Source organism: Microtus oregoni, unplaced genomic scaffold, assembly GCF_018167655.1.
Source record: "Microtus oregoni isolate MIOR12 unplaced genomic scaffold, Mior012 000006F_ref0000085, whole genome shotgun sequence".
NCBI lineage: Eukaryota > Metazoa > Chordata > Mammalia > Rodentia > Cricetidae > Microtus > Microtus oregoni.
In genome coordinates, this window is record NW_024543065.1 from 58494452 (window position 1) to 58563319 (window position 68868).

Consider the following 68868-nt stretch of genomic DNA (forward strand, 5'->3'; position numbering starts at 1 on the left):
GCTGCTGCTTGGCCTGCAGCTCCCGAAGCAGAAGTTGCCGGTGCCCAACCGCATTCCCCAGTTCCTGGCTCTGGGCATGATGAGCCTTGAGCTCTGCCCGCAGGCCACTATACCTAAGCCCCAGCAGCAGCACCTTCCTGGGGTGGGGGTGGGGAGACAGTGAAAGAGAGCAAAGAGACTGGCAGTCACGGGGGGAGGGGTGTACGGTGGGGATGGTGGGGATAGGGGGGAGGGGAACATGAAGAACCCCACGGGAAACAAGCACCAGGGAAGGAAGTGAGGGGGCCCCAGGGTAGCTGACATCCAGGATCCCCAGCCTCTTGGGAGAGGGCCTCTGCTGAAGGAGCCTCCTTACCTCTCACTGGGTCCCAGGGCGTGTCTCTCCACCTCCTCCACTAGGCTCTGGAGGCGGCCAGTCAGGTCCTGCCACTCGCTCAGGAGCACATCCCTCTGGGTAAGGAGGGCACCTACAGCCTGCCAGCCCTCCTGGAGGAACAAGGTCTGTGTGGGTTTGGTCCATGGGCAGAATGGTTCAGTGGGACTTAGGAGAGTGCCCCAGGGTTACCTGGATGAGATGAGCAGAGGGTGGCATGGCCTGGCTGGAGTTCGATGGGTACGGTGCCTGGGCTCTGGGATGGGGACAGAACAGCTGAGGGAGCACCCTTTATTTTTGTCGTGATGGGTGTGGGTCATCAATATCAGCCTTTCCCTCCCCTGCTGTTGGCTGGCATTCAGTTTCAGCCCGTTTGCAGGATGCTGCCTGCGCCTGGCTATAGGAGCTCACTGCACACCTGGACAGCTCGTCTTCCTTGAGTCCATCCCTACACAGGGACCGAATCTCCGTCTCCCGCTCTGCAGCCAGGTACTTCAAGGCGGCCAAGATGTGGCCTGCAGGGTGGTTTCTCAGCAGTGTCTGGTAGGGACAAGTGAGAAATCAGGGCAGGATGGTGGTACAGGGATGCGAGCCAGGTCTGTGGGGAAACAACTCATGGCTAGACGTTTAGGGGTTGGAAGTTTCATGGGGGAGCAGGAGGAAGTACCCTTTCCCAAGAGCCCCGCCCTCTCACCTCAACTGAGGTCAGCCACTGTTGATGGGAACTTCCGAAGTGGTCATCACGGGGGCTTCTGTGGATTTGGGTAAGGGAACAAAGGATGTTGTAGGACACATTGGTTACCCTCCAATTATCACCACTACCTGTAAGTAGGAGCTATGGTTGTCCCCATTGTACAGATGAGGAAATCCAGTCCTTACATGCCCATTTCCTCACCAGAGCCCCAGCTACATAAGGGCCTCCTCTGAGTCCTAGAGCCTCAGGCCTCCCTACTCCAAACAGCCCTGATCCAGAGAAAAACATGCCCATAGGGCTAGTCACCCTGAATGTCATTGGTTAAATGGATTGGGATGTCGCTGTCTACGGTGGATCTGCATCTTCTTCATCCCGCCCTCGGGACATACTCCAGAAATCCAGTCTTGAGTAATTTACAAACCAGCAATCTCCTGGCCCTCACGCCCACGGCCTTCCCTGGGTGTGGAGCCTGGCAACACTCACGGGATGCTGCCTCCCCTGGCCTTGGGAATGAGAAGGTTCTGCAGGAACTGAGTCCGGAGTGAGCAGGCCGTCCGGACATCATGCTAGAGGGAAGAGGATGGGGCATGAGTGGGCTCCAGGCCTCGGCTTGATCCCTGATGCCTCATAGCTCCCACCCAGCCCCGGACTCTCACCAACACCTCGGGCTCTAGGGCTGGGGCTGTTGACGCCAGAGGTCCAAAGGTCACGTCCACTTTGGCTTTCCTGGAAGGAAGCGTGTAGTTGGGATGGGGTCCTAGGGACAGCAGGTGTCTGTGCTCCCCCTCCCCCTGCCTGGCTCTCATAGGCTGGCTCTCAGATTAGGGCCACTGTCATCTCCTATACTAGCCTCCTCATTGGTCTACCTATTCCTGTCCCCTCTGGTCTGACCTTAGCGGTCAGCAACCCTGCTAAAATCTGGGGAAAGGGCTGGAGAGATGGCTCAGTGGTTAAGAGCATTGCCTGCTCTTCCAAAGGTCCTGAGTTCAATTCCCGGCAACCACATGGTGGCTCACAACCATCTGTAAAGAGGTCTGGTGCCCTCTTCTGGCCTGCAGACATACACACAGACAGAATATTGTATACTTAATAAATAAATAAATAAATATTTAAAAAAAAAAAATCTGGGGAAAGTCAGGCCAGTGCCTGAGAGTCTAGCCAGTGATTTTCAACCTTCCGAACACTGTGACCCTCTAATACAGCTCCTCATGCTGTGATGACCCCCAACCATAAGGTTATTTTCATTGCTACTTCATAACTGTAATTTTGCTACTGTTATGAATCACTGTAAATATCTTTGCTTTCCAATTTCCTCAGGTGACCACTGTGAAAAGGTCTTCCGACGTACCGGAGTCGCGACCCACAGGTTAAGAACTGGATTCTAGCACTCAGGAGGTTGAGACAAGGAGATCACTGAAAGTCTGAAGTCAACCTGGGCTACACAGTGAGCTGCCAGCAGGTGATGGGGACTGAACCCAGATCCTCTGAAAGAGCAACCAGTGCTCTTAACCCCCGAGTCTTCTCTCCAGCCCCCTGGGCTACATAGGAAGTTCCAGGCCAGCCAGCCTAAACTACTGTCTCAAAACAATAACAAGGAAAACTTGACTTGGCTGGGCCTGGCACAAGCCTATCCTCCCAGTGCCATGGAAAGCTGGCACAGCTGCTATGCTTACAAAGTCAGTTTAGGCCACTCTAGGTAACTTAGTAAGACTTCATCTCAAATTTTATAGAAAGTAAAAAAAGGCAAGTTGGCCCAGCACTCGGGAGGCAGAGGCAGGCGGATCTCTGTGAGTTCGAGGCCAGCCTGGTCTACAAGAGCTAGTTCCAGGACAGGCTCCAAAACCACAGAGAAACCCTGTCTCGAAAAACCAAAAAAAAAAAAAAAAAAAGGCAAGTTGGAGCCGTAAAAATGGCTTCTGGTTAAGACCACGTATTGCTCCTGTACATGACCTGGGTCTGGTTCCCAGCACTCATCTTTAGTGGCTCACAACTGCCTGTAAATCCCGGTCCAGAGGATCCGATGCCTTCCAGCCTCCATGGGCACTAGCATGCGTGTGGTGCACATAAACTCACATACGCACACACGTAAGTAAAAACAATAAATGTACCTTCAAACAAACAAGCAAAAGGGTAAGGGTTGGGCAGGGTGGTGCACATCTTTAATCCCAGCACTGGGAGACAGAGGCGAATGGTTCATTGTCATGTTGGGGCCAGCCTGCTCTACAGAGACCCTGTCTAAAACAAAGTAAACAAACAAACAAAGGGCAAGGGGTATAGCTCAGTAGTAGAGCGCTTGTTTAGTACATGTGAGGTCTGAGGTTTAATGCCAAGCATCACAGCTACACGGGAGGGAGAGATAGGGCAGAGGTTAAGAGCACTGGCTACTCTTCCAGAGGAGTTGGGTTTGATTCCCAGCACCCACATGGTAGCTTTTAGTTTCAGGGGAGCCGAAGCCCTTTTCTGGCTTCTGAGGACACTAGGCATACATATGGTGCACAGATATACATGCTGGCAAAAAACCTACATATGTAAAAGAAATAAAAACAAAAACATTTACTCTTAAACAAAACACCACCCTCATGAGACCTAGGGAGTATCATGGCACTATTCCAAACCCTCCCCAATATGACTCTTCCCTATCACACTCAGAGCAGCTGGCAGACATCTGAGCACTCTCCATGATTCCGACTAATCTTTTTTTTTAAACATTTATTAGTGTATTTTATGTATATGTGTGCTGTATTCATGCACACTAGAAGGAGGAATCTGATCCCATTACTGATGGTTGCTGGGAATTGAACTCAGGACCTCTGGAAGAGCACTCAAGTGCTCTTAACCACTGAGCCATCTCTCCAGCCCCCCTAATTCTTATACTAACTAGAGAGGTTGAAAATTAACGCCATTCCATAGATCTTAGAAACAGAGGCACAGAGAATACTTGGCCCGAGATCATGTGGTTCTAATTAGCCAGGCCAGGACGCCTGCTGTTTCAGAGAGAAACTGCAGAGCCTCCATGGCTTTTCCCCACTCCCACTCCACCTCCTCACACGTCCCTCTGGCCAGCAAGGCTTGGGCTGCACTATCTACTGGATGTCCATTTCCCAAGCTGAGCTCTGGCCTATAAGCTAGCTATGGGGACTCCTTCCCCAACTTAAACGTTACTCCTTCCCCCTTGTCATAGGATCCTTCACAGAATTTATCTCTTCCTGAAACTGTGAGCTATTTCCTAGGTGACCATCTGCCTTCTATGTAGCAGGCCATCCGCTCTGAAGGGTGGGGACCTAGTCTGTGTATTCAGTTGTTTCCTCAAAGCCAGTGTTCTAAATGTCTAATTGGCACCAGATCAGGTACCCAAGGTAGAAGTCCTACCCGGTGACCCTTATGTTACAGTTGCAAGGTCAGAATTCCAGAATCAGGAAGGGAGCAGGCAGAGTGCTGGGGTCTCTAAGGGTAATGTCTAACATCCCTGGGGAGGCTGAGCCCCACCTTTGCATGCCCTGCAGGTGCCTGGTCTGATTCTGCAGCTTCTGCATGGGGTCCTGCAGCCCACGCTGCCGTCTTTGCACAGCTCTGGCTTGGGCCTTGAGGAGAAGAGCTCGATGCTGGGTCTCTTTCATGCTTTGCAGCTCCTGCGCCATGGCCATGTCTGTGGAATGAGCAGAGGCGGCTGTCAGTTCCTCCCTCACCCAGGGTTTATGGCCCACTTGGCTGGCCCCACGAGTCACCCTGAGCCTCAGTCTCTTGATCCATCAGCTCCAGGTTCTGATCTAGTCCTTGGATCTCGGCACGCAGGCGGGCCACAGTGGCTTCCAGCTCCAGCTTCTGACGGACCTGGTGGGGTCAGGTAGAGGGTTAGAAGGTTAGATGCTAGGATTCACGGGGGCGGACCCTGGCTGGACTACCTTCCGGGTAGCACCAGGCTCCTCTCCTGGGAGGTGAATGACACAGAAGCACCAAGAGTCTCTCTGACTCTCCCTCTCCTGGGATGACCTCTCCATCTTTTTGGTTTTCTGTGTGGTGACTTCCACATCTGTCAGAGGCTTTTTCTTATTTTTTATTTTTATTGAGACAGGGTTTTGTTGTATAACTAGCTCAGACTGGTCTTAAACTCACAGTCCTCTTGCTTAAGCTTCTAAATGCTGGAATAAAAGGCAAGTACCACCACGCCCAGTTCCGTCTTAAGTCTTTAATGTGAGCGTGGCACACATCACATGCATACAGGCACCAGTGGAGGCCAGATGTCAGAGCCCCTAGAACTGAAATCATGGTTGTTAGCCATCTGCTCTGGATGCTGGGATCTGAACTGGGGTCCTCTTCAAGAGTCGCAAGTATCCTTAACTGTTGAGCCTCCTCCTAGTCTTGACTGCTTCCCTGTGTCCCTTAGCAGCTTCCAAACCTGTCTTTTCCTCATTGTTGTTTTTCGGTAAATTCAGCATCTGCCCCTTAAGCAACTACCGTCCTAACTAGCAGTTGCAGCTCGCAGCTACCAGTAGTGGTTTGGCCACACTGATCGTAGTTCCCTACACTACCCAGCTGGTGCCTGGCTTCCCCTGGACTACAGCCCCTGGGAGCACAAAGGCCTAGGCTGTTCTGTGACATAGTGTCCCTGACGTATCCAGCACATACAGTGCCTAGAGCGAAATACTTGTAAGCTCTTTTTTGGTTGAAAGAAACTCTTACAGCAGAGGTCTCTCACCTTTGGATTGTCCTGATGGCCATACCTAAAGAAATGAGACTGGAGTTAGAGGAGATGGCTGGGGCTTTCAGAGTAGAAGGCAAGAAGCAGAGGCTGTGGACGCGGGCATGGTTAGACAGGATTGGGGATGATAGTTAGGATGACTTGAAGAAGCAGTTACCAGAGGAGGTTTCCCCGGATCGTCTTGATACTCCTGCATGGGAAAGACGGAGGGAGAGGAGTTGCTGAAGGCCTTGCCCAGGCCTTCCCCCCATTCGCAACCCCCTCTCTTGCAGCAGCTTGGCTTACCTCTGATTACGTACATGCTGCACGACATAGGCCCAGATGTCAGACCCCTGACCCAGACACAGCCTGAGGAGACACAGCAGAAGGTATCTCAGGGCATCACCCAGGAGGAGGACCCTCCGCCATTCCCACAGTTAGGCGGAACGGTCCTGGGAAAAAGAGGCAGGTGTTCCTGGGGGTGAGTGGGTGTCACTGAAAGGGTGGGCGTCTCACTAAGTGTGAGGCTATTCTCATTCCACAATGGGGTTCTCCTCCTTCTCGGAGAGGGTTAGCCATAGTCACTTCCAGAGGTGAATGTGAGAGGAAATGACCTTTCATAACAGGGTCATTCTTCCTACAGATTCGGTCCCCAATAGGACGGCTATTGCTAACCATGTAGTGTCATCTTTGCTTACAGGGAGAGGGGTAAAGGCGAGGTGCTGCAGGGTCCGCCTTACTCTGCAGATCCTATTTCCACACTGGGGGTAGGAGGGGCTCCACTAACGCTTGAACTATGATCACAGGTGTCAGGAATCCTGTTTTGTGCGGCGTGACAGGAATTACTTGGGGTCCTCATTCAACTCTAAGATTATTGTTATTATTATTATTTTTGGAGAGACCACTCTGGGTGGGGAGCCCTCAGTTACGGGTGTATGCGTGTGTGTCTCATCCTCTAGGAGGGTAGGGGATCTCACTTCTGGAGGCTAATTCTAGGATGGGGCGTCCTTACTCCAGGAGCGGCCTCACCTGCGCAGCGTCGACTCCCCAGGGCGGGCTGCCTGGGGCACCTCCATTTCTTCTGCAGCCCAGCAACTAAGTTCCCGCGCTTTCGGCATTTGATCCATGGCTGTCAGAGAGCTCAGCTGCATTCGCAGCTTCCCGCACTCCCTTCAAGTATGGCGCCCACCTATGACGTCACGAGCGCGACGCTTGGACGTCCCGGGTTACCAAGCCGCCTGCAGATCTCTGCTTCCAGGTCTTGGAGCAAGGTGGCTTTCTATAGTGCCTCTTCAAGCTCGCGTGTCGCTTCCACTGAGTGACAATGAAAAGGACGGGTTGGGATACACGCGCCCGCTTGCTCTCCTTTGTTCTTTCACTCACTGTAAGAGGTAAAAGGTCCTGAAGGTTTCACCTTATTTTCTTGCACGCTAAGAGGATGAGTGTCAGGTTCCAAGAAGTTGCTTCTCCTAAAGTCTGTCCGTGTAGACAAAAGCCAGCATTCCCTCGGGGACTTAAAAATGATAGCTCCTGGTCGGACGGTGGTGGCGAACGCCTTTAATCCTAGCACTCGGTGGGCAGAGGCAGGAGGATCTCTGTGAGTTCTACAAAGCGAGTTCCAGGACAGCCAGGACTGTTACACAGAAAAACCCTGTCTCGAAAAACAAAACAGTTCCTACTTGCTAAAAGGAGTCATTCCCCTAATCTTTGGACATATGGTTCTCCCATTAACCTATGCCTGTAGTGTTTATTAGCATGTCAGGGTGTGTGCTAGCCTCTAGCCTCAGAGTCCCGCCTAGCAAGCACCAGTTCCAGAGTCATTCTGGCTGTCATATCCCACCTCCTACCCTTACTCTCTCCAGCCCCCGAGTTTCCCTTCCCTTCCCCCAGCTTCTGATTCCCATAGAACTCGGCATTTGGGCTACTTGTCCTCTTGGTCCCCTCTCTCCTCTCTTCTCTTCCTCTCTCGCTCTCTTCCCCTCTCTCTCCCCTCATGGTCAGATCTATTTTGCTGGCCATGTTCAGTCTGTTTTCCCTATCTTATCTGAAAAGATTCTGCTTTCCATAAGCCTCTCCACTGATGCAGCGATTCAAATCAGACCAAATCAAACCGAATTATAAAAGGCTCAGGTTTAATGGATAAAACGCTCCTGGATGATTTCCAGTCCCCCCATCCCCACCCCAAGAGAGGAAACAGGGAAGAGATACTGAAAAACCACGTGTCTGTTTTCTGAGGGGCAGTTTAAATACCCTGTGGGAGTGGGCTCGAGCATCTGTGGAGGAGCTTTGTTGGGTGGGCTTCTGAGATGAGGCAGGGTTTGGGGAGAGAGAGATGGAGGAGGAGGATCGAGGTGGAGCTTCCTCCAGAACGTCCATTATCTACAATAAAACCCTTCTCAACCATACCCATGAGTGTTCCTGTCTTCATTTTCATTCACTGAGAATCAAATGAGGAGAGACAATGAACTTAATGCGTATTTTATTAATGTTTAATTTAACTTAGCTTTACATATATTTTAAGATATGTTCAATTTTATTTTATGAGTATTGGTGTTTTGCTTGCATGCAGTACGTGCAGGGTCAGAAGAGGGTGTCAGAGTCCCTGAAATTGGAGTTACAGATGGTTGTTAGCTGCCATGTGGTTGAGGGGAATCAAACCACGAGTTTCTGAAAGAGGAGCCAGTGTTCTTAACAACTAACTGAGCCATCTTCCCAGCCTTATCCATTTTCCTGAGGAAGGGTCTATGTAGGCCAGGTTGGGTTAGAACTTGTGATCTTTCTACCTCAGCCTCCCAAATTCTGGGATGAGCTACTGATGTGGGATGCCCCTCTGTACGCTGTGAATATGTTTTTTATTACCATTGGCTAATAAAGAAGCTGATCTGGCCAATAGCTAGGTAGAATAGAGCCAGGCAGGAAATCCAAACAGAGATACAGGGAGAAAAAGGGTAGAGTCAGGGAGACACCAGCAGCTGCCGGAGAAGCAAGATGTGAGATAATAAGCCATAAGCCTCGCGGTAAAATACAGAATAACAGAAATTGGTTAATTTAAGTTGTGAGAGCTAGTTAATAATAAGCCTGAGCTAATAGGTCAAACCATTTGTAATTAATATTAAGCCTCAGAGTGGTTATTCAGGAACTGGGGGTGGGAGCAAAATCTCTGCTACAAGCTACTGATATTTGGTGTTGTGGAATATTAAGATGTGTTCCACTCATTTATGCTGTGGAACATTTGTTTAATGATGTGAAGATGTGTTGTATTCTTTTATTTTGCATTTGTTTAACTCTGTGAAGCTATATTTCTTTGCCTGCCTACAACACCTGATTGGTCTAATAAAAAGCTGAATGCCCAACAGCAAGGCAGGAAAAATAGCCAGGGCTTCCAGGCAGAGAGAATAAATAGGAGGAAAACATCTAGACTTGAGAGCAGAATGGGAGGAGCAAGTAGTGAGAAAACGTGGTGAGGAGCATGCTAGGGGCCACACACCCAGCCACCCAGCCACACGGTGAGCCACAGAAAGAAAAATACATAGGATAAAGAAAGGTAAAAAGCTCAGAGGCAAAACATAGTTAAAGAGAAATAGGATAAGTTAGAAAAGCTGGTTAGAAACAAGCCAAGATAAGGCCAGTATTCATAAGTAACAATAAGTCTTCATGTTGGAAGCTCCCCTTGACCTCACTCACCCCTCCTCATTCTACTTCCCCTCTTCTCAGAAAGCCTGCCAAACAAACTGCTCAAGACCATGCCTACAGGGTATTTAAGCTCCAGTCGCCAGCCCTGCCATGTGATTTCTCCTCCCCCCCACCTCACTTCTGGGGGTCTTGAGAATCACCCAGTGGTGTTTTGCTCCTTAAACCTGGACTTTAATTTGGCTTAAATTACTACTGGGAATACAAATACTGATCAAAAACCAACTACAGTTTGGTTCCAAAAGCAGAGTCTTTTTAAAAATACATTTTTAATTGATATTTATTGAGCTCTACATTTTTCTCTGCTCCCTCCCTGCCTCCCCCCTTCAATTCTCCCCCAAGGTCCCCATGCTCCCAATTTACTCAGGAGATCTTGTCTTTTTCTACTTTCTACTTCCCATGTAGATTAGATCTATGTATGTCTCTCTTAGTGTCCACATTGTTGTCTAAGTTCTCTGGGATTGTGATTTGTAGGCTGGCTTTCTTTGCTTTATGTTTAAATAGCACCTATGAGTGAGTACATGTGATAATTGTCTTTCTGTGGCTGGGTTACCTCACTCAAAATAATGTTTTCTAGTTCCATCTATTTTCCTGCAAAATTTAAGATGTCATTATTTTTTTCTGCTGTGTAGTACTCCATTGCGTAAATGTACCACATTTTCCTTATCCATTCTTTGGTCGAGGGACATTTAGGTTGTTTCCAGGTTTTGGCTATGACAAACAAAGCTGCTATGAACATAGTTGAGCACATGTCCTTGTGGCACGATTGGGCATCCTTTGGATATATACCAAAAAGTGGTATTACTGGGTCTTGAGGAAGGTTGCTTCTTAATTTTCTGAGAAATCGCCACACTGACATCCAAAGGGGTTGTACCAGCTTGCATTTCCACCAGCAATGCAGAAGTGTTCCCTTTTCTCCACAACCTCTCCACCATAAGTTGTCATCAGTGTTTTTGATCTTGGCCATTTTTACAGGTATAAGATGGAATCTCAAAGTTGTTTTGATTTGCATTTCTCTGATGACTAAGGATGTTGAACATTTCCTTAAGTGTCTTTCAGCCATTTTAGATTCCTCTATTGAGAGTTCTCTGTTTAGGTTTGTACTGTATTTTTTATTGGATTATGTGATCTTTTGGTGTCCAATTTCTTGAGTTCTTTATTTATTTTGGAGATCAGACCTCTGTCTGATGTGGGGTTGGTGAAGATCTTTTCCCATTCTGTAGGCTGTCATTTTGTCTTCTTGACCGTGTCCTTTGATTTACAGATGATTTTCCATTTCAGGAGGTCCCATTTATTAATTGTTTCTCTCAGTGTCTGTGCTGCTGGGGTTATATTTAGGAAGTGGTTCCCTGTGCCAATGCGTTCAAGTCTACTTCCCACTTTCTCTTCTATAAGGTTCAGTGTGGCTGGCTTTATGTTGAGGTCTTTGATCCATTTGAACTTGAGTTTTGTGCAAGATGATAGATATGGGTCTATTTTCATTCTTCTACATGTTGATATCCAGTTATGCCAGCACCACTTGTTAAATATGCTTTCTTTTTTTCCATTTGATATTTTTTGCTTCCTTATCAAAGATCAGGTGTTCAAAGATGTGTGGATTAATATCCGTGTCTTCTATTAGGTTCCATTGGTCCTCCTGTCTGTTCTTATGCCAATACCAGGCTGTTTTCAGTACTGTAGCTCTGTAGTAGAGTTTGAAGTCAGGGATTGTGATGCCTTCAGAAGTTCTTTTATTGTACAGGATTTTTTTGGCTATCCTGGGTTTTTGCTTTTCCATATGAAATTGAGTACCATTCTTTCGAGGTCTTTGAGGAATTTTGCTGGGGTTTTAATGGGCATTGCGTTGAATCTGTGAGTCGTGTCTGAATGGAGAATAAAAGACAGAAAACTTGGCTCATATATTTTCTCGGTATATAGTCTTCTGGGCATTGTTTTTCATTTTAAAATTCTTTAAATTTATTATTAATGTATATATGTGTCCTGTGCCAGCCAGAGGATGACACTATAGAAGCAGCTTTTTACCATCCCCATTTCCATGGGTCCAGGGATTGAGTCTTTTCAGGCTTGCACAGCAAACAAGGTCCTTTACCAGTTGGTCCATCTTGATTTTACTCGCCCAGATTTTACTGTTTGACTTGTACAAACCTGACTGTGCTCCACGATGCTGGTGGCACTGTGGGGAGAGAAGTGCACTCAAACCTCATTGTGGAGAGCTCACAATTCAGGGGGGCAGTAGGGTTGAGTCATTTTGGGATGAAGAGAGGTCTGCAGGATGCTTTGGGAATGTGCGGAGTGTTGTTTTAACTGTGTAAAGGTGTTACATTTGTTTCTGCTGCTTTTGTTAATGATGTAAAGACATGTTACATTTGTTTGGTTAAATAAAATTAACCTGGAGTCAGGATGTTCAGCAACTAGCTGACAGGAAGTCATAGGGAGAAACTAAGGGTTGTAAGGGTTCTTTCGAAGGGACTGAGCAGGACATGCCTTTTTTGGGGAGGCTTGAGCAAGGAGAGGTTAGCTACTTGATATTTAGCCTCTTTGAGCTAGCAGGATTTCAGTTCAACTTTTGAATCGTGAGTTCTACAGAAGGGTAGAGATTTAGATAAAGTTTCCTTTAGCAGCCGCCTGGAGCCGGTGCCTAAGGGAACAGAGTTCCTGCCTGGTTGTTGCCCCTACAGTTGAACTGCTGCTGGCACTTGTAGAGTGGCAATTGCCAGTTTGGACAGCAATTGCTTAAGGTGCAGTCACCATATTAAATGCAAAACAACATTGGGAAGTGTGAGTTCTGGACAGCCCCACGTCTAGGACAGATCTGATGTGCTGTGGGAGTGGGTGTAAGGCCCAGAGCAGAGGGATAGTCAGTTTCAGGCAGGATTCTGAAAAACTGGCAACTTTTCGGGAGCATCAGGATACCCAGAGGAGCTCTAGTCCTAAACTTAACCTTGCCCTCTGCTCTGCCCCCACCTCACCAGGTCCAAGAGACTCCAGACAGCTCCACACCACAAAGCCAGCATAGTAGTGAAGCAACCAGCTGTCCCAGGGCATGACCAGGATCCCAGCTTTCTCAGGACCCCAAGATTTTGATACCCACAAATCAGCAGGATGCAGTCTTGAGAACTGGATGCCCTCATCCCTTTAAGATGTCATGCCTAACTTCTGCCTTTCTATAAGAGAGAGACAGGAATGTTATGAGTATGCTGGGCTTCCCTGTCAGTACCCTGTCCCTTTAAGAGACAAGCGCCATCCACTCCCAACCTCTCCCTTCTCATGAGGCAAGCTGTTCTCGCTCTCACACACCCCCTTCTGAAGAGACAGCTTTGCTCCTCTTCTCTCTCTTCTCTCTCCTCTCTTTCCTTTTTTCTGTCTCTCTCACTTCGTCCCCCCAACCCTCCCAAACCTTCCCCAAACCCTCTTCCTAAATAAAACTTCATACTCCCAAGCTCTTTCTGCATGGCATGCGTGTTTGTCTGTCCATTACCTGCGGCGGTCTCCCACCAGCAGTGGGACCTGACAGGGTCACTCTTGCCATATCTTTCATTCACACTTCAGCTCCAAATACTTTGCTCACTGAGTCATCTCCCTAAGTGCCCCTCTTTTTTCTCGGGTAGCCCAGACTGTGTTTCTACTTACTTTGTAGCTAAGGCTAGCCTTGAATCCTCTGTCTGCACAAGTGTAAATTTGGATCCCCAAACCCATGTAGAAAGCCAGGGTTGTGGTCTGTCTATAATCTTAGAACTAGGGGACTGTGAGTGGATCCTGGGAGTTCACTAGGCTAGTCTAGTCCAAATGGCGAGCTCCAAGTTCAGTGTGAGACCTTGTCTTAAAAAGCTAAGGTGGCCAGGCGGTGGTGGCGCACGCCTTTAATCCCAGCACTGGAACTCCCTTTGTAGACCAGGCTGGCCTCTAACTCACAGAGATCCGCCTGCCTCTGTCTCCCGAGTGCTGGGATTAAAGGCGTGCGCCACCACCACCCGGCTTGCCTACTGTTCAAATCACAGCCGCCCTGTTTTCTTGTTGGGGCTCCTTAGCTGACTCAAGTTATGACCTACATTACCGCTTCCTGTTTTTTGTGTTCTTCATTCTTCATAGTACAAAAGTAGATGGAGTCTAAAAGATTAATATTCGGAAGCTACAAAGAGGTTTGCTTCCTCTTGCCCTTCTTCTCCCTCCCCCCACCAAGGTTTCTCTGTGTAGCCCTGACTGTCCTGGAACTCCCTCTGTAGACCAGGCTAGCCTTGAACTCAGAGATCCATACGCATCTGCCTCCTGAGTGCTGGGATTAAAAACATCCCCAGAGTGCCCAGCTCAAGACTTATATTTATTTTTATTTTTAAAATTTATGTGTATGAATGTGTGTCTGTGTGTATGCCAATTGTGTGTGGTATCTGTGGAGGCCAGAAGAGGTCAGTTGGAGTTATAGGTAGTTATGAGCCACCTGACACACAGGCACTGGGAACTGAACTCTGGTCTTCTGTAAAAGCAGGAAGTGTTTTTAAACATTATCATCTATCTATCTATCTATCTATCTATCTATGGTGTGTGTGCGTGTCTGTGTGCGCGTGTGTGTGTTTGTGTGTGTGTAGACAGGGTCTCAGACTTAGCCCAGGCTGACTTCAACTGATCTTGCTGAGTAAGGATTATAAGTATGCATAACCGCCCTCAGTTTTTGTACTGCTGGGGCTCGAACCCAAGACTTCATGCTTGCTAGGGAAGCTACATTTCCTAGTACTATGAAACGCACTGTTATTCTTTGAAATATTGCCCTTTGTCTCTTAGAAGGAAGAGCTTCCTGTTTTCTTGATTTTTTTTTTTTGTATCTTCTTTTTGAGACAAGGTCTCATTTATAAAGCCCAGGCTGGCCTTGAAATCTCTCTTCTTTAGTTTCTGCCTTCTGAATTCTGGGATTACAGAATTCTTCTTCTTCTCTTCTTCTTCTTCTTCTTCTTCTTCTTCTTCTTCTTCTTCTTCTTCTTTCTCTTCCTCCTCCTCCTCCTCCTCCTCCTCCTCCTCCTCCTCCTCCTCCTCCTCCTCTTCTGCTTGTTTTTGAGACATGGTCTCACTATGCAGCTCTGGCTATCCCAGAACTCACTATGTAGCCCCCGCAGGCCTCAGACTCACAGAGATCCACCTGCTTCTGCCTCCTGAGTGCTGGGGTTAAAGACGTGTGACATGCCGCCTGGCAAGGTTTCTACTTTCTTTTCCTGCTCTGAGACACCAGAAGCCTAACACCTCGACTTGAAAGGGAAGTCATGAGAAATCAGACATTCATTCAGATTTCTCCCACCTTAGTAATTAGTATGTATGCTTTGCAAAGAAAGCAGCTCCAAGAAATCAAAGATATTAGCCAGGTGGTGGTGCACGCCTTTAATCCCAGCACTCGGGGGGCAGAGGCAGGCAGATCTCTGTGAGTTCGAGGCCAGCCTGGTCTACAAGAGCTAGTTCCAGGACAGGCTCCAAAGCTACAGAGAAACCCTGTCTCAAAAAACCAGAACCAAAACCAAAGAAACAACAAAAAATAATCAATTTTAAAATGACATGCGTGTGCGTACATATGGACCGCAGAGGGCAACTTTTGAGATTCGATCCTCACCTTTCACCTTGTGAGCAACATCGTTCTTGTTTTTACCAGCAGGCAATGTACTCCAGGCTAGCCCATGAACGTCCAGCCTGCTTCTGCCTCCCATCTCATCATAGGAGTGTGGGATTAGAACCCTGTTCATCAGAATTGTCCAGCAGATGCTTTTAAACACTCCAGCCCTCTCCCCAGCCCTCAGGGCATGCAGATTTATCAGTATCTTGGTGGTGAGTGGGTGAAAATCCACAGAGTCCCCATTTTCATGGCTGTGGGTTTCACCATTATGACATTGTTTATTGTTTTGGTTTTTGTTGGTCTGAGTCAAGGTCTCATGTGTGCTAGGGCTGGTCTTTAACTCACTATGTAGCCCAGGCTGGCCTTGAACTTCTAATCCTCCTGTCTCTTTTTCTGAATTCTGGGATTATAGATGTGTGTCCCAGTGTCTGGCACCATTATTGCGTTCTGAGTTTCACAGGACCTAAGCAAACACAGCCGCAGGGAAACCACTGTTGACCAGAAAAACATCTAGAAACACATGCTAAGCCAGAATATTCCCTTTAGTTTTATTGGGCTAAGAAATATGATTTTTTTTTCTTTTCAGGAAAGAGCAGCTCAGGGGCTTACACAGATTTAGGACTTGAGTGTGGGCCTTCAAGATGGATGGAGACAGCTGTGGAGGCCAAATAACAGTGAGTTGGTATGCTGGTAGGTGGCCTCGGGGCTTCTTGGGCTGGCGGGTTGCTTGGGTGTTGAATTTTTTTGGTTCATGGGTTTCCTGGCTAAGGGATGTCTGAAGCTCTGAGATTCTTCTTGGTGGCTGGTCTGTGTCTAAGTGGGCGTGTCTGTTGGGGAGTGCAGCCCGTGGATGCTGGGTCTAGCCGTCATATAAGTAGGACATATGTGTAGATGAGGGCTAAACCCATGAGAATGGCGAATACATCCATCCATATAGTTCGAGTTGAGTTGGTATACGCGCCTTCCCAGTCGCTGCACTTATTGGCCTCGTCGGTCTGTAAGGGTGGGAGCATGGGTATGGGTTTCTCAGGCTAGAAGCTCTTGGAGGAAGGACTGGAATCCTTTAGCCACTGCTGGGGGAGCCCGACCTGAGACCAGCAGAGGACAGGATTGGGAAATAGTTTTACCTGGCGGCTGAAGTAGAGGGCTGCCAATCCAAAGGGTGGGAAAAGAATCACTGCACAGATCGTCATGATAAAGTGATTCCGAGCATAAAACGCTAGTTCTTCCTCAGTCTGTGGACGGTCTAGTTGCCTTTTATTTTTGGGAGCTGCTGGCTCTGCAGGGGCACCTGGTGGGGCTGTAGCCATGATCTTTTCATGCAAAGACAGATCCTGGTGTCTTGAAAGCAGAGACCCAGACCCACCGCGCTTCCGAGGCTCTACCAAGAATCCTAAGAACTGTGCGGTCTAGGGCCACTCTTCACAATGGAGTTAAGAGCATCTCCAGTTCTGATTGGCTGCCCTCAAGAGGTGGGCGTGGTCCCGCCGCCATTAGGCTCCTCAGGCCTAGGCTGTACAGTGGTAGTTCCCGCTGTACCCTCAAGGATTGGTTGTGAGGAAATTTGACTGAGTCTCTTTCTTTGGCAGAGTGCTAACGGATAGAGGAAGGGAAACCTCTGAAGAGTAAGTAGACAAGTCTTTTAGCTGGGCATTGTAACACTCATCACAGCACTCGGGAGACTGAGGCAGGTGAATCTCTGTAAATTCAAGGCCAGCCTAGTCTACACAGCAAGCTCAAGGATTACCTAGTGAGATCCTATCTCAGAATAAATAAAAAGAGGGTCAGGTTGAGGCCAGCCTAGTCCACAGCGAGTTCAAGACTGCCTGCCAGATCTTTTAGTAATTTATTTTTATGTTCCTTGGCATTTTGCCTGCACATATGTCTGGGTGAGGGTGTCAGGTCCCCTAGAATTGGAGTTACAGTTGTGAGCCGCCGTGTGGGTGCTGGCAATTGAACCCGTGTCCTCTGGAAGAGCAGCCAGTGCTCTTAGCCAGGTCTTTTTTTTTTTAATATTTATTTATTTATTATGGACACACTATTCTGTTTGCATATATGTCTGTAGGCCAGAAGAGGACACCAGCCCTCATTACAGATGGTTGTGAGCCACCATGTGGTTGCTGGGAATCGAACTCGGGTCCTTTGGAAGAGCACACAATGCTCTTAACCACTGAGCCATCTCTCCAGCCCTAGCCAGGTCTTAATAGTGAAAGCTTGCCGCCAAATAAAGAACTGTGGGAGGTGTGGCCACTTATAATCCCAGCATTTGAGAAAGGATCTCATTCAGCCCAGGCTGGCCTGGAATTCGCGATGTAGCCAAGGATGGCTTTGATCTCCTGATCCTCCGGATCCATTTTCTGCCTTCTGAAGCCCCATGTTGATGCTCCTTTTGGCTGTATGGCTGGAAGAACTGTCTTAAAGTGGAACACCACTTAAATGTAGATATAGCTCGATGGTTTCAGCCCCTCAGAACTGCTTGGGGAAAATCCAATGGCATAGGAAATAATCTTCCAGGAGGGTGTACCTCGGATTGCCCTCAGAAGCCTGCCGCCTCACACATACGGCCCCTCCTGGTCATTCAGTTACTGAAGTGCCGTGCTGTGAAGGAATGCCCCAGTGAGCAGCCAAGTGAGTCCTTACAAGGGCCTTGGTCTTATTGACAGGAGAGGCTTGGGCCTTGAGAACTGCTGGCTTGACCCCACAAGGGTCACAAAGTAACGAACACAAGCAGCCTTTAGCTGACCAGCAGCCAGGTACAGCAAGATTCTGAATTCAGCCACGACCATGTTCATTTGAAAGAGGACTTGAACTTTGAGAACCCTGCAGGGATACCGTATTTTTAGCCATAGGAGGTGCGGACCAGAGAGCTGGACGTGCTGACACTCGGAACTGCGAGTTGGTAATTAAACTTATTGGAGTTTGCTGTGCTCTACAGGAAATGGATTATAAGTTTCAAGCCACATGGTGATGAACGATTCAGGTGGCAACCATCAGTGGACACTCATACAGTGCCACTGGGCGTTCAGCTGGGTGGCTCCCTGAGCTGACGGTTTTAGGGAGATGGATGCTGTGAAGACCAAAGTGACTTGAAGTCCATACCTGTTCTCTCTCTCTCTCTCTCTCTCTCTCTCTCTCTTTCACACACACACACACACACACACACACACACACACACACACACACACGCAGAGCCTCACATTGGCCAGGCAAGCGCTCTAGCACCGAGCTATATTCCTAGAACCTTTAAAACAAGGTGTATTCTTTTTTCTTTTGGTTTTTCAAGACAGGGTTTCTCTGTGTAACAAGTACTAGCTATCCTGGAACTGGCTTTGACCAGCTTGGCCTGCCTCTGATTCCCAAGTGCTGGGATTAAAGCCCTGCCTGGTGAGATGTTTTTGTTTTTGAGACAGGTTCTCACTATGTAGCCCTGGCTGACCAATCTCTATTTCTTTAGTGCTGGGATTAAAGGTTGGGGGCATTATGCCTAGCTTAAAAGATTTTGTCAGGAGCCATTTCCCCCCATATTGGCAGAGCCTATCCCACACCCAATTATCTGTTAATAGAGAGCTATCTGTTAGTGGAACCCACCCCACATTCCAACTATCTAGAGAACTAGGTGTGTCAACTTGTGACTTCTTGACCGAGGAATAATTACCTGACCGTTCGTAACCTCCTGGCTGGCGACCTCGTGACCGGCTTGGACCATGCTACAAGATCCCTTCCTGCTCTGGTCATGCTCCTGCCCCCCCCCCCCCAAATTCCTCATCCTATATAAGCTGCAACCATGACTCTAATAAACGGAGGCTCTGACAAACCTAGCTTGGCCTCCTTCCTGTCTCCCGCCCATGTCTTTCAGATAGCGCCTCTCCGGGACCCTGGAATAACTGACCAGCCAGGCGGGTTACAACCCCTAGACTGAGTGACCCGCCAAGGAGGTCTACAAGATTTATGTTTTATTTGTGTGCATGTGCATTTGTGTGTGTGTGTGTGTGTGTGCAGGTGTCCATAGAGGCTAGACGTGGACATAGGATTCCTTAAAATGAGTTACAGGAAGTTGTGAGCCACTTGACATATGGGCGCTGGGAACAGAACTTGAGTCCTCTGCAAGAGGAACAAGTGTGGTGGTGCACGCCTTTAATCCCAGCTCTCTGGAGGTAGAGGCAGAGGCAGGCAGATCTCTGTGAGTTTGAGGCCAGCCTGGTCTACAGAGCAAGCTCCAGGACAGCCAAACCCTGTCTCAAAAACAAAAATGACAAAACAAAACAAACAAACAACAACAACAAACAACTGGGCCATCTCTCCAGCCACCTCTCCTTCAGCTGCTAGACAGGCCTTGACCGTGAGCCCCCATGAGTGCTTGTGTCAGCTGTCTTTGTGGATTTCCCCATCATGGTCTTGACCCACGCCCCTTGCTCACATAATTATTCCCTCCTGAGCCCCCTCTTCGACTGGACTCCCAGACCTCAGCCTGGTGCCTGGCTGTGGACCTCTGCGTCTCTTCCGTCAGTTAGTGGATGAAGGCTCTCTGATGACAATAGGGTGGCTCTCAATCTGATACAGGAGGAGGCCCGTTCAGACTCCCCCTCCACTGTTGCTGAGAGTCTTAGCTGCTGCCATCCTTGGGGATTCCTGAGAATTTCCCTAGCACCAGGTTTCTCCCTAACCCCACAATGGCTTCCTCTCTCAGGATATCTCTTTTATTGCTCTCCCACTCGGTCCTGTTGAAATACGGAGCGGCGGGCTGTGTCCCGCCACCCAGCTAGCTTTACCCGAAATAATTACACGGAAACTGTATTCTTTTAAACACTGCCTGACCCATTAGTTTCAGTTTCTTATTGGCTAGCTTTTACATATTGATCTAACCCATTTCTATTAATCTGTGTAGCCCAAGAGCTGGCTTACCAGGAATGATCTTAACCTGCGTCTGTCTGGAGTGGGAGAATCATGGCGACTCCCTGACTCAGCTTCTTTCTCCCAGCATTCCGTTCTGTTTACTCTGCCTACCTAAGGGTTGGCCTATCAAATGGGTCTAGGCAGTTTCTTTATTAATAAGAAATCACTCCCACATCATTTCCCCTTTTTCTGTTTAAACAAAAAAGAAAGGCTTTAACTTTAACATAGTAAAATTACATATAGCAAAACAGTTATCAAGCAAGAATTACAGTTACAATATTTATATCTTTTATCATAACTAAGGAAAACTATAACTATCTATTCATTCTTCAACTCCATCAAAGACTCCAGAAGGATATAATACTACCTAAGTAAACAAGAAATAAGAAAACTCTAGAAATGACAGAGACATCTTGCTGCCTGGACAGTCACCCAAAGTTCTTTTGTACCTTTGGGGCATCCATCTTCAGCCTTCAGGCCCAAAGTATCCAGCAGACATTTCCATGAAGCAGGAAATTCCAAAGACAGTTCAGTCACTATCTGCTGTGTCCTGCAGAATGTCTCGCAGACTCTTTCATGAGTCATGAACCCCGAAAGACCATCTCACCTTTAGGCAAGTTCAGCAGTCCTCTCTCTGCGGGTTCTCTGTGTCCATTTTATGCAACAGTCCAGGCAAGAGCAGTTTCTTGTCCAAATGGCTATCAAACTCCATAAGGATCCTCTTCGATGCCCATCTTCCTCTCGAAGTAGATTGGTGCTGCCAGGAGCAGACGTGTCTCATTGCCATGAAAAGTCCTAAGTTATTAAAATATTTTAAATGCCATATTCTGTAGCCTTTGAGAGATATGAAGAATGCCTATCTGAAATATATCTCTATATATCTAGAAAATCTAAGTAACATGACTACAAACTTGACTATTATGATTATCCATCAACAACCTATATTTCCTAATTATACATTACATTTTAAAAATGAACTACACAATCACACCTTATTCAAGATCAAAAATACATATACATATAACAAAATTGACCTTAAAACCCATACCAATGCAAATTATTCATACCTATATCATATCCCCCTTTAAATGTAAAAGAACATTTATAAACAATATTTTGGGAACATGGGCGCAGTTTTTTCTCTCCAAACTGCTTCCTGATGAATGGGGGCGTCGTTAATTAGGTCTTTCATGGTATAACCTGTGTGCTAGTTTCATCTCAGTTGGCAGTTGAGCGAAGCAATTTTCTGAAGATGTTCACAACAACCTTTCAGGAGGGCGTGGTCTATCATACCAAATTGTAATAGAAGAAATCCACAGGGTTTGGTCCTCTGTGAAAACAAAAGAAGACCCTCTCCAAAGCATCATATTCTTAAACCCAAATTTTGAAATCGTAATACCCTTATATCCATTCTGGTTTAGCTTAGCAGCCCATGTAATGAAATGTCTCTCTGTACTTAGCTCCTTTATAGTCAAAAATTTTAAAGAAAGCACAATGTACATAATCCAGACTCTCTGTGAATTTTCCATTTTTACATGGCTTATTTTTTTTATTTCTTTTAATCTCTTAACTATCTGTACTCTGTCTCTTTAAAGACTTTACCTTTTTTTTTAAACCATTAACTTTATTCTCTATATTCTTTTTTCTTCTCTCTCTCAAGTCTATGTGCATTCATCCAACAGTGTGGTCTTTTATGTCTGAATCTGTTTTATTGTGAATCTGTAACATTTTTTTACTATCCAGGAGCATTTCTTAAAATGTTAAGCAGTTCTTAAAAACTTAAGTTGCGCCATGTACAGGTAATACGGTACTGCCGGTGTCCTGCCCAGTTGAAAACCTTAACTGCACTGTTTTTATGGTAATTACGGTAGTTCCTGCCTGAGACCAGCACAGTTCAGCATGGCAGAGCTGAGCCAAGCCGCTCCTGCCTCAGAGCCATTTGGTGCCTCTGAGCCACACACAGTTCCAGGCACACAGCAGTCCACATTGCCATCAAGCAAGCCGTAGAGCTTTACTCCAAATGTTCCATTTAAAAGCTCTGTCTCCCACAGGAGCCAGACAGAGATCGTAATGGCGGCACAGCCCAGAAAGCCAGCATTTTAAAACAGCCAGTTTTTTCCTGCTGGTGAGTCAGGACAATTTCTTTGCGGCACGCAACCCATAAACAGCAAAAAGCTGTCTTAAATTCTCTCTCTCTCCTTTTTAAGCCCTCTCAGGTTTTACGTGGAGTTTATTAGCACGTTGGGTGCCACTCTGTTGAAGTACGGATCGGCGGGCTGTGTCCCGCCACCCAGCTAGCTTTACCCGAAATAATTACACGGAAACTGTATTCTTTTAAACACTGCCTGACCCATTAGTTTCAGTTTCTTATTGGCTAGCTTTTACATATTGATCTAACCCATTTCTATTAATCTGTGTAGCCCAAGAGCTGGCTTACCAGGAATGATCTTAACCTGCGTCTGTCTGGAGTGGGAGAATCATGGCGACTCCCTGACTCAGCTTCTTTCTCCCAGCATTCCGTTCTGTTTACTCTGCCTACCTAAGGGTTGGCCTATCAAATGGGTCTAGGCAGTTTCTTTATTAATAAGAAATCACTCCCACATCACGGTCCCTCTCCCCAACTTGGCCATCCTGTTCCCTCATGTTCTCATCCTCTGTCCCCTCCCTTTTACCACCCCCTGCCCCCAGTTTACCAAGGAGATCTCATTCATTTCCCCTTCCCAGGGTGATCCGTGTGGCCCTCATAGGGTCTTTCTTTGCCTATCTTCTCTGGAGATGTGGATGGTGGTCTGGTTATCCTTTGCTTTACATCTAGTAACCACTTAGGAGTGAGGACATATTGTGTTTGTCTTGCTCCAATTCTGTGGGCATCTCCAGCCTTTCCATCATGGAGTTAATCAAGCGAGTGATTGAGATGGTGAGTGATGGAGGAAGGCATTTGACATCCACCTCTGAGTTCCCCATGCATCTGTGCCATTTGTTCATGCAAACCTGATAAATATGCACACACACACACATGCGCACCCTCACAATCTCTTCCAAATGCAAAGAGAGAAGAGAATGCTTCTAACATAGTCCACATGGTCCAGTATTGCCCTCAGGCCAAAGCCAAACAACAGCAAGAAGAAACTCTGGCGATCTTGAACTGCAGATCCTCCCGCATCCACCCAAGTTCAGTGCAGTTCAGCTGGCAGGGCTAATGACAGCGGGACCAGTGCTGGCCACTGCTCACGTGGCCACGGACAGCAAGCAGAAGCTTGAGACTAACCTCAAAGGCTCACCTCCGGAGGCTTACGTCTGCCTGCCAAGTCTCACTTCCTACAAGTCCCACAGCCTTCACAACAGAGCCACAAACCCAGGGATCAAGTGTTTAAAATGTGAGCATAGGGGGTGGGAGTGGGTCATTTTAAATCCAAACCATATTTGGGTCACGGTTAAATTCAAATTCACGTTTGGCTCACAATTAATTTTATTCATTTTAAAAAAGATTTATTTATTTATTATGTATAAAGTGTTCTGCCTGCATATATGCCTGTATGCCAGAAGAGGGCACCAGATATCATAACAGACTGCATGAGTTACCATGTGGTTGCTGGGAATTGAACTCAACACCTGGAAGAACAGCCAGTGCTCTTAACCTCTGAGTCATCTTTCCAGCCCCATTTGCTTACTTATTTTTGTTTTTTCCCTTTTTCTTCCTGTGAGCTGTGAACTCTGGAGAGCCAGGGTCTTCTCGGCCTGAGTCACTCATGACTCTGGGGGTCCAGCTGGATGTACATGTCAGGATGTTACCATGATCTGATCAGCAGCACTACCCCCATGCTCATGTCCAGCCTGGGAGATAATCAGTTCACACGGCAGTGGGGGAGATGGGGTGGGTGATGGGGTAGGGTGGTGGGGGTAACAAAGGGGTCATTAACTGTGATGCAGACTCCTTGACTCAAAGCATCAGTCACAAGAGCATGAAGAAAAGGGTGCAGCTGGATAAGGCTGCTTACATTGAACCAATCAGATTTAAGCACTGGAGGTGAAGGGGAACACACCAAATGAAGAGGAACACCAATAAAGTAATTCCACACTAGCTCTGAATAGGGTATAATAAGGAGTTCTTTATTTAAGAGGAGACTCACAGATCACAACGGGGAACAAGAATGGAAGCCAGCATCCAGGTGTGTGTGTGTTGGGGGGAACGCACGGGGCAGAACCGCACCTTTTGAGACCTCACCTTTTGGTACCCAAAGCCTCGCCCAATCTGGTCCAGCCTCTCAAAGGCCATTAGCTGAAGGAGGTTCCCCATCACCCTTTTGTCTAAAGAAGAGAGTTCTAAACCCAATATAAAGCTATATACAATGGGCTGGAGAGATGGCTCAGAGGTTAAGAACATTGCCTGCTCTTCCAAAGGTCCTGAGTTCAATTCCCAGCAACCACATGGTGGCTCACAACCATCTGTAATGGGGTCTGGTGTCCTCTTCTGGCCTGCAGGCATACACACAGACAGAATATTGTATACATAATAAATAAATATTTTTAAAAAGCTATATACAATAAGAACAGATACCAAGTATAAAAATTAGAATTACAACCAGTATAAACAATATTAAGCAAGAAACATATGCTAAATATTTTAATAATTATTTTATCCTAAGGAGTCTAAGACGTATCAGAAATAGCTTGGCTAAGTCATGAGAGGAAAGTAACTACGTTATCTAGTCTCAACCCCATCAAAGGCCTGAGAAGGGAAATAATATTACTTGAGTAAATAGGAAGTGCAAACAGGCAACTTCCAAAATGTGTAGTAGATGACAGAGACAACTGGCCACCTGGGCAATCACACAAAGTCTCATTTGCAACTCTGGAGCAACCAACTTTTGTTAAGGCCTAGAGTAACTGACAGACCATTTTCAGAGGCAGGAAAATTTCAAAACAGTCTTAGCCTCTCTTGGCAAGGTTTGTCAGTTTTTTGGGTTTTTTTTCTTTGTATCCTGTTTGTCCACTTTTCCAGTCTGGACACTATGCATTTTGTCAGTGGTTGAGGCATGGGCAATTCCTTGCCCAAATGCCAGTTTTGCCAGGAAGAAAACAAGCTCCAAGTGGAGTTTCTTCAGTGCTCAGCATTCTCTCAGGAATAGATCAGTGCTGCCAGGAGCAATCGTGTCTCACATCAACAGGACCCTAAGTTATTTAAATGTCATATTCTACAGTTCTTTGAAGTGGTTGAAGATTACCTATGTATGCATAATACAATCTCTATGTATCTAAACCTGATTAGTCTAACTATAAGTATGACAAACAGGGATACCTGTAATTCTTAATACCTATATAACTTAAAGACTAAGACTTCGTATTAGAATATTAAGCAATCTTTAAACAACTATGCAACAAATGAGAACAATGACCTCAAAATGTAAACAATGTATTAGTATCTTGAACAGGGGTTGAAATGTACAATGCAATATGATAACTATATCCTAAAATTGTATCATAATACAAAATGTCTTAACAGAGGTAGAAACAAGCATGCATACACATATGATCTGACAAAAATAACTTGGCATAGGTGTACAAAATATTGTAAACAGAAATAGAAGCATATTCAATATAACAAATATAATTTGAATTTGTATCAATATACAAGAATCTATACCAATGTAAATTGTCTATAAATAGTAGCTCACAAGTATTCACTCTATTATTTACTATTATTAGTGTGAATAAGTTCACACTAATCTACCTATTATACCATTCAATTTCTTTTTTTTTTTAGTGTGATTCCTGAACCTACAAAATTTCCACCCCAACCCCCAGTTATATTCAACTCCTTTTTTTTTTTTTTTTTTTTGGTTTTTCGAGACAGGGTTTCTCTGTGGTTTTGGAGCCTGTCCTGGAACTAGCTCTTGTAGACCAGGCTGGTCTCAAACTCACAGAGATCCGCCTGCCTCTGCCTCCCGAGTGCTGGGATTAAAGGCGTGCGCCACCACCGCCAGGCTATAATCAACTCCTAATTGATGTCCCTAACCCTGAAGACAAACTTTGTTGGGAAAAGGGCCCTCATCTTCTAGAATTACTTCCAGCTGTCATGGGGGCAAAGGGTGGGCTCGTTCCCACATTGGACTCCAGATGAAGAGGAACTCAAATTAAATAATCCCACACTAGTTCCGAATAGGGTGTAATAAGGGGTTCTTTATTTAAGGGGGGACTCACAGATCACAATGGGGAACAGGAACAGAATCCAACATCCAGGTGTGAGAGGAAAGAGGAGAGAGGAGAGAGGAGAGAGAGAGAGAGAGAGAGAGAGAGAGAGAGAGAGAGAAAGAGAGAGAATATGGTGGGCACTCACTTTTTGGTAACCAAAGCCATGCCCAACCTGGTCCAGCCTCTGGAGGAGTTCCCCATAATGGAGGCACACCCACTAGAGAGTAGCCAATCATAATGAGGTGATGGGCTCTACAGTGGCCACGCCCAGTGTCTCAGATTGCCAAGGCCATCTTGGAAACTGGAGCAGAGGGATGAAGACCCACAGACATTGGGTCTGTTATGGACAGTGAGGGAGAAAAGTGTGTGTGTGTGTGTGTGTGTGTGTGTGTGTCTGTGTGTGTGTGAAGGAGGATTTAAAAGAAGGAAAAGTAATTGAGAGAGACAGGGAGGTCATTTCAGGAAGCTTGGGGAGGGGCTATGGGGCCTGCAAGGCTATTCCTTTTTTTTTTTTTTTTTTTTTGGTTTTTCTAGACAGGGTTTCTCTGTAGCTTTGGAGCCTGTCCTGGAACTTCCTTTGTAGACCAGGCTGGCCTCGAACTCACAGAGATCCACCTGCCTCTGCCTCCCGAGTGCTGGGAAGGCTATTCCATAAGAACACGGAGATGTGGTGGACTCCAGATGGTGCCTGCTCCCTGGCTTGGGGTGGGATCATCAGTGTCTTGTACCTCATTTGGCTTGGGCCAGTTGCTTGCAAAGCTCCACTCGCGCTCCTCATTGGTGAATTTTAAGCTAGGAGTCTGGTGCTGCTGAGTCATGTTCCGCCCCTCCCTCCTGCCAGGTCACATTTCCGGCTTCTCATGGGCATATTATAGCTATATGTTTCACCACTGAGCTAAATCTTCAGCCTCTTTGTACTTTTTTTTTTAAATTTTTTTTGAGGCATGGTCTTTTTACAAAGTCGCTCAGACTGGCCTTTAACGCATTCTGTAGTCCAAGTGGGTCTTGAATTTCCAACCCTCTCGACTCATTCTCCTGAGCATCTGTGGTGACAGCCTTCTGTTATGAAACATTAGCTGAAGATGTGTTACACTCGTTAATGCTGTGGAATAGTTCCTTAATGATGCAAAGATGGGTTGCATTTTTTTATGTTGCATTTGTTTAACTCTGTGAAGCTGGGTTACTTTGCCTGGCTAAAACCTCTAACTGGTCTAATAAAGAGCAGAATGGCCAATACCTAGGCAGGAGAAAGAAACAGGTAGAGCTGCCAGGCAGAGAGAATAAAGAGGAGGGGAAATCCAGAGGAGAAGAGGGAGGAGTGAGAAAGGAGGAGAGGAGAATGCCAGGGGCCACACAGCTGGCCACAGAGTAAGAAGGAAAGAAAGGCGTATAGAATAAAGATAAAAGTCCGGAGGCAAAAGGTAGATGGGATAATGTAAGTTAAGAAGAGCTGGCTAGAAACAAGCCATGCTAAGGTCTGGCATTCATAAATAGAAGTCACTTTATTTATTTCAGAGCTGGGTGGCAGGCCCCTAAAGAGTTAAGAAAAAAAAAAAAAACAAATTACAGGCTTGGCTCAGACCTTCTTCTTTGGAATCTCAGATGCACCGCACCTTCCTGACTCTTTTACCTCCCCCCCCCCCCCCCCCCGCAGTGTACATCTTTTTTCACCCAGAACAACAACCTCCTTGGGCTAGGAGGCATGGCTCCTAGGACCAAAATCAAGGACCTGGAATCCCAGGCTCCATCATGGAAACATCTATTGCCTGTGTCAGGACCAGTGATGCTGATAGCCTGGCCTCCCCCAGTGAGGGATTATCTGTGTCTCTCCATTGGCTCCTTTTGCTTCTGCATCCTGCTGGCCATCCCAGCCCTGATATTCTCCCTTAAGGTGGGTACCTTCCCCTCCCCCTCCGCCCTTCTCCCTCAGGTACTTCTCAGAGGCTTCTGTCCTCTTCACATCTGGCTGCATGTCCCTTTGGTTCCTTCAACTCCAGGGTCTTACTTAGCTCTGCTCTCTCTCATTCTGTCCCCTTCTTGGTTACTTCTTCCTTTGGGGACTGAGCCCCGCTCTTTTCTTGCTCACCTCACCAGTACTGATGTTGGACTTTCCAGGGATGTCCCTCCCTTCACCCCTTTCCTCTTGGAAACCATCTTGCCTGCTTGGCCTCCACCTCCACAGACCCGGAAAGCCAACTATGATGGGGATTGGTGCCGAGCACAGAGGAACTCCAGGCTGGCCTGGATCTTTAGCATCTCCAGCATCTCCGTGGGCTGCATTTTGATGATCAGCACTGTTATAGTATTCTTTGAGACAATCTTTGAGATGAAGGACACGACCTCACCCTGAAAGCCCACCTCATCCAGAGAATTGTCCTTGGAGATTCTGACCGTGGACATGAGCCGTTGTCTGTGCGGAGGAAAGCTAAGAGCAATAAAGACTGAGGCGGTTTCTACCTTCCCGTTCACCTGCTGTACGTGTGGGCGCCTGGGCACCTGTTCTCATGACACCATGGGTCTGCTTTCCCAGGTGCCCTGGGGCCCCTTGAGAGAATGGACTTTTATCGACAACAGTGTTAGGCAGATGAATGAGGCATGCCTCTTCACCGAGGACTGTAAAGGGAAGATGGGCGTGATATCTGTTTTCTCTGCTTAGCTCCCGTGACCAGAAGTCACTCAAGGAAGAGAGGGTTTTAGCCTTATGGTTCCAGGGGGAGAGTCTGGCATGGCGGGGTAAACATAACAGAGGCGCAGAAAGCAATTATCATATTCTTCTCTTTACCCAAGAAGTGGGAGTAGGGCAGGAGGCTGGTGGGGGCTAGTGGGGGAGGATAGGGGCGGTGGAGGAAGGGAAGAGAAAGGAGAAGAGACAAGGGTAAACGCTCCTCAGGGTCATACTTCCCCCAGCAGCAAGGCTCCACCTTCTACAGGTTCCAAACTTCCCCAAACAGCGCCACCTACTGGGGACCAAGTGTTCAAACACATAAACCTACAAAGCATTTCTCGTTCAAACTACCATTGTGGTGCAAGTCTGTAATCCTAGCATTTGGGTGCCAGAGCCAGGAGGGTGGGAGTTTAAGGTCAGCCTGGATTATATCGTGAAACTCTCAGAAACAAAAGTCCAATGACTACATATGTAATGCCAGCCTTGGGGAGTCTCAGACAGGAGGAGCACAGGGTGAACTACAGACATCTCAACAGCAACAATCAGCAAAAAAAACCCTTTCATTTATTGGGCTGGGAATCTAATGTTGTAGAATTTTATTTTAAGGTGTGTTACTTTTGTTTATGCTCTGGAACCTTTGTTTAATGATGCAAAGATGTGTTTGATTACGCAAAATTCACCTGTGGTCAGGAGGCTGCCTCAGCAACTAGCTGACAGGAAGTACTTGGGAGAAGCCAGATGGAGAAGTTTTTTTTTTTGTTTTGTTTTTTGTTTTTGAGGCAGGGTTTCTCTGTGTAGCAATCCTGATTGCCCTGGAACTTACTCTGGAGACCAGGCTGGCCTTGAACAGAGATCCACCTGCCTCTGCCTCCCAAGTGCTGAGATTAAAGGCGTACGCCACCACCACTGCCACCACTACCACCTGCCTGGAGAAAGGTTTGTAAGGAGAGGCGAGGAGAAGCACTAGGACTTCTGGAGAGCTGCAGGAAGGAGAGGAAGTGAGCTACTTGCTATTCAGCCTCTGTGAGGAGCAGAATTCCACGGCAACCTTTGACGTTCTTTCGAGGGACAGATTTAGTTAAATTCTCTCAGTAGCTTTGAACGAGTCAGTGCTGCTGCTCTTGCCTTAACCACTGATGATAGCATCCTGAGTTGCAGTTACTGATAGGACGTCTGTGGGTTAAAAGGCAGCAACAATTTTAAAGAAGACAACTCTCTAGTTCAGTGATTAGGCACTTGCTTAGCCTGAGGGAGGCTCTGAGTTCAGTTCCCAGCACTGTACGGTGGTGCAAGCCTTTAATTCCAGCACTCAGGAAGCCAAAATAGGTGGATATCTGAGAGTCAGCCTGGACTATGTAGCAGATTTTAGGCCAGCCAGTGCTGCCTATGAAAACCTGTTTTGAAAGCAAAACAAGGGGGTCCTGGAGAGATGGCTCATCAGTTAAGAGCATTGACTGCTCTTCCAGAGGTTCTGAGTTTAAGTCCCAACAACCACATGGTGGCTCGCAGCCACTGGAGTGTAGGTGTATGTGCAGATAGAGCACCGTGTACATAATATAAAGAATCCTAAGAACACACAAAAAACAATAACATAAGTGAGACTTGGCATGCCTTTAATCCCAGCACTCAGAGGCAGGCGGATCTCTGTGAGTTGGAGGCCAGTCTGGTTTATAGAGGGAGTTCCAAGACAGACAGGGCTACACAGAAACCCTATCTAAAACAAACAAACAAAAAACAACAACAAAAAACAACAAGATCAAACTCTCACATGATATTGAGAAGACACTGAGAAAGAATAAAATGTAAAGTCCCAAGATCATGTGAGGTCATCCTGTCTAAGGACATCAGCGACGGTGCCATCTGTTCTGTCCAGTGTTGAAGCCACCAGCCAAATGTGCTGGACCTTGTGCAATGTGGAGGAGGCCAAGCTTTGATTTCAATGATTTAAAAATCAATCCACCTTTTTCTTGTTAGGAGCTACCATAGCCAGCCGCTGTTTCTGGACAGTGGTAAGCCTGAAAAGTGGATGAAACCGGGAGCCTAGCTGACGGGGCGCTGACAACTGGGTGTGACTTGAAGCACAGTGGATGGAGCCATAAGAATCTGGGCCACAGTCCCATTGGCACAGCACCCCAGAAACTGGGTGTGGTCGCCCACCTTGTAACCACAGGGCTCTGCAGGCGAGGGCAGGAGATCCAGAAATTCAAGGTGTGAGGCCAGTTTGAGACCTTGTCTAAAAGAAAGGGGAAGCAAAGAAAATGTAGAAGGTTCCAACCTGAACACCAGGTGCGAAACTGTGAGTCAGTAAGGGGCCTAGCTCATTCTGGGTGTTGCAAGAAATGGGAACCCTGGGCTGGAGAGATGGCTCAGTGGTTAAGAGCATTGCCTGCTCTTCCAAAGGTCCTGAGTTCAATTCCCAGCAACCACATGGTGGCTCACAACCGTCTGTAATGGGGTCTGGCGCCCTCGTCTGGCCTGCAGACATACACACAGACAGAATATTGTATACATAATAAATAAATAAATAAATAAATAAATAAAAGAAGTGTTTGTGTGCACACGTGTGTGCGTTGTGTCTGTGTGTGTGAGTGTTTGTCTGTGTGTGTGGTTTAAATTTAAGATGGCGTCTCATGTAGCCCATGCTGGTCCCTACCTGAGGATGAGTTTGAACTTCTGATCCTCCTACCTCCACTCCTGAGTGCTGGGATTCCAGGCATGTGCCACCACACCTGGGTTACTTGGTGCTGGGACTTGAACCCAGGACACTTCACACAGCCTAGGCAAATACTACAGCACCTAAGCTACACTGTCAGCCCATAAATGGATAAATAAATAGGATATACATGAAGATTATTTTATGTATGTGATTGTTTTGCCTGCATATATGTATGTGTACCACGTGTGTGCCTGGTACCCATGGAGGCCAGAAGAATGTGCTGGGTCTCCTGGAACTGGGGAGTTACAGATGGCTGGGAGCCACCATTGTGCTGGAAGTTGAACCTGGGTCCTCTGGAAGAGCAGCCGGCGCTCTTCACCTGAGAGCCATTGCCTAGAAATTCACATTTTAATAAGTTTGTTATGTCCTGTGAGTTATGTCTCAGACCCCAAAGGGCAGCATTGTAGCAGGACTGTTGGAGGCATTCCTCAGAAACCTAGGAGATGGGTTTACTTGGCCATACAGTTATGGTTACATCTCAAAGCTCCTGGTCCCCTATAACATGTGCTTGTCGTGAATACCAAGCACCCACATGCTCTTTATAACCCCAAAGGCAATTTCTCCTGCCTCACTCTTCTCTCTCCATTCTTCTCTCTGTTCCCAAGACAGCCTTGGCCCTGGCCAGTCTGCCTGCTTCTCTGCTCCCCACCTCAGAGGGAGCTATGGTATCTCTGGACTTCCCCAGATGCCGTAGGCTGTTCTCTCTCCCGTCTTTATGTATTTACCTGTATTTCCAGTGCACCCACGGAGCAGTCCAGTCTGTGACTTCACTGTGTCCCAGATTACAGAGTGTTAGTTACTGCCATGCCAACAGACAGAGAGAGGGTTAGAAGTGTTGATTTCTAGGTTTCAGAGGGCTCCCAAGCCGTGGAGAGGTTCATGGAGGCAGGTACAGCTCTGTCTATGGCAGCGAAGGTGTGAGCCAGTGCTGGGAACAATCTTTTTCTACACTGTAAATATGTATTACTCTCGTTGGTTAACAAAGAGCTGACTGGCAGGATTTTAGGGACAGAGAATGCTGGAAGAAGAAGGGTGGAGTTTCTGGGTTCTCGAGCCAGATGCAGAGGAAGCAGGAGACAAGCATGCCATGCTGAGAAAAGGCACCACCACATGGCCGAGGTAGAACATAGATAAAATATGGATTAATTTAAAATGTAGAAGCTAGTTAGTAATAAGCCTAAACTACTGGCCGAGCATTTTTATTAAGTCCCTGTGTGGTTATTTGGGAGCTGGTTGGTGGTCCTGATGAAAAACACCTATTCTGGCCCATAAGGCTCAGGTTAGAAAATAAAGACCATAGGCCAAGACCATGCACCACCTTCAAAGTTCTGGCCCCAGTCACCCACTTCTCTTGGTCATGAAGCCCCACTTCCTAAATGCTCCATAGCCTTCCAGACAGTGCTACAAGCTGAGGGCCAAGCATTTAAAATACGATCCTGTAGGGGACTTTTCAGACTCACATTACTTAGGATAAACATGCTACATTGGTTTAGTGGGTAAAGGTTCTTGGGGCCGAGGTTGGTGGCCTGAGTTTGATCTCTGAAACATACAGGGTGGGAAGAGAGAATCAGCTTCCACTAGTAGTCCTCTGACTGCCACACCTGTGACACACACACACACACACACACACACACACACACACACGCACACGCATACACATGAATAAGTAAATACATGTAAAACACACAAACATAACCCTTTCGATTTTATTTTTGAGCTGGAGTTACTAGGTAGCCCAAGTTAGCCTTGAACTTCAGATTCTCCTGCCTCAGCTTCCCAAGTGTTGGGGTTACAGTTGTGCTTCACTAGCAGAATCCCTATCTGTGGAGACAGAGACCTTTCCACAAAAATGACAGGTAACGAGGGGCCTTTCCTGCTCAGGTGGCAGCCTTGAGGAAGGGCTAGCGTTCTGTGTGAAACAGCATCACGGGAGGGCGCAGTGGCTGGAGAGTAGGAGGAGGGAACCTAGAGGCAGCACAGAACGGCTGTGTCACTGGGCCTTGGGTACTCTGTGAGGACTTGCCTTGTAACTGGAGACCTGTAGCTGGGGCAGGGCTCTGAGCATGGAGTACTCTGACTATACCCTTCCTGTTCTCCCTCTGGACAAGTTTGGGAAGTAGCCTGTCAGGTGTGGGTAGGGAGGGGAGCAGGCCGTGGGGGTTGTAGAGACAGGAGGTGGTGGAAGCTGGACCAAGCTGAGAGCTGAGAAGGGAGGCGAAGGCGGATATATAATATACATATAATGACCTTGAGACCCTATAGCAAGAGGAGTCTGGCAATTCCCTAAGGAATTGGAGGGCTCTGTCCAGGATCTTTGCAATCTGCTAAAGGTGGAAGAGGAACAGGTGCAGGTTAAGCAGGATGGGCAAACCTTGTTCTCCGTTCTTTCCTCACCACCTCATCCTAGACTGACTGGAGACGGGAAAAGGAGTGAGCTGCAAGGTCTTTGCCTGCCCAGGGTCCGCATCAAGTTACCAAGTTACAGGGAGTGAAGGGCACCCTGGGCCCACTATCTTATCAGTGAGTTTCAAACACAAACTGACAGTCAAGGTCACAGTGAGGCCCACACACTCAACAAACAGTCCCTGGGGCCAGCACCGGCTCTCCTTGGGCTGGGCGAGAACACTCCGGTGCCTAAGTAAGGGATCTGTTTCGCGGGAGTGTAGAGCGGGGATGAATTATCACCAAATGCTGACAACTCAGGGCTTTGGTGGAGAATTTGGTTCGAACGGTGAGGCCTGAAATGTTACTTCTGTGTTGCAGTGACCAGACACGTGACAGAAACAACATACTGAAATTTCTTTCGACTCATGGCTCAAAGGATCCAGTCCTTAGACACTTGGCCCTGTAGACTGGGGTAGAACATCATAGAGGAGTGTATATGTGTGTGTTACCAAGGCTGGTATATTCAGTGCATATACTAGGCACTGAACCACACACCCCAACCCCTCACTGGGGGATTCTAGGCAGGGGCTCTACTTCTGAGCCATACCTCAGTCCCTCACTGGGGGATTCTAGGCAGGGGCTCTGCCATTGAATAACAGCCTCAGAAATGAACATTTTGAAAAATAGAAGGCCCTCAATCCTGAAAGAGAAAACAACATGAGGAAGAAGGATAGAGCAGGAGTCTGAGCCTTATCAGGCCTTGGAAATGTATATATTCGGGAGACTCTCGGTCAAAATTTTCCTATACTCTTTGCAATGTTCTCTTTCTATTTAATGGTGTCTTAGGGAAAGAAAAACATATCAAATTCTGACCATTGTTCAAAAACAAGCTTGCAACTCAACTTTCCCCTGTACCTCACTCAGACTTGGTGAAATCCACACTGCTGACTTCTACAGGGACTGCATCCTAGAACACTTGCCCTTCTCGAAGCCTTGGCCCTTGAACAGTGTCAGGAGCTTCCCATCAGCCTGAAGCACAGCCCTCCCCCATCCCCACCCCATGGGCACTGCACACTTGAGATAGACAAAGCCATAAAGATGGTGCAAATTCAGGCTGCCTGTAGCAGGCATCGTCTTTAGGTGGCTGGGTGTAAGTAGTTGGGTGTAGGAGGTTGGGAGCCCTGGAAGAAATTGTGGGGGTGTGAACAATGGCTATGTAGGCACAGAAACAGGCAGTGAAGGTGTGGACTCAGACGTAGGCATTTAGGAGCTGTGCATATTATTTCAGATTGATATGATAACTGTGTAGATTCAGCCTATGCAACGGCTGTTGTGGGCTCAGGCGCGTGTGATAGGTATGGGGCTCAGGCAGTGGCTGTGCCAATGCTGGCTCAGGCAGCGGTTATATGTATTTACGTTTTGGCAGTGACTATGGGGCTTCAGGTCCGAGTTGTGGGCATCCCAAAATATATGTTCTTTTCTAGGCTGTTCACACTTAAAGATGAGGTATGTACTGACGTGATGCTCTGAGAAGGACACATGGCTTCTGTGCTCCTACCCAAAATGAGCAATCTGAATCTCCCACGAAGATCAGTGGGTGAAAACCAAGGGGAAAAGCCACAACATGAGACGTGTTTCCTAAATGCAGGAGTCAGGGAAGCCAGAGAAGACAGAAGAAAGGAAGAGGATGGCGGGAGCTCACGTAAGGCACAGTCTGGACCAGCTCCCGGACAGCAAGGACTTCAGTGGAAAGCTGGGGAGGGTCAAGCAAATTTTTGAAGTTGTTCTCTTGAATGTACTTTATCCAAAAATGTCCTTATTTGCCACACCTTTAATCCCAGCACTCCGAAGGCAGAGGCAGAGTTCAAGGTCAGCCTGGTTTACAGAGCGAATTCCAGGACTCCAAAGTTACAGAGAAATCCTGTCTCAAAAACACAATAACAAAAAAGTCCTTATTCATGAGCAGCAGTTGCCTGAATATAGTTAAAAAGCATTTTGTTTCTAGCCAGGCATCCCTGTAGCCCCAGTGTTTGGGAGATGAAGGCAGGAGGGTTAGGAGTTCAAGGTCATGTGCCATAGGAAAGAGACCAACAGGCTTTCGGTCTGTCGGAGCTTGGCTGTTCTCGACCCGCGGCGAGGCTGGCGCACCGCAGCCATGACAGAGGCTGATGTGAACCCGAAGGCCTATCCCCTCGCAGATGCCCACCTCACCAAGAAGCTGCTGGACCTTGTTCAGCAGTCGTGCAACTACAAGCAGCTTCGGAAAGGAGCCAATGAAGCCACCAAAACCCTCAACAGAGGCATCTCTGAGTTCATCGTGATGGCAGCAGACGCTGAGCCCTTGGAGATCATCCTGCACCTCCCACTGCTGTGTGAAGACAAGAATGTCCCCTATGTATTTGTGCGCTCCAAGAAGGCTCTAGGGCGGGCCTGTGGGGTCTCCAGACCTGTCATCGCCTGTTCTGTTACCATCAAAGAAGGCTCTCAGCTGAAGCAGCAGATCCAGTCCATCCAGCAGTCTATTGAAAGGCTCCTGGTGTAGGCCTGTGGCTCTGCCCTTCCTGTCTGCTCCCACCCTACTCTGTATCATACCGTCTGTTAGCATGTAGTGTTTTCAGCCAGTTTCTATTATAAATATTGTACTACGTCTGGTTTTTGTATTTTATAGTCTTCCAGGGTTGTTCTGTCCCATCTCTCCACCCTCTCCTACCATTTTTAATCTGTTTCACTTACACTAAGCAAAATGATATCTAAAGCAGGTGAGAGGCAGGACGGCACAATTTAACAGTGGGAAGAACCAGGAAACACCTAAGCCAAGGATAGTGTCTGCTTCCATCTGCAAACTCACTCCTCTGCAGGACAAGATGACAGTAACACTCGCCCCTTGCACCTTTGCATAGGAGATCTCCATATATGCTACCATGACTGAAGAGCTTTCAGCAGCCCCTCCCACCCACCGTCATTTGAAGAGAAAGTCTGATAATGTTAAACTTACGTCCAAGTGCCATTTATTAATGTTGTGTTTTTGATATGTGTAACCTTCTATTCTCACCCCATTCCCTACTGAGGGTATCAAGGCAGTAACAATTCAAAGGGATGGTCTGCAGACTCCTAGGCGGCCTGAGTTTGACTGCCTGGATCTTGAAGAGTGACAAGGACAGAATAGTTGGAATAAAGAATACCGGGGCTGGAACTCAGAGCAGAGACAATGCTGTCAAGGACATTCTGCCCTTCATTGAATGGGGATTTCTTGTGGGGCTGTTTGACACCCACTTTGAGAGCCCTATTTTGAGAGCCCTATCCCTTTCCTCCCTCAACATGGGTCAGATGTATTCTCTGTCACATGAAGAGCGCAAATAATGTTGTTCTTTCTTGAGCATCCTAATAAATATGTTCATATTACATTTTTTTAAAAAAAGAAAGAGACCGACAAACCCAAACAAACAAAACTTCCTGTATACAAGTCTTCTGAATAATTCATTCAAAATAAAATTGAATTTTTTTGATTGGTTGATTAATCCATCAGTCTATTGATTTGTATCTATCTATCTATCTATCTATCTATCTATCTATCTATCTATCATCTATTGCTCTATCATTTGTCTTTCATCTATCATTGTCCTCTTTATATATAGATATATAGAATAAAACTATATAGATATATATCACTTATCTATCCATTAATCTATTTAACACAAATCTACAAAATTGTTAAAATGTTCATTTTACTGTTTCTATAACTTGCAGATCTGAAATAGCTAAATATTAAACAACATTAATATTAGCTTATCATATTAAAATTTACAATACCATAATGACTTGAAGACTTGAGAGAAGAGACAGCCAGTGAAGTACAGGCTAAAGATGGCCATGCCATACTGGCAGAGGTCCGCAAAGTGTCTTAGCCAACCATCTGCTGCCAGCGATGCTGGTTGGTCCCCCACTCGCACCCTGTCTGTGACTTTGCTTGCAGACATGACCCCCCACCTCTCACAGCTTCCACAGGCCCTGAGTATGTTGGGGACAGAGGCTGATAGGTAAGGGTGGGGGTTTGAAGACGATGAGAGGCATCTGAGCCATTCCAAAGAGCGAGATTTCCCGAGAGGCTGCTCGGTGCCCCTGCTTGTGAACGGCCAAATGAATAGAATACAACACCAGATTGGAACAGGGCGTGTGGTTTGTGGCAGTGAGTGGAAATGCCGTGGTACTGCAGAGCTTCGGAGAGGACTCTCAGAAAAGGCGGCGACATTTGCAATGAGACTCGAAGGAGACGAGAAATTGCCACATAGATCTCTGGAAAGGGGGCAGATGGTGCGCCCAGTGCCAAGGCCCCGAGGCATGAATGGCCTCGGCCTGCCCAAAGCAAACTGTGTATTGAGGGATTGAGCACAGGAACTGAGATGGGGAGGCTCATAGGGTAGGCCTCGTAGGAAATTATAGGAGTGGTGTGTGTGTGTGTGTGTGTGTGTGTGTGTGTGTGTGTGAAGCTTGTGAGTCAAGGAACGACACAAACGTTGGCATGCCTGACTCAGATGAGGGTCATCTGTGTTCCGGAATCTCACAGCTGTGCCGACAGCATGCCTGTCTCCTCTTGGGACTCCTGGAGTAGGGTGGGCATCTTTAGCCAGAGGGGTGTTGGGGAGTTCAGGTTGCCCACCTCTTGCTTCCCCAGGTGACCCGCTTCCAAGGAGGACGTGGCCAAGGAGATTATGTTATCAGTTACACCTACACTTGCCCTTGGAGACGTGCCCACAATGGGAGGCCAGAGCAAAAACTGCGCCAAAGGTCCTTCTGTTTCCTGAGCCTAGCCCCTCACCACTGCCCCCAGGGATCCCTGCCTGGGATACATGGAGGGTCTCTCAGACTTCCTGACACCCAGCTCAAACAAGGGCCGTTAGATACAGCCTTTCCCAGTAAGCACCTTTGTTTCTCTGAGCAGATTGGGGTGGGGACGGGAATGGTTGGAGCTGTGGGCAGAAGCTAGAGGTTGAGTATGCAGCAGGATCTTGCTGAAGCCCACAAGCCTGTTCCCTGTCTCCTCACAGTGAGAATGATAGCTAAGATATGATGTCACAGGTGACCGTGCACATGCTTTAGGGATCTGCCTGCTCCTGACTCGACCATGTCCTAGACTAGGGTTGAGCAAGTGACTTGACCTCTCTGTGCCTCAGTTTCCCCACCAGTAATGGGCATTCCTCACCTCAAAGGGTTTCTGGAAGGTTAAATGACTGGAATGTGAAAGCCCTCAACACATTGCTGGCATGAAGTGAGCACCCAGTGTTTGCTCCTCTTTTTGTTGATGTCTGACTGATCTGAGTAACAGGTGGCAATAGGGTTGGGCAAGTTGGGACAGCTCAGTAGAAAACGTCTGAGCTGCCCAAGCCTGAAGGTTACCCCAAGGAGCCTCATAATCAGTTGTAGTCAGCTGGTTCTGCTCCACCCCCACCCTCCCTGGGTATATCAAGCCTGGTCTAGACCCTAGGTTCTAGAGACCAAAGAGGGCAGAGCACCAGGCACCATGGGAAAGGCAGTGAGTGGCATCTGGGGAGTGTTTGGGGCGTGTGTGTCTGTGTGTGTGCACGTGAGTGTGTGCAGAAACGCAGCACCTGACCTCTCCTTTGCTCCATCTCATCCCCAGGAGAACTATGAACTGTACTCAGTGGAGCTGGGGTCTGGCCCTGGTGGGGACAAGACCGCCAAGATGAGCAAGAAGAAGGCAGGTGGTGGGGGAGGCAAGAAGAAGGAGAAGCTGGAGAACATGAAGAAGGAGATGGAGATGGTGAGCATGGGGGCTGGAGCCTGGCAGGATTGAGGTGGGGACTGGGAGCTAGGCAATGGGCAGGGCGGGGCTGTGACAGCCAGACAGTGAGGGTCCTGTTCCATCCCCCAGAACGACCATCAGCTGTCAGTGTCTGAGCTGGAGCAGAAGTACCGGACCAGCGCCACCAAGGTGAGCTAGGAGTGGGTGGGTATAGTGAGGGGGAAGATGGATGGGGAGAGAGCAAGGTGAGAAGGACACCCGAGAGCAGTGTGTGCATGTGTGTGTGTGCGTGTGTGTGTGTGTGCGGGGAGAGAGCAAGGTGAGAAGGGCACCCGAGAGCAGTGTGTATGTGTGCGTGTGCACGTGTGCATGTGCACATGAGCATACGTGTGTGCGCTGGGAGGTGGGAATAGATGAAGAGAAAGGGGGAGATACAGAGGAGAGAGAGAGAGAGGAGAGGCATGGAGAAGAGGTGAAGAGAGACCTATGTAGAGAAACAGAGGAAGGGGAGAGGGAGGGAAAGATGGAGAGGAAGAGAGCAGTTAGAGATAGGAGAGAGAGAGAGTGATAAAGAGAGAGGGGAGAGAAGAGAAAGATGGAGGGAGAGAGGAAAGGGGGAAAGAGGAGAAAGAAGAGAGAAGGGGACAAGAGAGGAGGAGAGGGAAAAGAGACAGGATGAAGGCGAGACCTTGTGGCCTCCACCGTCACCACACCTGCTTGTCCCCAGGGCCTGACTGCAAGCCTGGCAGCTGAACTGCTGCTGAGGGATGGGCCCAACGCGCTTCGGCCCCCTCGCGGCACCCCTGAGTATGTGAAGTTTGCCCGGCAGCTGGCAGGCGGTCTGCAGTGCCTCATGTGGGTGGCTGCTGCCATCTGCCTCATTGCCTTTGCCATCCAGGCCAGTGAGGGTGACCTGACCACAGATGATAACGTGAGTGGAGGGTGCTTCAGGGCCGGCATGGGGCACAGTGAGACCTAGGAGACTGTGACACTGAGCCCAGGACTCACAAGAGATGGGCTGTAAAATGAGGATACGGGAACGTTATGATGCAATTCTGAGACCTGGATGGAGGATGGAGGGCAACACAGGTTACAAGGGACATGGAGGATGACTCTTGGGTGGTGGAACATGGGTAGGAAATGGAACTGGAAAATGTAAGATATGAACCTGCTAAGAAGAGGAGATGAGGATATAGGACAGACCAAGGACATGGGACAGGGGACACAAGGACTTGGCCTGAGAGACAGGGACACTAAACACCAGACACACCACAGAGAGACAGAGCAGTAGATATGAAAACATTGGTAGAGGAAATGGAGATGTAAATAGGACATTGGATATGTGTCAGGGACAGACAGAGGACATGGGATGACGTGTGACACCGGACATGGACTTGAAAAGTCATAAGGTCAAGTGACATGGCATTGGTACTCAGAGGTACACAGACTTGGCATTTGGGACATGGAGATACCAATCATGGCCTAGATCTGCAGCACAGACACAGGGCATAGGGACCAGTGGGCACAAGGGCACAGGGTGGCATATGGATTAGGAAAAACAATATGAAACGTGGGACATAGAAACATGAGGAGACATGACAGATTCAGGACTTAGGGGAGGCAGGAGTAGACCAAGAAACATGGAACAAGGACCATATGTGGACATGGGAGATCAGGAGCCAGGGACTATGGTTTAGGGACATGGACACAAGACGCTGAAGATGCAAGGCAAGTGAATTTGCATTTATAGAAAATGGGGACAGGAGCTTGGGTCACAGGAATAGCACATGAGGCTTCCTGGTAGAGGGAGGAAACGCCTCAAAACACCAGGGGACTCGGGAAGAGTGACAGTGGCCTTGAGGAAGGGGCTTCTCACTCCTGTAATAAAACCTTTGTGTATCTCACTCTGCAGCTGTACCTGGCGCTGGCGCTGATCGCTGTGGTAGTAGTCACTGGCTGTTTCGGCTACTACCAGGAGTTCAAGAGCACAAATATCATCGCCAGCTTCAAGAATCTCGTGCCCCAGGTGGGTGCTCCAGCTGGCCACCTCTCTTCCGATTCTAGTCTCCAAGCCCCCCCACCCCAGCATCTCCTGCCTTCTCCAGGGTGCCCAGCCCCACCAGCCCCAATCTGTCCTTATTTATGGCTTCCATTTCCTTAGCTAGTACCTCAGCTTTCCCCAGTTTTCACCTCCCATGACTCCATGACAGTAAGCAACTTCTCCCATCCAAGTACTAACCAGGTCCGACCCTGCTTAGCTCCAGAGATCAGAAGAGATTGAGCGTGTTCAGGGTGGTATGGCCGTAGACAACAGTAAGCAACTTCTATTGCCACCCTTACCCCACAGCAAGCCACTGTGATCCGAGACGGGGACAAGTTCCAGATCAATGCGGATCAGCTTGTGGTGGGCGATCTTGTGGAGATGAAAGGCGGGGACCGTGTCCCAGCAGACATCCGCATTCTGTCGGCCCAGGGCTGCAAGGTGGACAACTCCTCTCTCACTGGAGAGTCTGAACCGCAGACCCGCTCACCTGAGTGTACACATGAGAGTCCCCTGGAGACCCGCAACATCGCCTTCTTCTCTACGATGTGTCTGGAGGGTCTGTGAGACATTGCAGTTCTGTCCTGAAGCCACACAGCCTCCACACACCCCCAACAGCCCCTTTTCTGTCTTCCGTGACACATGCCACACGCCTCCCCACCACAGAGCACTTTCCTGATGCTGCCCACCCCACCCTGAGCTCCCCTCTTGTTGCCACTGCAGGCACAGCGCAGGGCCTGGTGGTGAGCACAGGTGATCGCACCATCATTGGCCGCATCGCATCGCTGGCCTCGGGCGTGGAGAATGAGAAGACGCCTATTGCGATCGAGATTGAACATTTCGTGGACATCATTGCGGGCCTGGCCATTCTTTTTGGTGCCACATTCTTTGTGGTGGCCATGTGTATCGGCTACACCTTCCTTCGGGCCATGGTCTTCTTTATGGCCATTGTGGTAGCCTATGTGCCCGAGGGGCTGCTGGCTACCGTCACAGTGAGTAGGGGAGACAGAAGGAGGTACAGGGAGCAGAGAGCTGCTTGTTCAATCATCCCACCATACTTCCACCCATCTCCCTCCTTCCTGTCCATCCATCCATTCTCCTCCCCACCCAACATCACCTATCCAAGCAGTAAACATCTACTAGGCTCCTCTGGGCTGGCCTTCTGCGCACACCATGGGATGAGATCCCTGGAGTTAGCCAGCCGCAGCCCAGACCCACCTAGAGGAGGGAGGCTCAGAAGTTCGTTTCTCATCTCCATGGTGCTGATGTGAGCTGGGAGAGAGCACAGAGTGTATCCAGTGATATTGGGGAAGGCGTGGGTTACAAAGGGCTTGGAGGGAAGAACAAACCTGTTTTGGTTTTTGACTCAAGGAATACTACACTCAAAGTGTAGCAAGGTGGAGTACAAGGAGGAGAGGTAGGGCTGTCGGCAGGACCTGGCCATGCCTTATGTTCCTCATCTGTCCGCAGGTCTGCCTGTCACTGACAGCCAAGCGGCTGGCCAGTAAAAACTGCGTGGTCAAAAACCTAGAAGCGGTGGAAACCCTGGGTTCCACGTCAGTCATCTGCTCAGACAAGACGGGAACTCTCACTCAGAACCGCATGACGGTGTCCCATCTATGGTTTGATAACCATATCCACACGGCGGACACCACGGAAGATCAGTCAGGTGTGGGGGTGGGAGGGGAAGGCGCCAGGACCGGATGCAGTTGGTGGTCTGACTGGGAGCCTGGGGCAGGCTTTGCATTAACGAGAGGTGTCAGGTCCAGGGTCCTCTGAGGGAGTTCAGCAGGTCTCTGAAGGGAATCTGATCTCCTGGAGGCTGTGTATGGAAGAGGAAGTGGTATACTATCCATGCCTGGGGAGGGGACCCAAAAGCAGAGGCGGCCTGAAAGCAGTGGGAAGGGCTCTGCTCTGGCTTGGAAGATCCACTCCCTTGAGGTCCCAGCCCCTCTGTCTGGTCTTCAGGCCAGACGTTCGACCAGTCCTCGGAGACATGGCGGGCGCTGTGCCGCGTGCTCACCCTGTGCAACCGCGCCGCCTTCAAGTCTGGCCAGGACGCCGTACCGGTGCCCAAGGTGAGAGACCGGGGGATTCCAGAGGGTGCCGTCTGGAGCCTGGTGACGCCGGCTCCGACACTGACACTGGACCCTGCTCCTAGCGCATCGTGATCGGAGACGCCTCTGAGACAGCGCTGCTCAAGTTTTCGGAGCTGACACTGGGCAACGCCATGGGCTACCGGGACCGCTTCCCCAAAGTTTGCGAGATCCCCTTCAACTCCACCAACAAATTCCAGGTGCGCCGCTCACTGAGTCGTGTCCACGACAGGCCACGCCACAGTGAAGGCGGACCTCTTAGTCTGTCTCTTTAGACTCAGTTCTATGTCAATCCAGTTTATGACCCCGCCCATATTCCGTCAGACCACTCCCACACCAGCCCCGCCCAATCAAGCCCCACCCATGCCTCCTAGACAGAGGAGCATCTCTGCTTTAGGCAGGTCCCTGCACCCTCAGGCCCGCCTCCTCGTGTGACCATGCCCCTTATCCATGCCCACACCCGTTGTTCCCCTACCCCACAAGTCCGGTGCAGCCCCCGCAGCTCCGCCTCTCCCTCTGCCCACAGCTGTCCATCCACACGCTGGAGGATCCACGGGACTCCCGGCACTTGCTGGTGATGAAGGGCGCCCCCGAGCGTGTGCTGGAGCGCTGCAGCTCCATCCTCATCAAAGGCCAGGAGCTGCCACTAGATGAGCAATGGCGTGAGGCTTTCCAAACGGCCTATCTCAGCCTGGGAGGTCTAGGCGAACGTGTCCTTGGTGAGAGACGCTCTGGGCGGGCCAGTGTGTCGAGAGGTGTGGCACAGACCCCTCCAAACTGCCTGGCCCGGACCTGACCTTTTGTTTTTTTGTTGTTGTTTTCTTGTGATCCTGCGGGTGGATCCCATGGCCTTGTACCCTTGTGCGTGCTAGGCTTGCTGGCCCTAACCTTCCTCATCTCTGGCCCAGGGTCTAGTCTGCCCCAGCCTCACCCTTGATTTCCTTTCCCTGTGTCAATCCTGACCCCCTAACCTGACACTCTTAGGTCTTCACCCTGAACACCCCCATACTTCCCTTGCTAGTGCCCCCTCTTTTTCCAGCCCTTGCTTCATCTATGGTCCTGTGTCCTCTTGACTTTTTGATCTTTTCTAGTCCGTGTCTCCATGCTGGACCTTCCCCAGGCCCATGTTCTGTTTTCCGAGCCAGTCTCACTATGCAGCCTGGCTGTCCAGAACTCACTCTGTAGACCAGGCTGGCTTCCAACTTAGAGATCCGTCTGCTTCTGCTTCTCCAGTTCAGGATTAAAGGTGTGGGCTACCATGTCCCTCCTTTGCCCTTATCTGTGAACCCTCCAACTTTTGCTGTTCCCCTTTTAACTTTCCTAACCCCTGGAAACTCTGGAAGGCACAGACCCATGGTTCAGTTCTGCCTTTCACTTTACTTTGAAAGAAATGTTTTCTCTCTCAGCCTTCCCGCCTGCCTGTCTGCCTGCCTGCCTTCCTGTCTTCCTTCCTTCCTTCCTTCCTTCCTTCCTTCCTTCCTTCCTTCTTCCTTCCTCCCTCCCTACAATCTAATATAGCTCAGGTTGTCCTGGAACTTCCAATCCTCCTCCCCTACCTCCCGAGTGCTGGGATTACAGGCCCTGCCTAGCTCTGTACCCTAGTCTCCTCGTAAGCAGGGTGGGAGTGCACCTCATACGGCGAGTGAGGATCCAGCATCCACAGGTGCTGTGAGGTCCTGTTATTTCACAAGCCTGCTGTCTCTGTTGGCTCTGCTAGCACATCATCTATTCGCCCAGACTCCTCTCATTCCCGTTTTCCTGGCCAGGTTTCTGCCAGCTCTACCTGAATGAGAAGGACTACCCACCTGGCTATGCCTTCGACGTGGAGGCCATGAATTTTCCAAGCAGTGGCCTCTGCTTTGCGGGACTCGTCTCCATGATTGACCCTCCTCGGGCCACCGTCCCTGATGCTGTGCTCAAGTGCCGCACGGCAGGCATCCGGGTATGCCAGCTGGGGACGAGGATGACAGACGCTCACCTGTAACCACCGCGAATTAAACGCTACTGGTTCATGATACAGAAGCCCCGGGGAAGGAAGCTTCATGCATAGCTGTATCCAGGAGCTCAGCATAGTCAGGAAGCTGCCCTTCTCCTGTCCTAGTTCCCTTTGCGTCTCTTCTGCTTTAATCTCAGGCAGCGCTTCAGTGTGAGCATGCAGAGGAGACAATCCCACTTACAGCTCCCTCCTCTCCTGTTCAGTTGGTCCACATGTTCATCCCCAAACCGGCTTTGATGGCTGGGGGATAGAATGTCTTGATCAGCAATATGTGGGCTTACTTGCTCAGTCTTGGCCACAGACTTCACTTTAGCCACCTGCCTGAGAAGAGCCGCCTAGCCGTCTACCTGGGTTTTAGCCCTCTCTAGGATGGTGTATCTCCAGCAACTCGGGCATGGTCTTGCCTCATGACCTTCGCACCTGGCTATTCCTTCTGCCAGAGATGCTCTTCCTACACATCTCCGTGTGGCCAACTCTTTCATGTTTGGGTCTCTGCTCATGCCACCTCCTCAGTGAGGTCTATGAGCACAGTTAAGCCGCTACTTCCCTCAGTGAGCTTATTTCCCCGTTCGTATTGTGTCCACTCCCGTATCTTGTCCTTTCTGTCTCCTGCCCTAGAATGTCAAGGTATGATGACAGAGAGAGTTGTCTCTTTTGCCCTAGGCACAGCAGGCAGTCATGCTTGCCTAATGATTGTGTTAGCAGAGATCTACCAGGGAGGGCAGGGACCCTGCGCTGATCTGAAGAGGTAAAGGGTGTGCTGGTCTTCCCACAGGTGATCATGGTGACCGGTGACCATCCCATTACAGCCAAGGCCATCGCAGCCAGTGTGGGCATCATCTCAGAAGGCAGTGAGACAGTGGAAGACATTGCTGCCCGCCTCCGCATGCCCGTGGACCAGGTTAATCGGAAGTAAGCCCTCGTCAGCTGTCCCTGTGCTTCTCCCTTGCACCCCTACCCTGAGACCCTAGTGAGACTCGCTCCCTCCTGCAGGGATGCCCGGGCCTGTGTGATCAATGGCATGCAGCTAAAGGACATGGACCCATCTGAGCTGGTGGAGGCCCTGCGCACCCACCCTGAGATGGTCTTTGCTCGCACTAGTCCCCAGCAGAAGCTGGTCATTGTGGAGAGCTGTCAGCGACTGGTGAGACCCTGCTGAGGAGGGTGGCAGGTGGGCCAGCCTGGCCACGGCCTGGTGTCTTTCTGATCTCCTACTCACCTGACCCACTGCCCTAGGGTGCCATTGTGGCTGTAACAGGAGATGGTGTGAATGACTCCCCAGCCCTGAAGAAAGCCGACATCGGTGTAGCCATGGGTATCGCTGGCTCAGATGCTGCCAAAAATGCTGCTGACATGATCTTGCTGGACGACAACTTTGCTTCCATTGTGACTGGCGTGGAGCAGGGTCTGTGCCATGCTAGGGAGGGGGCAGGCCATGAGGGCTCAAGAGGAAGCTGGCTGGGAGGAGGTTGAGGTACCTGTTCTGCCCCTACAGGCCGACTGATCTTCGACAACCTGAAGAAATCCATCGCCTATACACTGACCAAGAACATTCCAGAACTGACACCCTACCTCATCTATATCACTGTTAGCGTGCCCCTACCCCTTGGCTGCATCACCATCCTCTTCATAGAGCTCTGCACAGATATCGTGAGTCTCCAGCCTAATACTGGGGTCCCCCACCCCATTGTGTCCCCAGACATACACTCATGGATGGACAGGATGGACCAAGATCACCATGAACATTTTTATGTCAACAGACATCCAGAAATAGACACCGAGGTTGGCAGGTAGGGTAGACAGGAGAGAGCCATGGATACGGAAGACTCACAGACACTCAGACAAACAGATATCAGTTGGGTGCGTTCCTGTAATCCTAGCACACAAGAGGCAGGGGCAGGAGGATATCAAGTTTGAGGCCAGCCTGGACTACGTATTGAGACCCTACTAGCCAAACAAAAACCAAAAGTTAATAGAAATGTTAGAAGACATAGGTGTCTAGCCACGAAGGGTTAACAGACAGACCTCCCACAGCAGACCTCCTTGTGATGAGGCCCTGAAGGCAGCAGACATAGGGCCCCTTTTGAAGGGTGTGTTCAACACCTCCCAGGGTGCAGTCTGGCTGAGTGCACGCTGATTGACTTAATGTCCTCATCACTGCCCTCAGGACAGGCTTTCTTGTGATTCTCCCCATCTTGCTGACCATCTGATAGAGACACAGACAAGCTCAGTGGCTTGCCCCAGGTCTCTCAGCTCCTAAGTGGCCCCAGCTGGGAGCTGTTCCCTTGGGCCTGTGCACCTGATCAGTCCATTCTGCTGCCATCCCGGCAGTGACTGTCCCTTCACACGTCAGAGACAGGAGTGGGGAGGAGACAGTGCATGTGAGTGTGTGTGCAGAGGCGGGGGGTATCAAAGTCTGGTATTATTGCCCATGCCCGTTACCCTAGCACTTGGGAAGCAGAGGCTGGAGGACCATGAGTTCAAGGCTGTCCTTGGCAATATAGTGAGTTCACAGTCAGCCTGGGTTACATAGCAAACCCTTAGAGAGAAAGGTGGGTGAGGGGCAAGAGAGAGAGAAGGGAAAAGAAAGGCATTATATCAGGAAACAGAATACCACAAGCACTGGAGAACAAAAATACAGAAAAAAGGAGGAACAGGGAAAGGGAGAAGAGGGGTCAGCCAGAAAGCAAAGGCTAGTGGGATTAAAACAGATCTTTGCCAAGTGTGCTTACGCACACCTGTAATCCTAGCACTTGGGACATGTGGGAGAAGGTAGGAAGAATAGTAGTTCAAGTGAGTCTGGGTCCAGCCTGAGCTACATGAGACCTTGTCTTAAATAAAACAACAAAAGACAGACATTTGCATGGAGATGGACATTAGGACGCGTGTGACCCAGACATGCCAAGTGTCCCCGGTTGTCGGGCAGGTGTGGCTGTGTGGTGTCTGCAGGACCTCCCTCCTGTTATTTCCTGGTATGTGTGCGTGAGAGGAGTCAGTGGCCCAGGCTACCCTCCACCTCTTCCATCTGCTCCTGGCTAGTTCCCATCGGTGTCCCTGGCATATGAGAAGGCCGAGAGCGACATCATGCACCTGCGTCCACGGAACCCCAGGCGTGACCGCTTGGTCAATGAACCCCTGGCTGCTTACTCCTATTTCCAGATTGGTAAGCTCTGTCTGTGGCCAAGGCTGCGATCCCCAGGCTCTGCCCACCTGCCACGGGCTTCCCGGCTGGGCCTCCGGGGCTGGGTTGGTCCATGTCCCAATCTATTCGAGGTGGCCTCTCTGGTCCTAGTGTATAACGTTAACCCTGCTATTGCAGGGTCAGTGCCTTGGTCTTTTGGGGTTTTCTCTGTCCCTGTCTGTACTTTGTTTCTCTCTGTGTGTTTCTTGTATTTTGAGTCCCGTGACCCTGCTCTTTGTGTGTTTGTCTTTTGTGTCTGTCTCCATCTTTGTTCCCACACTCCCTGTCTCGCCTTCCACAGGTGCCATCCAGTCATTTGCGGGCTTTGCTGATTACTTCACCGCCATGGCCCAGGAGGGCTGGTTCCCTCTGTTGTGTGTGGGACTGCGGCCACAGTGGGAGGACCACCACCTACAAGATCTTCAGGACAGCTATGGCCAGGAATGGGTGAGCTCTGCCTGCCATTCCCTTCCCACTTCCTCCTACCTAGTGCCATGTACCTTTGTTGGAACAGTTCAGCTAGAGGAGTGCCTGGCACCCACCCCTTCTGTGGTTACTGTGGAGCGGAGTCTTTTCCTCACTATCCTCTGCTCTGCCTTCTGCTTCGGAAGCTCCCGGTGAGCCCTTTGGCTGCACCAATAGACCTCAATATCGCAGGTTCAACTGGTCTTCTGTCATTTTCCTGGTAATGTCATTCACACGGAGTTCTGGTGTGTGGCACTTATTTCATCGAAGGCTTAAAGGGCCATGACGCCAGCAGTAGCCAGATGTGTTTAGTTTGTCTTGGAGAGTAACATGTTATTTAGCAAGAAATTCCCCATGGCCGCTGCCACAGTTATGAATGCAGTCTAGGGCTAGCCTAGGTTCACTGTACTGCATCGACCCTACAAGCTGTGTGGCCCGTCTGTGCCTCCCTCCCCAGTCTGTTCCAGCAGAATTCACATCATCTAGGAATTCATTTGAAATGCAAATTCTCGGGTCCCACCTCAGGCCTATGGTCAGAAACTCTGGGAGTGGGGCCTCCTAGGGAGTCTGATGCCTGTCATTTGGCTGTTTTACTGGAAAGAGATATCACCCTGGCTCCTTGAAGCTCAGCTTACTCCTCCGCTATTAAGATGAGTGGTGGATCTCTGTGAGTTCCAGGCCAGTCAGGGCTAGGTACTAATATACATGTGCACACACACACACACACACACACACACACACACACTCGCACGCATGCACGAGTGTTGCTGAAGAAACAGCATATACAGCCGCTGCTCCCATGTGGGGCAGGCATTCTCTATCGCTCATGTCCTGCTCTCTGCCACCTCCTTGGCTCCTGTCACCTTTCTCCGAGATCCTCTGATTCCCCTTCCTGGGCTCCTTCCTTGGTATTCAGGGAAAACCCCGTGGTTCATCTATCAGTTCGGGCAGAGCTACCCAAGCCCCTCTAGATGCTGGGCTCTTGCGGCCCAGCCTGTGATGCAAGAGAAGGGAGGTCAGGGGGTCTCAGTGCCCAGCAGGTGGCAGAGGCTCTTCACCCAGGCTCAGACTGCCCCTGTCCCTTTCTGGCCTACAGACATTTGGTCAGCGTCTGTACCAGCAGTACACCTGTTACACGGTGTTCTTCATCAGCATCGAGATGTGCCAGATCGCTGATGTCCTCATCCGCAAGACACGTCGCCTCTCTGCTTTCCAGCAGGGCTTCTTCAGGTGTCCCCAGCTGACCCCAGCTCCACCCTCCAGTTCTCAGTCCCAGATCCTACCAGTTCCCAACCAGCAAATGCCAGCACCAGATGCAGTGAGCTGGGTGCAAACCGTGGAAATATGTCCTTCTCTGCTGGCCAGTGGCTGGCATTGGGGTCCTTCCATATCTCAGCTAGGGGCTGAGGTCAAGAGCGCCAGCTCCTGTTCCTAAGGACAGCCACCAGAGTCACAGGTTTAGGGCATCTTCCTGCTACTGTGACGTCCAATCTCCCTAAGTTCCTCCTATTTCCCAACTTCAGATGGCTGGTCTGTGTCTGTCCCCAGCCTGCCAACCTGAGTCCTTCCTCCCCCACAGGAACAGGATCCTGGTGATTGCCATCGTGTTCCAGGTCTGCATCGGGTCCTTCCTGTGCTACTGCCCGGGGATGCCCAACATCTTCAACTTCATGCCCATCCGGTGAGGAGCTGTGAGGTGTTGGTAAAGGGATGGGGATGTGGGCCACGGACTTGGGCATGGCCTTGATCCTGCCATCCTTGCCCGTCCTTCAGGTTTCAGTGGTGGCTGGTCCCCATGCCCTTCGGCCTCCTCATCTTTGTCTATGATGAGATCCGGAAACTTGGAGTTCGCTGTTGCCCAGGGAGTGAGTGTGGAGCCTAGGGGCCTGGGGGGGGGGGGAACTGAATGGTTCTTAGAGCAGCCCTTTGCCCCCTGACCTTTAACATATGACTTCAAGTCTTTGAGCCTCTGAATCAAACCATTACTGCTTTGAACCTTGCTCTTGCTTGGGTAACCCAGCACTGAGTTGCCTTCCTTCTGTCTCCTCCAGGCTGGTGGGATCAGGAACTCTACTATTAGAGGGACGGTCATCTCTCCATCTACTAGCAGTGTGATGGGGATGGGACAATCAAAACATCTATGCAGCAGATTCCCAGCCCTGGCTGTACCCACTTCTGCAGCCCACACACCCCTTGGAGGGGCTACTGCTCCTCTCACCCCAAAGTTCCATACTGTCTTGGAGCAGCTGCACCCCAGACAAGTCCTCTGAGGTGGGAGGGGCTAGACCAAGCAGTTGGCAGACCCCGTGGAGGTATGTCCATCCCCAGGACTCCATCTGGACAGAAGGTAGCCTAGGGGCTATTACACACCCCTCATGCTCTGCTGGACAGTAATAAACCACATACCACACCAATTGTGCAGTCTTACATGTTTCCCAGTACCCTCAACTTCCCACAAACATGCCACCTAGGGACTAATGTTCAGGGGTGCAGCATCTGTAGGGCCTAGGGCAGAACCTCGAGTGGAGTAGGGATTCCAGCAGATTCCTTAAGGAAATTACTTCCCGTTTCTTTGTGTAAGGTAGCAATTTAAAGACAAGCTGGGATAATGACCTGAGGTACCATCCAGAGTATGACCACCATTACCCGTGAGCCCTAGATGGAGTATTCTCAGTAACACCCCCTTCTCCAGCCTCTTGGCACAGGGACTCAGACTTCCACAGCAAGCAGCCTCTTGCCACAGTCCCCAGGGTCTTCTCTGATTTCATGTGCTGGTACCTGTACCCTGATGTCCTCATCAAATCATGGAGATTCTCCCACGAACCTCTGCTCCTAAAGAGCCAACTTTTCCAGCTGCTGGGAACACCCCACCCCTCTTCCTGGGAATCTCTGCTTGTCTCCTCCTCCCTGTTGTCTACCACTACCGCATCCCCACGCCCCAAGGACTTAAGTTTCTCCTGTCATGCCCACATCTGTCTCCAGCCTCTCCTGAGGTAACCCACACTGGTGTCTACATGACTCTCCAACCTGTCCCCATTTGCTGTGCAGTCTTCTCTAAGGGTGGAAGGCTCTTGGGAGCCATAGAGCCCCAAACGAGTGGTGTCCTGGGCTCTTGCTCCTTACCTGTGACCTCTCCCCTTAGCCAACCAATCAACACTGTTGGCACCTCACTTCTAGTCCATCCCTGCTGAGGGACTTTTCCACCTAGGCCTTCTGGTTCATCTCTTTCCACACCATTACGATGGACAGCTTCCAAAACCCCAAACCAACCCGTGCCCTGGTCAACATCATCGTCAGCCATCAGCTCTGGCCCCTGCTACTAGACTGTGTCTCAAGCTCAGCTGATCTGGAGCCAAACAGTCTGGTGTGTCCCAGAAGCCAAGGCCATCACCCCTACCCTAGGCCTTTACATCCAACTCAAGTCCTTCTCTGCTTGTCCTAACTGGTCCTTTAGAACTCATCCTCCCTTGAGCACCCCCTACCTACAGGCTGGGTAAGGTAGTTTCTGTGTCCCAATAAACCCTGCTTTCCAACCAGAATGCTAACCACAGCCCTGGTTTCTCCATTAGGGATCTGGTTAGTTCTGTCATCTCCACGATGGGACAGGCAGACCACAAGATAGAGGTGCATGAGAAAGTGATCCCAATGTATGTCCAGTGTGCACCCCATCTACTTTCTGTCTGTGCAAAGTCAAGGACATTCTTTACCCTCAGTACACAAAGCTACGGGGTAATATTCAGGGCACCGAGGAAGGGTGGGAGAAGGGGAGGGGAATGGGGTCCATGTGATGGAAAAATATGCCTTCTGTAAACAGACTGTCACACAGAGCTTAAAGGAATTGGCCTTTCCCATGTCTAAGGTGAAACAACACGCAGTTCAGAGCCCAGTGATAGTGGGATGGGGAACTGTCCTACTCCTCCTGCGGTAGGGGGGTGAAGACACTGGGAAGACCAAGGAAGGGCATGGCTGCCGTGGTGGAGTTAGCATCTAGGACAGTAACCAAGATGGTGGGCTCATGCGCTATTAAGCGATAGCTGACCCCAAGTTCCACCTTAATAGACTTAGGCCAGGATTAAGGCTGCAGAACTGAGTCAAAGCATGGAGAAGCTCAGAATCAAGGAACTCTTCACAGTGGCCTTACGGCCTGAATGATGATAGGAATCTGACTAGGGAAATCATCCCAGGGAGCAACTCCAGATATATCAAGGGCAATGGCACAGGCTACTGTCAGCTGTACAATGAGGCAACATGGAGAGCTATGAGCTGAGGATGGTGACCTAGTTAGATAGGTTTCAGATCAACCCCCGCCCCCAGCTGTCACACAGTGGATGGATCAGAGGGGGAAGTACAGGCTGAGTGTCGGAGGCAGCCAGCCCAGGGAAGGCTCCGTGTGGAAGAGGGCTCAGGCCAAGATATAAGGAGAAGAGGAATTTGCCTCTACCCCAAATTCCCTCTTCAACTCTAGTGCACCCGTTCCTTAGCTTATTCAATTATCAAGCCTCCAGGCTCCCATGGGGAAACCAGGAGGACTGGCCAGCTTGTGGAAACCAGATAGGCTCTGTGGGACCCAAGTGACATAGTTCTAGCACTGATTTCTAAGAGAGAAATGAATGCACAAAAAACTTTCCAAACACTGTTTACTTCATTAAAATCTGGAGAGAGGCAGCGAAAAGGTATGCCAACACCCAGGCCAGCAAGCTAGGAGTGTACATTGACAACAGCAACATACAGGGCCAGGGTACTGAGGGCCAGCAGTCCCGTCACCATGGCCCGGGCCAGCAGGGCTGTCCAGCTGCCCAAAGAGAAGAGATGGACGAAGGTCCTGTGGGGAAAAATCATAATGACGAAAGGAAAGAGAACACACACCCCCATTTGAACCCAGCCTCAAACCCCATCCAGCTCACTCCATGACGAAGGCCTTGTAGACACTAAGGAACATCAGGAGGAGGACGGCAGGCCGGAAGGTGTGGTACAGGTCATAGCGGGTTATCATCCAGACCTGAGCCGATGCAACGATGTAGTGGACCTGCAGGGAGGAGGGAAGGAAGTGAGAAGCTGGGGCCGAGTTTCGGGGAGAAGTACGTTTAGCAGCATGAAATTGGGGTGGGGGTGGGGGACAAGACTGCATACCAGACTGATGTTGGAGTCAATGCTCATCTGGATGTATTTCCAGTCAAATTCAATGCCTCGGGCTCCCACCCAGAGAGGGATGCAGCTGAGGAAGGCAAAGGGAGGGAGCCTCCAGTACCCCGACCCCCTCAACACTCAGACTCTGATCCCCACCCTCCAGTACCCCTCTGGGACCCAGGTGCCCTTTCCCAGAAGTCTGGGCTCCAGGTTGCTCCACACACCGGGACATAATGAGCTCAGCGGTGGCCCAGCCCAGGGCAGCAACCATGATCTTGTATTCCCCCTTGCCTGCATTCCGGGACATGACAAGGTTTAGGCCTATCAGGTCGGCCACATCCACACTGGCCTTCATGAATTCCTGTGGGTCAGGTAGAGGCTTGAGTAAACACAGGGGCCAGGTGAATCCACTCCTCCACTCCCTGTCCCTTCCGAGATCAACTCACCCCAATGAAGTCATAGATGCCACCTTCCCAGGTGGGGAAGAAAGTGGCCAAGAACAGCATCTGAGAACAGAAAGTGAAAGGTCACCTGAAGGTGATGGCGCTAAAACCACGCGGATGTTGTGGACAGTGAGTCTAAGAGGAGGGCAGGACGTTGGGTTCTGGGGTCATGCCGGGTATAACTGGCACGACCACAAAGTGGGGGAGACAGAGAGCAGATGCCTGGTTTCCAAGAAGTCTGTAAGTTCACAGGGGAATCCGAAGTCTAGAAATGCCAGAGTGAATGCATGCGTAGCATAGCGTAAGCAGCACCATGCGACACCCTGTGGGTGAAATATCGCTTAGCCAACACTTGAGGTTTTCTCGATTTTACCAAAAGAGCTAAGAAAAAGTTACATCAAGGACTCCCCTGGGCTTCCACCCCTTATAAGGTATTCGGGCACAGTCCCTAAGCGTTGTCTCGAGGGTGGTCCCATGGAGGGCGACAAACAGCAGAGCAGGGTCCCTGAGGTCTGGAATGCCTGGAGGCCAAACACGTGGAGTCCCGGAGTCCCTCACCTTGCATAGCTGCACAAAGAGGTAGGTGACTCCGGCCTGGACGCATTTCCAGAAGGCGTTGTACTCAGACCTGAAGAAGCGGGCGGGCGGGCGGGCGGTGAGGGGTCGGCCAGGGACCCGCACCCTCTCCGCCCCGCGCCCGCCCTGCACTCACAGGCCGCTGCACTTATACGTGATGAAATACGGAAAGTAGGCGAGGGCGAAGCAGTTCCCGAAGTGGAACAGGGTCATGACGCCGGCCGCCCGGTCCCGCCAGCGCGAGACTCGCCAGGCGGCGTCTCCTCCGGGAAAAGGTCTCGGCCTTGCCGGCACCCGGGCCTGGCGCCACCTAATTGTCGTGATCCGCGCTCGGCCTTATGGGAATTGTAGTCGGCCTGGCACGGCGCGCGCCGTGACGTCAGAGCGCCCACCTCCCGCCCCACTGCCGGGCTTCCAGAGCCCGACGCCACTGAGGACTGGTGTCCCACAGCAGAGATGCGTGTGCCCTCCCAAGTGGCACCCGACTCAGAACCAAACGCCACCTCTTTCTCGCCCATCTGAACCTTGAACCCGGCCCCGAGTGTACGGTGATCGGCGCAGAGACAAGAAGGCGAAGTTGTGCGCACTCTGGTTTTTATTTCATTGTTGACCTGGTGGCGGCGCGAGAGCCGCGCGACCTCCTTCGAGGGGACCCGAGGCAGGAACGTAAGGTGCGCGGGGAAGCAAGGAGGAGCCTTCCGGGTTACTTCTCTCGGCTAAACATGTAGCGGAGGAGGTCGACCACCCGGTTACTGTAGCCATATTCGTTGTCGTACCTGGGGAGGTGAGAAAGAAGGCATCGTGTGTGTGTGTGTGTGTGTGTGTGTGTGTGTGTGTGTGTGTGTGTCCGTCCGTGAGAAAGAAGGCATCGTGTGTGTGTGTGTGTGTGTGTGTGTGTCCGTCCGTGCCCTCCTGCCAACCTCTCCCACTATCTTCGGTCATCTTTCCCCTTTACCAGGAAATGAGTTTAACGAAGTTGTCATTGAGGGCAATGCCAGCCTTAGCATCGAAGATAGACGAATGGGGATCGCCGATAAAGTCCGTGGAGACCACCTAGGTGACAATTTTAAAGATAAATGTAGCAGAGTAAGGACCTCCAGGATCCCATACATTGACTCGTACACCGCATTGTCTTTCATTCATCTGGCATAGTGGATCGAGGTCTTTTGTGTTGGTGACAGGATGTGACCAAGGCAGGTGGGACTTTTGTCTTAGGGACTGTCAGAAAGGACTTAGATTGGGATAGGGGTAGGGATGACACAGTCGGTAAAAGTGCTTGTCACATAAGCGTGAGCATCTGAGTTTGGATCCCCAAAGGCTGGGCAGGTGGTGAACACCTGTAATCCCAGCATTCCAGATCCAGACCGGAGATCCCTGGGGCCAGATGGCTAGCTAGACTAGCTGAAATTGACAAGCTACCATCACAGCTTGCCTCAGTAAATAAGTGGAGTGCAATGGAGGAAGACATGTCAGCCTCATGCCTCCACACATATCATACTACTTGTGTACCTGCACATGTTTCTTCATGCATCCACACATATACACAAGGCATATGTATATATTACCTTGGACACAGACCACAAGGCCCAAACACTGTTCCAGGGAACAATGGGTGGCATGAGCCCTGGGCCTGATGAGTAGTGTCTGAAGTGGAAGGAGCTATTGACACAGACACAGAGGGTTGTAACCCTTAAAGACACAGGAGGACTTTTGGCATTGGACTGATTTGATCAGGCCCATTCAAATGATATCTTGCCAATTGTATGAGAATGGAGCCAGTGCAAGAGAACTTTGCCAAGGTAGAAGCACTTGACAGTTTGCTTTTTTTTTTTTTTGATACTGGGTCTTTTTGTAGCCCTGGAACTTTCTATGTAGATCAGGCTGGTCTCAAACTCACACAGATCTGATGCCTCTACCTCCTGAGTGCTAGGGTTAAAGGCGTGTGCCCCTGAGCCTAGCAGATGACACTTAAGAAGCCTGTTGCTTTTCCTACCACAGTGACCAGAAGTCACTCACATAACCCATAGACCATACTGTTCAAGAAAACAGTAACTTAAGACCTAACTCCTCATGGAGCTTTTACTATGTACCCAGGGCCTGGCATACAAAGGTGCTTAATACATGCTTAGCAAACAAAAGACACCAGTTCTTTTAAAATTTTTTTGTTCAGGGGTCAGACACTTTTCCTGGGAGCAGACTTCTTAGTGCCATCTGCTAGGCTCAGGGGCACACGCCTTCTCACGTGTGCATAACCATGCCCATCTGGCCTGTGGTTCTTAGCTTGACCCATGCAGAATAGCTCCTTGGTGAGTGGGGCTCCCCATTTCCCCAGTCCCTACCTGGTCCTCTGTGTAAGCAAGGATGCCAGCCAAGGGCCCCTTGGCTGCCTCTTTCACAGCTTCCTTGATAGCCGAGTAGGAGGTAGGCTGGGCCAGGCGGCAGGTCAGGTCCACAACAGATACATTTGGGGTTGGCACCCGGAATGCCATTCCCGTTAACTTCCTGGAGAATTTCACAGAAAGGGTGGGAGTCAGAGCCCAGGGACTTCCGCTTGCATTTTCCCCTTGCCGTGGGGCCAGTGAGGCCTCCCTAGGATCTGTCCCCACCCTAGTTGCAGCAGTGTATCCTCATACCCTTTGAGCTCTGGGATGACTTTGCCTACGGCACTGGCAGCCCCAGTGGAGGATGGAATGATGTTCTGGTGAGCACCGCGTCCACCTCGCCAGTCCTTCTTTGACGGCCCATCCACTGTCTTCTGAGTGGCCGTGTAGGAATGCACTGTGGTCTTGGAGAACAAGAGGATCAAGATGAAGCCTTCTGGCTCCAAACCTCTCATTCCTTTCTCATCTAGGACTTGGGAGGTGGTTTAGGTATGGAAGCTAACAGGGCCACCACCAGACCATGGGAAGGGTGTCTGGAGGCCAGGGCCTGTCCTTGTCAAGAGTATTTCTTTTTTTTTTTTTTAAATTTATTTATTTATTATGTATACAATATTCTGTTTGCGTGTATGTCTCCAGGCCAGAAGAGGGCACCAGACCTCATTACAGATGGTTGTGAGCCAACATGTGGTTGCTGGGAATTGAACTCAGGACCTTTGGAAGAGCAGGCGATGCTCTTAACCACTGAGCCATCTCTCCAGCCCCCTTGTCAAGAGTATTTCAAAAGGCACCTCTGTCGGTGGGCTTCTTCCCCAAGCCACTCTCCATGCTAACTCCATGCCTTAAGCAAGGCCTGGGAAGAAGGTGTTGGCTTCCCTGCCGTCCTTCCTGCCCCAACTCACCATCAGCCCTTCCACGATCCCAAAGCGTTCATGAATAACCTTTGCGAGGGGGGCCAGGCAATTGGTGGTACAGGATGCATTGCTGAAACAGCCATGTTGTGCGGATGAGTGGCAGAACCTCCCTTCCACTCTTACTCTTACTTAACTGGGTCTGGTTTGTGAGATGCGAGGGTTGGGGAGGGAGGGCTCACTGGGGATGCCATGGGAAAGATGAAGGAGCCATTGGAAGTGCCACTGGGGAATGCTACACAGGCACGTCGAACATTCCTCAGGGTCAGATTAACATGAGGACTCGAGACTTAGGGACAGATAAGTGGGGGTAAGTTGATGTAAAAGACCCCAGAGATCTAGTGGGACTGGTGTAGGGAGAGGGTGGGAGGAGGTGAGCACTTCCTGTGCTACAGCCTGGCATGTCTGCTGGTACCACCCACATGTTCAAGGATGGCTGTAATCCCAGGTACCTGACGATGTTCATAGAGCCAGGATTATACTCCTTCTCATTCACACCCATGACCAACATGGGCGCATCGGGGGAGGGCGCAGTGACTACTACACGCTGGGCTCCGGCTGAGATGTGTGCCTAGTGATGGAGTACAGGGGTTAGAGTCTTCAAGCACCACTGCCCCCTCTTCCCGGACAGGCATGGGCACTCTCTCCCACTTACCGAAGCTGCCTCTGTGGACAGGTATACGCCTGTAGACTCCACCACATAGGGACTCCCTACAGAACTCCAAGGAATGTCTTTGGGATCTTTGCTGTGGAGTGGTGGGAAGGCTGTGTCAGCTTCCTTGCTTGGGTGTCAGGCAAGCCAGAGGCCTTGGTGCCTTGACCTGCTAACCCCTGTTTCCTAACTACACATACCTACTTGTTTCAGGTTAGTGCCATCTTGTAGGCCCAACCTAACCACTCACCCCTTTTTTTTGGGGGGGGGTGTGTTTCAAGATAGGGTTTCTCTATGTAGCCCTAGCTGTCCTGGAACTAGCTCTGTAGACTAGGCTGGCCTCGAACTCAGGGATTGCTTCTGCCTCCCAAGCACTGGGACTAAAGGCACACGCTACCACTGCCTGTCAACTCTTCCTTGTCTGCTAAACCTGCAGTGTCTAGATCCAGACTTTCACATCTTCATCTCGGGATTTTACTCCCTCAGGAGCCATCCTGATAATGCCAAAGGGGACCAGAGCCTTTTGTCATCCCATGTTCAGAGCATGAACTCCCAAGATGGTGAAACTGGCAGTACTCCTTTCTGGGCCCCACCTCTGACCGCTTCACCTGTTAGCCTGTTGCCATCACTCCCAAGGGCAGACTCCCACGTCAGACAACAACTTGTGGGAAGACTACAGTTGAAGACCCTATGGCCAGCAGTGACCGATCATTGACAGTAGAAAGCCCCGCCCCCCAAAGGCAGTCTGTTCTTCCCCACCAGTCTACATTTTCACTTGGTTTGTGTTTGGTGGGTGGCGGTAGTGTGTGCTGCGTATCCCAGTCTGCTCAGCAAGGTCAGTGCTCCTCCTGACTCAGCCTACAAGTGCAGGGGTTACATGGGCTCCATCATGCCCAGTGTCTCCCTGATGTTCCCACTAGTGTTTTCATCTGAAACTGGTCAACAAACACCTATCCTTGTGTCCAGCAAGCAAGCTCAGTGACTCCATCTGTGGGCTTGTCCCTCATGGAATTTATCATGTGACAGGGAGATTTGTTCTAATGATTGCTTCTGGCTCTACTTCTGGATCATTCCATATCACAAGGCTGGGTCTGCCTCTGCTATAGCAATTTAATAAGTCAATGGATATTTAAACTTTTTTATTATTTATTTGTTTTGGAGACAGGGTTTCTCTGTGTAGCCTTGGCTGTCCTGGAACACGTTCTGTAGACCAGATTGGCCTTGAACTCATAGATATCCACCTGCCTCTGCCTCCCAAGTGCTGGGATTAAAGACGTGTCCTGCCACTGGCTTGCCTATATATAAACATTTTAAAATAACTTATTTTAAGTCGTGTGTGTGTGTGTGTGTGTGTGTGTGTGTGAGAGAGAGAGAGAGAGAGAGAGTTAGTTGTTGGGCCCCCTGGCACTGTAATTACAGGAGGCTGCAAGCCACTTATGGGAGTGCTGGGAATTGAAACTAGGGTCCCCTGAAAGGGCAGTTCATGATCTTAACTGCTAAATTGTCTCCCCAGTACCAATCGATACATATTCGTTTAATTTTGGAGTACTGAGGAATGGTGCCAGGGGAATACATAGAGGGAGTATTCTACTGAGCCACATCCCTAGTCTTGCTTTTTTTAGTCATTCTGCACATGTGCACTAAACTCTCATGAGCCTCCAGTCTCAGCTTTTTACTGTAGGAAGCCCTGTTAGCCACCACAATGCCACCACTGTCACTGCGACCACTTCTCAAAAAAGCCACTGTCAGGACAGTGGTGATGGCAGGCTGGGAGCACAGGCTGTAGGCTGGGAGCACAGGCTGCCCGGCCCTAGGTTCTATCCCCAGTCAGCTACAGTGTGGGAACGGATGAATGCATGAACTTCCCCGGCCACATGGCTCTTTTCTCCCTCTGCTCCATCAGTCCACACCCTTCACCCTCTGGCCCCGGGGATCTTTGAACTGATGCACCCATTTTCTGGCTTTCAAGTTGTGAGTACTTCAGCAATTCCTGGAGCAGCACTTGCATTGGCACAGCCCCTCATGCCTGCAGGACTGTCCTGAAGACTCATCCACTCAGCTGCCTTGATGGGGGAAGGCAACCGTATTGCATATCATATTAGCAAGTTGTCATGTGCTGTTTGGGCTCACTGAGAAGCTGACTCAAGACCCAAGCATGTTTATGTCAAGTGTTCTTCAAGACCTTGTCCAGGGATGGACTGGCCCCTCCCACCTGTGTGACAGCAAAAGGAAAGAACAGTGAAATAGCCCAGGGGTAAGAACACAGTCCCCAGGGTGGAGTCTCCTATTGTTCAACCTGTGGTACCCTGGGAAAGCCCGCAAGCTCAGCTGTGAGAGAAAGCTCAGCTTCCCTAGTCAGTCTCTGCCGGATGTCGTGAGCCCTTGACTGTATGATGTCTCATCACGCTCTGCTGCTGTTTGTTCTTTTACTAAAAGGGTTGCCAGCGCTGCCTGGGAACTGACTCTTATTGGGGTATCCCCAGCTGATTTCCACCAGACATTTTGAGTACCTGATTTGACATCTTGCTATATATCTATCCATCCATTCCTTGCTCTTACCTATTTTACTTTGGCTTGCCATTTATAAATTTATTCAAACCGAAAACTGAAAGTGTGGTGTCACAGGTCATCTGCAGCAGTGTGGGAGTGGGGCGCTGTGTGGCGAGGATGAGGGAGGGAGAGTGCCTCACCGATGACCAGACAGACGCAGACGGACGTGGAGCAGCCGATAAGCTGCCACGCCGAAACTGCTCTTGCGGTCATGATTTCAAACGCAGGGCAAGCAGCTCCTATCTCCCTGACACCCCAGTACCTACCTTCCCTCAGCCCCCTCCAAGCTCCCCGTTACACCTCAACTTCAGCGAGTTAAAAGGGAAACTGAGAGTTTCCTTCCTGAGGAGCCAGAAGACCTTGTCTGGGGCTACAGAGGGCTGTGTTTCTTAGGCTTTGCAAGTAACCTAAGATGTCATTGTTTTTCCCTGAGACAGAATTTTATTACATAGCTCCAGGCTGGTCTAGCACTTGTGGTAATCCTTCTGTCTCAGTCTACCAAGTGCCAGGGTTATAAGTGTTACTGCCTGATATATAGATTCTGAATCTATTTGTAAACAGTGGGACTTCCACCAGTAGAAGCTGTGTGAGGTGGGCACTATGAAGTCAGCCTTGCTTGGCTGTAAGGGGTGCAGGCCGGAGGTGATGACCAGTGTGGCAGATGAAGCACAGAGACACTGCAGGATGCAATGCATGGTGCATGGAGTACACTGGTAGTTGCAGCCTTATTTTGGGGTGCTGAGGAGCATGGGGGATTAGGTAGAGGAGTACCCTGGCTTGGTGGAGATTCAAAAGACTTCAGGGAATGCTGAGTCAGAACTGGCTCAATTGCCTTCGAGAGAGGTGGCTGATGGCTCAGGGGGAACAGGACATGAGGCACAGGGCACCCATATAGCCAAGAGAGCACACGAAGATGTGAGATACAAAACACTAGAGAACCATGGACTGTTCTTAGCTGTTGTTCTTAACTGTTCTAGGGAGCCGGAGACTTTCCTGAGACCCCCCTCTCTAAATAGGACCCAGAGGCATACACAGAGAGATGACAGCCTCCCAGCCTCATGGTGCCACAGATGCTCCCTCCTTACCACTGGTACACTTGGATCTCAAGGTCATCCACAACTAGTCGTCCATTCTTATGCTCCACACTTCCTTTGTATCTCCCATGCGTCGAGTCATATTTGAACATGTATACCTGCAGTCGACAGAGTAGGGTCCTCATCTTAGGTGGCGGAGCAAGCAACCCCAGACAGGTCTCCACCCACCTTGGGGAAGGTTCTGCAAGGCTTTCCATACAGATCTTGGAACCTCCTCAACACAAGCGCCACTCTTGCCAGTCCTTCTCCCCATCTGCTGCTTACCATGTATTCTGGGTCAATGAATGGATCGTTCACTGCCACCACCTTAACACCCTTCTCCATGCAGACTCGCAGAACCAGGCGACCAATACGTCCAAATCTGTCCAAGCAGGAACATGCAAAAAAGGGAATGGGAGTGGGGACAGGGTGACAGGGATGCCATGGTGTCAGAGTCCCACCAATGTTCATGATGAACTTTAGACCTTGGGGCTGGTGAGATGACTCAAGGGGAAAGGCGCTTGCTGCCAAGCCTGACAACCTCATTTCTATGCCCGGAACCCACACGGTGGAAGAGAAGACCTGACTCCTGCAAGTTGTCCTCTGACCTATGCATGTGTACATGCACACATGCACACGCATGTAAACACAGATCATTTCTAATCCTCTTGTGTATTAGCAGATGGGACTTAGAAAGTTAAGTTTAAATGAAGATATGAGGTGAGGCCCCTGGGGTGGCATTTGGTGGCTTTATGAGAGTAGAGACCCGAAAACTGGCTTGGACTCGATTGGCGATGCCATTCGTGCACTGCCTTAGGACTCTGCAGGAGTCCCCACCAGCAGGGAGGCTCTCACCAGTTACATCACCTCGATGCGGGACTCCCCCAGTCTCCAGACTGTAAGAGATCTCTTTTAAATGGCCCAGTATCTGGTGTAAAATGACAGCCACTTAAAACTGAGGCAGAGTCTAGGTCCTTGGTGTGGGTGTGGGAATCGACCACTTCTGTGTGGGCCACTGTGGGTCATCTCTAGCCCAGGTGAGATTGCTTGGCTTAACCTGCACTTCTGTTTCCTAGTCCCACCCAACCCGCTGATTCCTCTTCTTCCCTTCTTTTCCTTCTCCCACTCCCTCCGCTCTCCTCCCCTCTCTTCCCTTCCCCTCCTCCCCCCTCCTCTTCCTCTCTCTATCCCTTTTTCTATTTTCATTTTTATTTGTGTTATTTGTGGTTGTGTATGCAGGGCTTTGTGTTTGCTAGGCAAGCACTCAACCAGCAGTTTATATACCTTTACCATCAGCCCTGCACGGCCTTTATTCTTCTGTTTGTTTGAGAATGGGTCTCACTGCGTTGCTCTGGTTGGCCCAGAGCTCACAGAGATCTGCCTGCTTTGCCTTTGCGGGATCAAAGGCATGTGCTATTACTCCCAGCCTCCAGTTCCTTTTTGCATTGTTTCTGTTCTGTATTTTTGAGACAGGATCTCAGTGTGTAGCCCAGATTAACCTGGAACTCACAATATTTAGCTCAGATTGGCCTGGAATTTAGGACTCCTACTTCGGCCTCCCTAGTTGCTAGTGTTGTGGGCACACCACCATGCCTTGCTAATGTTCCCTCTTCTTACTCCTGTAACTGGCTGGGAAGCTTCACACCTCTTTGTGTTCAATGAGATCTGTATTCCTCACCATGGTCTTGGAGGATCCTCTGCCCCCCCCCCCCCCGCCCCCATTTGTTCTTACAGTTATGCAGATTTCCTGACTGTCCTTGAATATATGAAGCAGCCCCTTCTGTGCCCAAGCACTCGCTTGCCCCACTCCCTTGAAGATTTTCCCCAGTGGCGAGATGACCAGCTGCCTTTTGTCACTCAGCCTCACTCCTGTATCTGTTCCAAGAAACCTCGGGGGTCCAGCCAGTGCTGCCCTCCCTGGTCTTAGTGAGATCTGCCACTGCAGCGTCAACTCCCTCGGGTCTGTTGAGTGCTATCTCCTCGAAGGGAGTTCTCTGACGGCTGGCTTGCCCTTGCTGGCCCAGACCACAGTGACCCGAGGTAGCCACAGCATCAGCCTCTGGGGCTGCCCAGCTCCAGCATCCACTCAGACCTGAGGCCGACTTACCCATTGATGCCCACTGTCAGCTCTTTTGGTGGCTTTTTGGGTGGTGGTGGAGGGGGAGGTGGAACCTCTTTGACCGGCTCTACCCGGGGTGGAGGCGGTGGCGGTGGCTCCTCGACCTTGGGTGGTGGCTCCTCAACTTTGGGCTCAGGTGGAGGTGGAGGAGGAGGACAAGGAGGAGGAGGAGGACAAGGAGGAGGAGGAGGACAAGGAGGAGGAGGACAAGGAGGTCTGATCACTGTGGGGAGCAGAGAGAGTCCAGAAGAGAGATGGTGAGCTGGGTCACACCATACAAGACATGGGGATGGATGAGATGGCTCAATGGGTAAAGGTGACTGCCCCTAAGGCTTGTGACCTGAGTGCGAATTCTGGAACTCTTGTGGTAGAAAAAGAGAATGTACTTCCACAAATTGTCCTCTGATCTCCACCTCTGCACACGTACAAAGGTGTGAGAATGCCTTATGTGGAAGGTATTGGTGCTGCGTGCGTGCGCGTGCACACACACACACACACAAATAAATGTCAATTTCTCTCTCTTTCTTCCAAAGAGGACAAATACCTATCTTTACCACAAAGACCCAGTTTGGCTTAGAGTCCCTAGTGGCCAACTCCCTTGCCTAGTGTTTCTTTGCCAAATTCACCTAGCCCCAGAAGAAGCAGAAGAACTGAGTTTAAGATGTGTGCCAGGTAGTCGGGTGTGGTGGTGCACACCTGTAATCCCAGCACTCCAGAAGCAGAGGCGGTGAATCTCTGTGAGTTCAAGGCCAGGCTGGCCTGCAGACTGAGTTCCAGGACAGCCAGGACTACACAGAAATCCTGCCTCCAAAAACAAAAGCAAAACAAAAGGTTTGTGCCAGGGATTCATTCCTAAACTTCATTCTGAGAGTGTGTGTTTTTAGCAGTTCCACGAGGGCCTATTTTCTGGGATTCAGTTTCTTATTCTGCACACATATTATAATATATATCCCTCCCTGTCCCTTCCTTTCCCTTTCTCCTTCCCGAGACAGGGTCTAATTCTGTAATCCAGACTAGACTCAAACTCTTGGTCCTTCCGCCTCAGCCTCCACAGTGCTGGGGCTACAGCTGTGTTCCACTCTATAGGCTCCCCCCCCCCGCCTTTCCAGGGGATTTATTTCACATAAATCCAGGACCCCTGCCTATTAGACAACTGCTCTCCCACTTTGGTACACACCCCTCTTACATATTAATATTTCTGAGATCATTGCTTGATCTGATAACAGATCTAGTTCTGTGAGCCCCAACCTATTCTAAAGATAAGACTCACACTGGAAGGCCTCTTTTTAGAAAAAAATCAGACTTAGTTGGACAATACTGAGCTCCTCTCTCTCTTTCTCTTCTCTCCTCTCCACTCTCTCCTTTCTCCTCCCTCAGCCTTTCTTCCTAAAGATAGGGTCTTCTCTTTGTAACCCGAGCTGTCTTTAGGCTGTGTACCCAAGGACGACACTGAACACCTGGTCCCAGGGGCCAGGATTGCTTACTTGCACCACGCACCTGGAGGGAATTCTGTTCTTAGCTGCGCTCAGTTAGCTTTGGAAAAGTAGATGTTCTCACTGCACCACCCATCCTGAGAGAACAATCCCAGGTGGTGGGAGTTGCTACAGGCAAGGGGATAAGGTACCAGGAGGGGTTGGGGCTAGAAGCCAGTGGCCAGCTTGTCTCTCTTCCCCGACCTCTCCCTGCTCCTCACACCCAAGGCCTGGCAGTGGACTCCATGTTTCCAACTGGACCAAGAATCTCTCCACACTGCTTGGTAGCAGTGACCTTGTGCTCCCTGGCGACCTTGAGGATAATTTGCATCCTGGAGTTTCTAGGTCTGTGCACTCCTTGCACCCAGAGGGGGAGGTTTGGGCCAGTGAGATGGGTCAGAGGGAAAAGGTGCTTGCTGCCAAGCCTGGTGGCCTGCTTGGACCCCTGCCCCAGATGGTGGAGGGAGAGAAGCACTCTCCCGCGGTGTCCTCTGCCCCCCACTTGTGCTGTGGCTCACACTGCTTCCCTCTCCCAGGTAAAATGTAAAACCTAAAATAAGAGAGAGAGGCTTATTCCGTTAGAGTTCTGGGTGGGACTGTGTGCTCACCCAGAAGCCATTCAGAGCACAGCGCTGCCTCCCCCCACCATCACACACACCCCCTCTCCAGAGGGGGAGTGAAGCTGGGGGCCACAGAACAAGCCAATCCCTGCTGTTCACCTGTCTGCTGCTGTGTCCTGAAGCCAGGGTCCCCTTTACACCCGCCCACTTGTGGGAAGTGAGGACACAGGAGTGAACTGGGGGTTGCCCTCCCAGAAGCCCTGGCTTCCTCTGGCTTGAGTACCTGAACAGCACACATATGCACACACCCTCTGGCTGGGGTTGCCCAGCATCTGGCAGTGAGACTGCACAGAGTCCTGAGGTCCTGGGAGAATGTGCCATGCCTTGGCTGGGGGCTGGGAAGTGGCTTGCTCTCTGTTGACTTCTGCTGGCCTCCATAGAATGGGGGACAGTGAACACCCAGGCCCCACCTGGTGTCTGTGAGGTGTGAACACGTGCTTCCAGGAGTCAGGAAAGACCTGGAGGGCAGCAAGCACCCTTGCTTTCTGCAGCCCATTGATGACGAAGCTCATCAGCCCCTTTGTGGCCAGCCACCAGGGACATCAGTGAAATGGGGGAAACACACCCACCTAGCCCCTTTCACCAATGCTCTTGGTCACCCATTCCTCTCCTCCCGGCCTCCCTGCCTCATCTTGGCCTCTGCTTCTTCCCTTTGCACTGTTAGAACCCAGAGCTCAGGCAGTTCTGGGGACAGGGTTCCCAGCCTCCATCTGCATCCCAAGCAGAAGCTCTGGAGTGAGGAAGGAATGAGAGGGAGTGGGGAAGGGAAGGGAAGGACTCCTGGAGGAGAGAGGCCTGGAAGCTGCCTGAAGGGCCTACCCCTGGCCTGCTCCTCCAGGGCACCTAGCAGTCAGCATTCTGGTGGAAGAAGGGTGTCAGGACTCTGAGCACCCCGTGTGAAGGTGTACTGACTCCCACACCACACTTTCCTCCTCTTCCCAGGGTCACCCCTAAAGACTCTCCTCACCCGGGCATGGCTGCCTCAGTAGCTGGACAACAGTGACATTGGTGAGGACGACGTCACGTTTCGACATGGCCTAAGGTCTAATGGCCTGGCTTCCTTGGGCCCCTCTGAGATGGTACTGAGGTGTGAGGCTCCCCGGGGGCTGGTTAGTGTTTCCAGAGCCTCTGATGATGTCACACTGTTCAGTGACATCACAGAGGGAGTAGTGTGCAGGCTGGGGATCTTGGCCCACGAGAGGCTTTTTGGGAATCTCACGCCGAGTATTTCCAGGCCTCCCCCTGGCATCCAGAGTGGAATCTTCTGGGTTCACTCAGGTGCTTTGGCTGCTCTCCCCCTCCCTCCCTCCCCTGGTCCACCTGCTCCATGGTGTCCTGAATCTCTGAGGTGTTTCCCTAGCTCTCCAGGAGTCAGGGAGGACCTAGAAAGCCCCTCCCAAGTCTCCCCTTCCTGCTGGGTTCCTCTCAGATGCTCTCTGTAACTGAGGTCCTTCTCCCCATGACGGAAGAGCAGGTAAAGGGGTGCCCATCAGAGCCTGAGGTGGGGAGGAAGACACATGGATGTCTCCTG

At 49.9% G+C, this 68868-nt stretch overlaps 5 protein-coding genes across 7 annotated transcripts in view; 2 read left to right on the plus strand and 3 right to left on the minus strand.

Moving 5' to 3' along the window:
• The window catches only part of Haus5 (HAUS augmin like complex subunit 5), an 11105-nt gene extending 4189 nt beyond the window's left edge, over positions 1-6916 (minus strand). For both annotated transcript variants that reach the window (XM_041654169.1, XM_041654168.1), the window contains exons 1-13: positions 6775-6916; positions 6052-6114; positions 5924-5956; positions 5764-5788; positions 4793-4898; positions 4554-4713; positions 1724-1793; positions 1551-1633; positions 1068-1125; positions 792-913; positions 566-629; positions 356-486; positions 1-137 (exon numbers count right to left, since the gene is read on the minus strand). The exon at positions 1-137 is cut by the window's left edge and continues 26 nt beyond it. In XM_041654169.1, coding sequence (XP_041510103.1) covers positions 1-137; positions 356-486; positions 566-629; positions 792-913; positions 1068-1125; positions 1551-1633; positions 1724-1793; positions 4554-4713; positions 4793-4898; positions 5764-5788; positions 5924-5956; positions 6052-6114; positions 6775-6896 — 1174 coding nt within the window. In that variant the 5' untranslated portion in view covers positions 6897-6916. The remainder of the gene's footprint in view (positions 138-355; positions 487-565; positions 630-791; positions 914-1067; positions 1126-1550; positions 1634-1723; positions 1794-4553; positions 4714-4792; positions 4899-5763; positions 5789-5923; positions 5957-6051; positions 6115-6774) is intronic.
• A 29060-nt stretch (positions 6917-35976) lies between these two features.
• On the plus strand, positions 35977-36520 carry LOC121450088 (NHP2-like protein 1). The gene has a single exon (XM_041654801.1). The coding sequence runs from the start codon at positions 36032-36034 to the stop codon at positions 36416-36418; it is 387 nt and encodes a 128-aa protein (XP_041510735.1). The 5' UTR covers positions 35977-36031; the 3' UTR covers positions 36419-36520.
• Positions 36521-39394: 2874 nt separating this feature from the next.
• Positions 39395-51496, plus strand: Atp4a (ATPase H+/K+ transporting subunit alpha). Of its 2 annotated transcripts, none has more exons than XM_041653830.1 (22): positions 39395-39406; positions 39515-39655; positions 39767-39826; positions 40365-40568; positions 41550-41663; positions 41985-42237; positions 42402-42670; positions 43149-43347; positions 43647-43756; positions 43840-43974; positions 44301-44493; positions 45541-45716; positions 46546-46682; positions 46764-46914; positions 47007-47175; positions 47266-47420; positions 48810-48933; positions 49253-49398; positions 50513-50646; positions 50996-51097; positions 51190-51281; positions 51468-51496. In XM_041653830.1, exons 1-22 carry the CDS (start codon positions 39395-39397, stop codon positions 51494-51496), a joined length of 3105 nt encoding a protein of 1034 aa, XP_041509764.1. The 2 variants fall into 2 exon arrangements, with proteins under 2 accessions (XP_041509764.1, XP_041509765.1); XM_041653831.1 differs by having other exon boundaries at positions 46764-46887.
• Positions 51497-54039: 2543 nt separating this feature from the next.
• Tmem147 (transmembrane protein 147) lies at positions 54040-55892 on the minus strand. Its single transcript, XM_041653667.1, has 7 exons — positions 55699-55892; positions 55545-55614; positions 54990-55049; positions 54768-54904; positions 54547-54631; positions 54321-54442; positions 54040-54238 (listed from the first exon to the last, which is right to left on the minus strand). Exons 1-7 carry the CDS (start codon positions 55773-55775, stop codon positions 54115-54117), a joined length of 675 nt encoding a protein of 224 aa, XP_041509601.1. The 5' UTR covers positions 55776-55892; the 3' UTR covers positions 54040-54114.
• Positions 55893-56265: 373 nt separating this feature from the next.
• On the minus strand, positions 56266-68371 carry Gapdhs (glyceraldehyde-3-phosphate dehydrogenase, spermatogenic). The gene is made up of 12 exons (XM_041653665.1): positions 68305-68371; positions 67690-67698; positions 65234-65393; positions 63412-63508; positions 63139-63245; positions 59507-59597; positions 59304-59422; positions 58843-58924; positions 58196-58347; positions 57902-58064; positions 56518-56615; positions 56266-56338 (listed from the first exon to the last, which is right to left on the minus strand). The coding sequence occupies exons 1-12, from the start codon at positions 68369-68371 to the stop codon at positions 56266-56268; spliced, it is 1218 nt and encodes a 405-aa protein (XP_041509599.1).
• Between the last annotated feature and the right edge of the window lie 497 nt (positions 68372-68868).

Bases quoted from the DNA above. Each gene is read 5' to 3' on its own strand.
- LOC121450088 (XM_041654801.1), top strand. From the start codon at position 36,032: ATGACAGAGGCTGATGTGAACCCGAAGGCCTATCCCCTCGCAGATGCC.
- Atp4a (XM_041653830.1), top strand. The intron at 40,569-41,549 runs GTGAGTGGAGGG...CTCACTCTGCAG, and splicing joins ACCTGACCACAGATGATAAC to CTGTACCTGGCGCTGGCGCT. The intron at 45,717-46,545 runs GTATGCCAGCTG...GTCTTCCCACAG, and splicing joins GCCGCACGGCAGGCATCCGG to GTGATCATGGTGACCGGTGA.
- Tmem147 (XM_041653667.1), bottom strand. From the start codon at position 55,775: ATGACCCTGTTCCACTTCGGGAACTGCTTCGCCCTCGCCTACTTTCCG. The intron at 55,050-55,544 runs GTGAGGGACTCC...TTCTGTTCTCAG, and splicing joins TCTTTGTGCAGCTATGCAAG to ATGCTGTTCTTGGCCACTTT. The intron at 54,905-54,989 runs GTGAGTTGATCT...CCTGACCCACAG, and splicing joins GCATCTATGACTTCATTGGG to GAATTCATGAAGGCCAGTGT.
- Gapdhs (XM_041653665.1), bottom strand. From the start codon at position 68,371: ATGTCGAAACGTGACGTCGTCCTCACCAATGTCACTGTTGTCCAGCTA. The intron at 59,423-59,506 runs GTAAGTGGGAGA...CTCCATCACTAG, and splicing joins TGTCCACAGAGGCAGCTTCG to GCACACATCTCAGCCGGAGC. The intron at 56,616-57,901 runs GTAGGGACTGGG...ATTGTCACCTAG, and splicing joins TTGCTTACACAGAGGACCAG to GTGGTCTCCACGGACTTTAT.